Genomic DNA, 58,255 nt, shown 5'->3' with positions numbered 1-58,255 from the left:
AGTTAAGGAGGTAAGAGAGCATCTTTAGGTCTACACACATGAACATAGACATGAGTGTGCATGAGCACATGTGCACCCAGGCATCACAGAGTATTCATAGGGAAATATCACAACAGCTCCTGTCCCAAAGGACAGAGATTTGCACCTAAGCCAAGACCAAAGTTGTACCAAACTTGAAAAGGTAGAGCTGGCCAGGGAAAGAAGGGGAGTGCAAACCATTTTTCTCCCTGTCCCTCACAAGCTTGCAATAGTGGCTTTCTGATGGACCACTTGAATGTCACCTCCACCCACCTGAAACTTGGCTGAGGATCTCAGTCTTTCTTAATTACTGCGCAACGCTATTAAAGCTCTCAGTGGAACCGATTAGTGAATGTCCCAGCCAATTTTACTTCTTGTATTTTAAAAAAAGCACACACTAGTCTGTTGAAATTAATTTTTAGGAATTTTAATCATAGCAAATGTGTCTGAACCATTCTGATTAAAGCAGCGTTTCCACCTATACAAAAGACAAGACTAAAGAGGTTGACCTACAAAAGTACCATGTATTAAAACAGGAGCAGGGAGAAGGGGGTGGTTAAAAACTGAGCAGTATGGAAACATCCTTCTAGGGCAGATACAGCAAGCAAAGAATGCTTCTCCTGACATTCTGATTTATCCAGCACTTTGATATCACACTTATAAATTAAATATTTGGCAAGATTTTGACATGGTGGCCCAGCAGGTCCTGTATCTACAGAGGCTGGTTGGCCCTTGACAAGAAAAAAAGGCGGAAGTTATATAAAATAAGCGATACATGTTCTTGCCTCTGAAACACATCAATGACTTTAGTTCACAGCCACTGAGCACTGCCAGTCTGCTTATTTAGCTAGAATATAATTAATGAGTACTGGGGAGGGAGCCTAGGGAAGGCAAGGGACTATGTACAACAGCGTAAAACAAGGAGCAGAGGCAGTGCTGGAGCTCTAGGGGAGCCATGTAATACCTGCGTGCCTGAGGCTAGACTCAACCTTCCAGTTTCTGGTGCAACTATCCTCAAAATAAGAGACAAGCCTTCATTCAGATCTTGCTTTAATTAACACACTGAGTATGTGAATAGAGACACATCTTCAAAGCTGGCACAGAGAGAAGTAGCTCTCACTTCAAAGCTATGCTGAGGACACTTCAGCTGACAGAAGGACTTCAGTATTTTTCCTTTGCCTTTTTGTTTCAACACCTGTCAAAGTTTATTTGCCTTCACCAAAAAAAGAAAACCACACCCCAACCATCCTCACTCCTCCCTACCTCCCCTAGTAATACAGAAACCTTTGCTAATGGGGACAGTGCAAAGATGGGCCCTGTGGGATGCATGTCTGCTTTAGGTTACAGCTCACTTGCAATGTCTTTGGAGCAATCAGGGATACTGTAGCTGAAGTAATTTAAACGGATACCAAGTGCAAGCAGCTCAAAATGCACATTGGGAAGCTGTCAAGCAGCACCCCGAGAGAATCCATGTGTGTGCAGCCAGTCCTGCTTTCCTGCTGCTGCCCTGTGCTGCACCAGCCTGCTGGTTTTGAAGCACAGGAGAAATACCTCACTGCAAGGACTGCCACTGCTCCCTCTGCTCTTTCCAGCAACCACCGACCACATCTGCTCACTCCTGGGACTTAATTTTTTTTTTTTCTTCTCGGAGGTCCTCTGCTTAGCAAGGTTCAGACTCCAAAACAGGAAGCCCAATGGAATTCATTTGAAGCATAGCTGAAATTCAGGGGCACCTGTTTTCTCCCAATTGAGTTTAAATAGATACAGAACAGATGGTATAAACGTGGCCTGCATGAAGAACAGCTTTACTCTTCTTTTTGTTTTTCTTAGTGCCTGTTTTTTGTTTTTTCCAAAACAATTATAGGCAAAAAATAGGGTGAGAGAGAAGGAGAAGAATGAGAAATACTTTTTAGAGGCTATGCAAAAGAGAATCTGAGCAGCACATTAACCCTCAGCGCAGCATCAGACACAGTGCCCTGCCATGAGGGAGGTTGCTTTGGGACTTTCCTCACCTGAAGCTGACTAGATGAGCAGCTCCTCCAGTTTGCAGAGCACCTCGTGGCCAGAAGAGCGTCACATTTCTGTCAACTTAGAAAGCTGAAGGAATCTAGCAGAATTTTACAGTTTCTTTTAAAGCTTAAAAGTCCTATCTACAACAGAGGAATTCTATGCTCTTGCCAGAGAGGTCATGTTAGACCATTGCAGCAAGGAGCATTATCTGTATTATCCGCATTATCTGAGCATTATCTGAGCTATGTACTCATAGGGCCATTGTTTCAACAGGGATTTGTGGTGGGTCACATCCCATCAGCTGGTTCAACACCCATCCCAAGACACCTCCTTCCTCTGGGCCACTAAGCAAGAACAACAGGGTGGGACAGAGTCTGGACAATTTAACCAAATTTCCATTTCCTTTAGCATTAAAACCTGAGTCACTGACCAAATCAAGCATTTAAGAATCTCTTAAGGAGGTGGATAACTCGCCCTCAACATTTTTTAATGTCTCTCTATCACAGGCTGGTTGCTTTATATCCATAAAGTTAGGACTGCCACTGCATCTAGGACATATGACAGATCCTCGGAGCCCAAGGCAGCTAACAGCTCCAAATGAGGTATAAGACTCAAGTTTGGTCTCAGAGAAGTGACAGTCACAACTAATTCCACATGCAGTGCTCTGTGTGCTCGACAGCCAGAAAGCCCAGACTCTGCACATTTCAGCAGGCATTTTAATCTTAATAGGCAGCACGTGACATTTCATTAAGATTTCGGTGCTACTGCAGTGTTCAGCTGTTAGGAGGTTCCTGAGGTTTTACAAAACAGAAGCACATAGACACATTGAGAAACTCAGCAGATCTAATCCGAGCCATGAATATGGATCTTCTTCTTCCTTATCTCCCTCCTTCATCAAAGGAAGTGGGATTGCAAAATTAATGTTGCTGATAAACTGAAAAAAAAAAAAAAAAACCAAAAAAAAACCAACCAAAAAAAAAAAAACAAACTAACAAAAAACCTAAAACCCAGCAACAACAACAACAAAAAAGAACCATTCATATTAATAAATGATACTATCTTTAAAATCAGATTATGCAAATAATCTCTAGTCTCCAAGTTGCTTTATCTTGTTCTGCTGTTGCTTTTTTCAAAAATATTTGGGCTGTATTAAAGAAACAATAATCCTAAATACTGATTTTGAAAGGACCTATGATAATAACAGCAGATAATGGGGTATTGCAAATAGAACTTGGGAGTCCTGGAGACGTTCCTGCTTCTGTGAAGATTTTGTTACCAGTTTCATCACTGAAAATGCAGTCGAAATTTGCAGTCATTCATACAAAGGTAAGTTTCTCCTTGCAAGTCTGTAGGGAAACAGGATGGTCCAAACAAAGGGCTGAAGAAGAGGGAACAGGAGACAGCACACTCCTAAGGAAGCAGCACAAAGGGATTTTTAGGCTGCTTGTTACAAGGGACCAAAGAACCTCAACCCAAAGATGTCAAGCATCAGCAATAACAGACAGTATATATGGTATTAAAAAATATCCTCGTTTATGCACTACTCCTGACATTTCTCTCTATCCCAAGGGTTTGCTGGAGCTGCTGAATGCTTGTTCTGCCTGGATGGCTGCCGAAAGACATTCAGTGTTGCAATCCTTTGTTTATCACAAAACCACACTCTTTGCTGGTAGCATTTTACAACTCTTATCACGCTGTTCAATCCAGCTACAACTGTCCAAATCTTGTCTTCTCTAAACCAGGGGAGGTCAAAAAGAAAGAACACACTATATATCCATTGCAGTTAGCTGGTTTAGCAAATAAAACCATTAAGCAGGGCTTCTGTTTTATCAACCTGTAGGTTTAGCAAATCCCCTCAGCATTTCTGCATAGCAGAAAAGAAGTGATTAGAATTCAGTTTATTTCTCCCAAGTTTTTTAAACCATCATTGTTCTGGATTCCTAAGGTGGATTTTGGTGTGGGTTTGAACTGCAAGGTTGTGGGGCTTTCTACCAAAAATTAAGAATGCTCAGCTATGTTGCAATAAGCAATTAAAAACAGAAGCTACAGAAATAAGTTTTTAGACTCAGATGCTTGAAAACAGCTGCCTTGGGGTATTAAAGAGCCTCTCCTAGTCAATATACTTTCAAATTTCAAAATAAAGCCTTCCCCAAAGCAAAGCTTTTTACTTCAAGCATTCCTTAAGAATTGTGCAGACTAGCCAAGCATCAAGAAACAAATATGTGAATGTGAAGTCCACCTCTGTTCGAGAAAGTATTTAATCATCTGTGACTGAATCCCTTTGGCTTCCTCAGATTTTGTACTTCAGTGCTTTCTCAGCATATTTTCTGAATTGTGTCCCCAGTATTTAACCACATTCCGTAAGCGTATCTTCAAGAAATATCTGCAACCATTATTCAAAAAAAAATTAAGTGAGAAATTATTAATTTGCAATTCAATCAGCAAATTGGCCATACTTGGGAACTGATCTCCCTGTTATGCTCATAGCCAGCCCCACGTGTCTACCACATGCATGACAGACTGCTTTGACAGTCTTGTAAGATTCACCACTGTTTTTAAAATTCTTCAGTGAGATCACACACTTACAATGACACCTGAATTCAAAACGTCTTGCAGAAGATTATCCCCCCCACCCAAACTCCTCCATCTTGAGGCACATCCAGATTTCTCTCGAGAACATGCAAATCCCAGTGGTACAGATCAAGTCAGGGCATGCAGGCACCTATAGGGCAATGCTTCCCAAACTGAGTGCAGTGACAACACACACTTATCTTTTCATAACTCTCAAAATAGGAATGTAAATAACCTTCAGCCTGAAACCACTCAGGTTTCTCAGTTTAGGTTTGGGTTTTTTTACTTAATGTTGAAAACCAAGTCAGAAATCTACAGACCCCTAATCTAATCCTACTATTTCCTTTGAATGCAATGACTGTACCAAATGGCCACTTTTGATTTCAGCTTTTCAGATCTAATAGATTCACTAATTCCTGTCTTCAGCGGTTGGGCATTACCAACATTGTCAACTTCATTATTTGTCCTGGGAGACACACATGCTAAGTTTCTATTTTAAACAATGTGACTCAACTGCACACACTGAGAATTCAAGATTTGGCCTTTTTTATCCCAGTTTCTCCCCACTGAATTCCTGTTCAGCTTTAGTCCAAGTCCTGAGCTTCACTGATGATTTCTGTACATCCATCAAACCTTTCAGTGAAACCAGTACAAACTAGTACTTTTGAAACAGGCTGCTTCCAACTCAAAGGTGTTGAAGAAAAAGCAAAACTGGAGTTTCAGTGACATTCTTGAGACACAATTTGACAGAAATTACATAAGCAGGCCACTGCTAAACATACCCAATAGATGTTTTTGTACGTACAGATCTGAATTTCCAGGCTAGTGTCTAATCATGCGCTCATTTTCAGGTGTCCTTTCCTTCTCCACCCACTCTTCACTCTTTCAAACCAGTTAGGCCAAGTCTGTATGTTGCCTTCCAGCTTGCAAGAGTGCTGTATGCAGTCCTGTTTCAAAAGAACTTCAGTTTATCTTACAACTAAAAGCCCAAGCATCTGGTTGTTCCCTTTGGATGCCTATTCCAGCCTGGAGGAACAGAGCAATGTATGGTTCCTCACCTCAACTCCAGAAGAGGCGTCAGCTGTGGAGCAGAGTTCCATCCAACAGCAGTAGGAGCTGGTTTGCAGGGAACAGCTCAGAGGGAATAGCAACTCATCTCACAGGAGATCCAGGTAATCATAACAAAGCTTCCTGTTACCAAGCTATCTCAGCACCACAAAGTACGTGACCTTCCTGAGACAGAAAAACCTTAGGATCTTTCACCAGCCCTCTTGATGAGGGCTCTACATGAGCATGTGCTGCGTGCATGCCCCACCACACACCCTGCCCAGCACAGGAATGTGTCCCTGTGCTCATATGCATAGGTGCTCCATGTATGCCCAAGAATTCCCATTTCATCCCCATGATTATGTGCTCCAGTGTGAAATGGATGAGGAGAGTGAAAACAGACTCACGTACATCTGAAGGGGGAATGTGGGATGGACAGAAGTGCTTTCTTCTGCCTGTGGATCTTAACTAATCCCTTGAATTGACTCTGACATTCAGGAACATGATTAGCACAAAAAAATAGAGGATTTAGAACTATAATAAAAATATATTGAAGCACAAGAAAATGCTTGAAAAATGCATTTTCCAAACATTCATTAAGCATTAAATTTCACTGATGTTGGAAGGTTAGTTTTTTTCATCAGAGATGCTCAGGGCAACTTGAGAAATGTCTGGAAAATTGTTCAACTTGAGGCTGAAGCAAGAAGCTTTGCCTGTTGACACAAGCATGCAAGAGGTAAAGTGACAAAGAAAGAGCACAACAAGCCCAGCTGTCAGGCCTAAGAACACTGTACAGCACCAGAAAGGTCACTAACATGTTCTAAATCCATTGCATTTACAGACAATCTTGTCCTACTGAAGCTCTTGCTCAAAATCTTTGCCTTCAGGGCCAGCAGATCTTTCAGCAGCCTCCCAGATGCTGCTGGGATTAATTTGCTGCCATGTACCTTCTTCCCTCCCTTCCTCCTCCATCCACCCACAGAAGAAGGTCTGGGAAAAACAAATCTCAAGCAAGCCATACTTTCTGTGCCATTGGTATAAGCAGGCATTTCAACCCCAACACTTACTAGAGAGGTGTTCACTCAACATGTGAACATCTCCTGCAGTACTCATGCAAGCAGCTCATGCCAGTAGGCCCCATTCCCTGGGGCTAGTTTGGCTGTGGATGGTGGGTACAGATCCATTCCCATGAGTGGGAGAAAGCAGCATCCTCTGCTCCCTGGCATTGCTGTGAAAAGATCCAGAGAACACAGGCTTGGCTCCATTTACACGACAGACTCATGCCTGGAGCTTTTGCTTCTGGGACATTTTGGTTCAGCCCTGCTGTGAATGAAAAAAATTCAGTGTGTATTACCAACTACCCTTACTCCAGAAAATCATGTGCACTATCAAAAAAAGCTGGATGCCTATAGCTCCAGCAATCATGTGACTGGGAAGAGGTGCTCAAGGCAAGAGGGAACCTGTGTACCAGTCTGCACAATGCAGGCTTAAGTGAAGGCCAGCAATCCCTCATTCCTATAAGCAAAGCTTATACTTAAAATTTTTAGTTTTATTAAAACAGAAAAAAAGTTTTGTGGCTTAGTAGGCATCAGCTATAGTTCTGTATTCCATGCTAATTAAAACTTGAATGCCCTTTCACTATTTACCGCAACTCATACTTTACACATTGCCTTTAAACACCAAGTGATGAATTTCGGCCACCCTCTCATAAAATACGGATCAATTCTGCCAAATTCCCTTCCATGCTCCTCATTTGATGGCAAAATAACAGAGGAACCATAATTCACTTGCTATCACTCTTTTCCTGCTAACGTTTTATTCAGAATTAGCTTCATTAGTAAAGATGAAACTTTGGACTCATGACTGCTCCATGTTTACAAAACATACAGGCTCCTTTACATCGTGGTTAAGCATGAACAATCACTGAACACACAATTTCCTAAAAAAATCCTGCATACCAAAATTGCATATTTTGAATTTTTAAAATTCACTAAACAAAATTTCACAGAGTGAACCCTAAAGTCTGTTTGCCAGCAAAGCACAAGCCAACAATGGAAGTTGGGACCATCCAGGAAAAAATACTGGACCCCAACACACACACCTTTCCTATTAAACAAGCAAATAAATACACATTCATACAGAGTAATGTGCTCTAAAAATGCAGGTGCTTGAATAATTACCCACACATTTTAGCATAAGTTTTGGTTTCTCAAACAGAACTGAGTCACAGTAAGCTTCTGTCTTTCTTTTTGGTGGAACTAGGCAGTGACTTCTTACTGGACACCAGAGAACAAAAGCTAACCTGGAACCTGATAATTTTGGCACAAGTCCAAACGTGTTTCTCCACAAAGGAAAGATACAAAGACAAGGCTGTTTTTTAAAAATAATAATAAAAAAAATTTAGCAGTACTTTTTAATGTCAGGCATTGAACCAAGGAATGGGATAGACTGCACTGCATTTTTAAAGTAGTGTGACTATTGACATACTTGAGAAACATTTTAACACTCCACATTACAACAAACTATTTAGTTCATTTCTACACAAGTCAGCAAAAAAGCTAGGTGATCTAACATATATAACAGCTGCAAATTTAAAATTCTAGTCACAGTCTAAAGCCAGAACAAAAACTTTTCCAGAACTCCTATTTATAAAAAGGAATAAACATACACACCATGCGCATACACGCAGGCAAAAATCTTGAGGTTTTACTTATTGCTCTTACACAAGGCTGTGAGCAGGCAAATGTCTGGATCAGAAATTAGGTCAAACATGCATTTCAGCAGGCACAAAAGTACAGGAAATTCATATTAACAAAACAATGTACTGTGTTATGTAGTACAGGATGGTATTCTGCTAATTTAACACTTAACGTCATTAATTCTGGATAAACTCCAGGTCTGCCTGTTGTATAATATGTTATGCAGTATGGTATTTTAACCTAATTTCTGATTCCTCTTTTATTGTGCACTCTCCATAGGGAGATGAAGAGGGCCTTTCTTTGCAATGTCAGAGAATCCTCGGCCTCAAGAGCTTCAGTTGGGCAGGTATGGCTGGAAGGAGGTAACGCTACCACCACTGTGTGTGTCACCAGGACCTGCTCCCTGACTGCCTCATGGTTTTGCGCATTCACTGACAACTCAGATAACAAATGCTGAACCTGGCACAAAATGCACCAGCATTGTACCCAGAGCATCTTTCACATATGCCATAAGCTTCTGGTACACCCAGAAATTGCTACGGGATAAGGCAGTAGAGGGTCAAATCCTGTGTCTGGTCAGTTCCTCAAGAGTCTTGTAAAAGGCAGGATTTTTTTGTGAACTGGCTTTCCTTTACACAAAAAGCAGCATAGCATGGATGTCAGTAGAAATCTGGCTAGCTACTGGCAACAAGAGACAAGCACGTTCACAAGACACATTTGGGAATACCTGGTGTTCCCTACTGCAACCACATGAAACATGCTGTGGAGAGGTGTCCATGTAATTACAATACTTGCAAGCCAGATGCAAGACACACTGCACATGAGCCTTGCACAAAAAAGGCATTGAGTGTTTTATCTGAAGACTTTTTTTTTTTCCTGTGCTATGCATACATATGACAGTAGATAAAAATCAGCACAATGGTTCCTCTCCATATGTGAGCAAACACACATCATCACAACTAAGCACCCTATATTCCATTCTTCCCTTAATGGAAATCAAGGAAGAAAATGGTGGTTTAGAAACAGAGAGGGAAAGAAATCCAGCATGAAGTCAGAGGTATTTTCCTGACAGAAGTGTGAGCTGAGAATGTTTATTGTGAACCAGCAACTGGATTTTGTGACAAAACCAGAAAACCAACAATGACTATGGAGCCAACTTGGGCACTGCATAGTCAAAACTATGTTATAATATGGCATTCAGCAATCTCCAAGAATTAGAAAGAACAATAGGTAGACAACAAGAGGACACAGTTCAGGGAAGTTACGTCTTGTAATCACAAAAAGAAGCGGTGCAAATCAACAGATTTTTCTGTCTTATTAAGGGTCTGCCAACGTGCCTCTTGATCCAATCCCTAAATCTCATCTAAGTTTCAGCAATCGGACTTGCCAAATACCCAAATTCACACTGGGCTCTATTTTACTTATGAGCAGTACTACTAAAGCTAGTGGGACTGCTTAGAGCAAGGTGCTACTGCAGTGAACATTCAGGAATTTGGCTCTTCTCAAGAAGTGAACCGCAAATGACTGGGGTTTCATGACAGTCACAGGAGACTGTCATGAAAGGGAGGAGGGACACTTACTGTGTTTGTTTTTCAAATCTGTCCTCATGAAATCAACACTAGTAAGACTGAAACATGGGAAGAAGGTTCTGTTAAGCTCACCCAGACATTCTGACACCAGGACAGTCACAGCAGTTCAGGAGGAGGGGCTCATCCAGTAAGAGGTTAGGCTGGCCTGGATTCTTCTCCAAGATACATCACTGCCTCTTACTAGATGACTGTGTACAACACTCCTTGGCCTCAGTTCCAATGGTGAAGCTTTCTTAGAGCAACACCTCTGTCACACCACCCACTAGTGCACAGTTGCAACTCCTAGGAAAGAGGGAGGCAAAATAGATCTAGATTCTTCATAAACAAGTAAGTAAACCTAACCTGCAGAAAAAAAAAATTAAGAGCAATATGTTATCACATCCTTGCAGGAGTCCCAGGACTTCTCACGACCCATTTCTTCACTAATGGCTATGAAAGCCAGGTAATCAGGAAGTCTGCAGCCAGACTGGAGGTAAAACAGCATGTTCAATGTTTACCATGCAAAGCTATCCTTCCCATAAAGCCAGTGAGGCAGAACTGTTTTGACTGCACTTTTTAAGTATCCTTTCTAGTCCACGTTGAATCCCTTCTTGAAAGCGCCTTCAAATAAAAGATGCTGGAAGTACCACTTTTCTGTAGTTGAAAGAAATGGGAAAAACAGAGGCAAAAAACAGAGGCAAAAACCAGACACCAAGGAAGAAAATAATTGCTTCTAAAATGCTACCTTTTAAAAACTATTGTACAATTCCCTAACTTGGTTTAATTAATGCGCCATTTAAAACATATAAAATACTTTACCAGCTACATGATTTCTCTGTTTTATGAATCTCCCTCCCTCCCTTCATTAAAAAATAATGCATGTGTAGACTGGTATTAAACAGCTCGTACAGTTGTGCGCCAGTTCTCATTTAATTCTATGTGGAGCAGTTTTGATTTTAATACACTGTGTTTAAAGAAGAGCCCGTACTGTGTACTTCACAGTATAGCCAGCTACATGGAGGTCTTTAATCTCATAACACAATAAAAAAAGATCACTGTGAAGTTGCAGTCCCTTTGATAGATGGTTGAGATGACACATGCAGTCCTCCTCAGTGCCACTGCCGCCAGACACGGGATGTGATCTTCTCCGCAGGCTGCCGACAGACCTGATGCCACCCCTCTGGGGGCCACAGCCAGGCGAGCACCACTGCCCGGTGCACAGCGTCCTGCAGTCACTGGGGAAAGCTGCACGGAATTGTCTTGCTCAATACCACCATCACCAACCCGACCCAACCTGACCCCGGGGAGCACAGCCCCCGCCACCTCAGCCGCAGGAGATCACCGTGAAGCGCTTGGAAATGCACGACATGTTGTGGAGGACGATGCCCAGGAGGAAGACCAGGACACAGGCCACCAGGATCACAGTGCACACCCCCGACCAGGTGGAGCTTTTCACAGCGCCTCTCCGGTCCGGCTCCTCCGCTCCCGCCTCGGCGGGAAGGCCGCCCTGCAGCGGCTGCTGCTCCGCGGGGATCGTCACCACCGTCAGGGACTTCTGCTGGCTGCCGGGCAGGAGACGGCAGCCAATGTCTCCCGGCAGCAGCGCCCGCTCCTTGGAGAGAGGCAAGGGCAGCATGTAGCACCCATTGCTGGGCAGTTTGATGAAGACAGGGGTGTGCTCCGAGGTGTGGGGGATGGCAATGACGGCGATCACCTCGGGGTCATCGGGCAGCTGTGACACAGAGTACCCCGGAGGCAGCTTGGTGATCCCACGGCACCAGGGGCAGCGCAGGTCCTTCTGGCTGGTCCTCATCTGCTGCAGGCACACAGAGCAGCAGGTGTGCTTGCAGTCCAGCAGCTTGGGCCGCCGGCGGGGGCTGTAGTAGTTGAAGCAAATCTGGCACTCCAGCAGAGAGTCCTGGGATAAGGTCTCCATGGCAGCCAGTGCAGGGAAGCACAGCAGGCCTTGCGGTGAGCCCTGACACCCCAAGGCAAGGGGTAGGAGCCTATCCACCACTTCTCCTCAGAGCAAGGGGTAGGAGCCTTCCTACCACTTCTCAGGACAGCACCTGCCTTCCCAACACTGCTTTCCTCAGGGCAGCACTAGGCAGCAGCTATGGAGAGCACAGGAAAACCTCCAGCCTGAAACTTTCAGCACCTGAGAAAACAGAAGAACATGAAAGAACTGGTTATTCACAGGAGCATGTGGGAACAGAAGGGTCCAGCCAAAGGAGAATGAAAACTAGCACTGACTTTGTTATCTGGTGGAAGAAACAAATTTGTTGTCATTCACTAGAAAGCATCTTCCCACCACTTTCACCAAACAGCCCAGTGGCAAAACTTCCAGTCAGTCATCAGTACTATCACTAGGTCTCTTACTGGGGTTTTTCCTCCTAATTTTCCCAGCAATCAAACCCCCATCACCCCACCACTCACAGTTATATTATGCCCATAACAGAAGTGGCTGTATAGTTCACTAGCAGGTCCCACAGCAACAAGCTCCTGTCATACTTTCAGCACTTTTCAGCCCTTCCTGCACCAAAACAATTGTTCTCATTTAATCCTTTAAATCCCTGAGGATTTTGAGCTATTTGGCTCAACTGCTAAGTCTGCATGAAAGGTGGGGGAAAGAAAAAGTATGTTTAAATGGAAGCATTTCCACAGGCTCCTGAATTTGCGCCTGTGCACGAATGAGCAACCAAGCAACTATACTGCAACACCTACATTTGCACATAACGAAAAGGAATTGGATCATTTTCAGTCAAATTAACTGTTGGCTCAGTTACACAAGCAGCTTGTTGAACATGGCCCTCTGCAACACAGACCTTCTCACTAATGAAAACCTCACCCAAGACAAAAGGCCAGGACCACTGAACACCACAAAGAAAGGAAATAAAACAGAATAATAACAGAACAAGAGATAATGCATTGAATTAAAAGCAAATGGTTACTGACCTTGTTCTAAATCCTTATAAAGGGATTCCCTTTACAATTCCCATTTTCCCACTTATTATTTACATCTTTGCCAAGAAGAAGGCACCTGTGTTTACCTGCAGTGCGTAGTTCAGCTTTGCTTGACTTTGGTCACTCCAACACAATTAATATGAAGGGGTGACAGTTTTACAACATTTTACACTTCCTTCTTTCCTGTGTTTGAAGAAGTATCAGCCTGAATTTGCTTCCAGAGAATAAAGAAAACCCAAAATATCTGACCTCTGATCTTCTCTTATTGCAATGTTATTTCCAAACTAGAGTTAACACCCAAGAACCACAGCTTTCAGAGGACTTCTTCCTTTCTATACAATAACTTCTTGCTCTTCTCTCTGGATTATAGCAACTAGATTGCAACATACTAATCAATGGGTGATATCAGAAAGACAAATATTGTAGTTTAAGAAGAGAAGGCAGGCATAGACAGGGGATTTGCAACCCAGGACAGTGCTCTGGACCTCACTGTCCTGTACCCTGCTTCTGGCAGTTACCAGTATTTGAATAGGGAAAACAAAATTCACGTCATCTCTTCAGATGCTGATGACTGGTCTCACCAACACTGGCAGAACTGGCCCTGCTTGCAGATTTTGTAACAGCAGTGGATTTTGGCTCACAAGATGCTTCAACAAACACGCAGTGATAATCCTGAATTGGGAAGGAGCGGGGGGCAGTCGGAAGGCAGGAGCTCCTAGAACATGTAAAATGGCTTCAGGGGGAACTGGCACACCCTGTCCACCAGCACTTTTGGGATGCTTTATCTTAATGTGGCACAGAGACCACTGCTGAGAGAGATGCCCGCCATTATGAAGCCCATGGGACACCAGCTCCACACCAGCACCATGCTACACAAAGGCACCAAAAGATACTCTGTGCGCTGGGGAGCTGAACACTGCTGCAGAAGGGGCTACACATCTGTGTGCAGGCCACACCGAGAGAAAGTGGAAGAAAATGAGGAGAGGTTTTATCTTCCTTATTTCCTTATCCATTACTATCTCCATATCCCTATGGTACAGGCACACACAAAGGAAGACTATCAAGAAAGGAGCTGACACGATAACAGACTAGCATACAGCTGAAAGAGAAAAATGAAAGAGAGATATCCATGATGCCGGGCAATTTCTGGCACAAAAAAAAAAAAGTATTAAGAGACAATGGCCAGAATAGAAATTAGTTACAGAAACTCAGAAAGGAATCATTGAAGCCACCAGATCCAGTTTTCAGCCACAAGCAACTCAGCAGATTTGCATTTTGCACAGAAGTATCCATACACAATCTGCAGTTACAGACCATCCAAATCAAAGTCGAGCTCAAGACAGTAAAAGACACAATTCTTACCTGCTTTATCTGCCAATCTATCAAAAAAGCTTCAGGTATAACAATACTGCAGTATTACAAGAAAAAATCCCAATGCCCAGAAATTCAGAAATTAAGGCTTATCATAAAATCATAGAAGAGACTCACACATCATCTGGTTCCAACCCCTGCTGGGGGCAAGGACACTTTCCACTAGACCAGGTTGTCAGAGCTCCATCCAGCCTAGTCTTGAATACTTCCAGGGATGGGGCAGCCACAGCTACTCTGTGCAACCTGTTCAGTGCCTCAGCACCCTCACAGTGCATGCTAATATCTAACCCAAACCTACTCTCACGTGACTAGTCTGCCCAAGGACAGAGTGGAAGTACTGCTTCTGCAGATGTAAATCAGTCTATCTGCAAGGTCAGGAATGGGCTTGCCACCTACGTGACAAAAACTGCTCATACTTTCCCAAAACATCTCAAATCATAATCAGAGGTGTGGATCAGCGGTAATGACCAGTAAGTAGAGAGGTTAGTATGATTCCTTCAGAACATAACTAAAGACAAGTTAAAGAGTAGCCACAGCCATCTAACCCCTTGACCTTTGCTGACATTGCCTTGTTCAAAGGTTGGACGTGCAGCTTCACAGGTGCAATGCAACCTTATTCCAACCATACAACTCTCTAGCACTCTGCCACAGCTCAGTTTCAAGATAAAAGCAAGTCAAGCCATCATCTAGTAGAAAAATCTATTTGAAAAAAATTTGCACTACATACCTAAGAAGGAAAAATCCATGGGAGCTCTCAGTACTCTTCTACCACTTCACTTTAATAACTATGCCAAGAGGAGCAGGTTTCCTCTTAGACAGGAGACCAAGCTCTTTAGCTTGTCCCCAATGCACCCTGACACCAACTGAAGGTACTGAGCTGCCACAGGTGAACAGCTCATTCAAAGCTTACTCAGACTGGACTCTTCTCTGTGCTTCAAGCACAAACGTAGAGAGGCAGCCAGGACTGCACATGAAGGCACAGCTGACATCAAGTATCAGCCAAAACCATTGTTGTGCCATTTGCTCTCATCACACAGTGACACCCAAGGTGGACACGGGGAGTGTTGACAGAAGAAAACAGAGTGGGGAGAAAAAGCAGTAAATACTGTCAGGGATATCCACAGGTCCCTGCAAAAGTGATAGTACATGTGTATGTGTGAGTAGGGCCACATGTGGAATGGGGACGGGGGACTATGACAGTGAAACCACAGACACAGAAGCAATGGCAGCTACAAGCAGTGACTGCCTGGCACAAACCTGACAGCCCTGGAAGTTCTTCAGGGCTGAGATCTAACCTATAACACAAATAATAACTAACTGGAAATGAAAATCCACAAGATCCAAAACTCATGTGTCAGAAAGGCGCAGCAGGAGCAAAGGCAGCAAGAAGCGATAGGCCATGAAAAGCAGCCTCTCTCCCTGTCCTGCATTCTCTTTCCTTTTCATTACATCTACCCAATATCCACAGGGTTGCCAGTGGCTGGCAAGGAGAGGAATTCGCAAGCGGTTACAGAGACCCACAGAGAAACCTGCAAAGCTGATGAACTCTGCAGCAGCCAGGTGGCTGAGAACATGGCACAAAGGTCCTCCTTGCAGATTCAGGCTGCCCTTTGCACAAGCCGTGAGTTTTTCAAATTGTATGACTCAATACCAGTAAAGCCCTGAAGAATAAAGCAAGTATTTCAGCTGTTAGTCATGCTATCTGTTCTGCCAGTACCTCACTGGAGACCACAGCAATGACCCAAGTTCTCTCTGGGTGAGCAGGAGGCCAGGAATACCAAGGTATCAGCTTCCTATTCCTAAAAAAGCAGAAGGGGCATTTGTTGCTCTTACTATTGACACCTTCCCAACACAATGTGGGGAAGTGCTATGGGAGTGAATAGATGAAGGTTACTGTAGCTGTGACAGTGAGAGGAAGAAAGCACAAGTTTGCTCTGCACAAATGCTAGCTACAAACTGGCCAGGTCACAAAAGACAGCTATTTTTGGAACCCAGTGCTAAGCAAGACACTGAACACCCAAGCCCAGAGCTGTACATAAAGTCAGAGAACACAGTAATTAATGGCAAATCCTTGCCTAGCAACACAATATTTTTCCTATGTAAGGATAGCTCCTGTGATATTAAGCAATGGAAACCACAGCCCTGAAGGGGTGATGCCTTCACTGAAGGACTCAGAACTACCTTAAGACATATTTCCTAACTTACTAGGTTCCAAAATTTTATTAACTTAAAAACCCCAAGAATATACTTCAGTGATGCCTGTGGAACCCAATACAATTCACAGATGACTGAACATCATATAACATTTTAAAAAGCTGGCTCGGGGCATGCTGATATAGTTAACTGATCACTGAGAGAAAGCCTAAAAACTTTTCACAGACTTACAGATGGATTTAGGCAGTCTACTTGCCGTACAGCAAGGCTGTAACATAATTCCAGCAAGGCAGTGCATCGACCATACTTCACCTTTACCAAGAAAGGTTCATTATGTAAACTCCCCAAACACATTAACAATTCTTTGGCTGTATTACTGAGTATGTATGATTTATGAAGAAGAAAGAATCATTCGTTTCAGGTGCCCTTAGGCTGTAAAGGAGATAGGGTGAGGAGGGAGTGCTGCTCTCAATAGGAGAACTAATTGCAAGAATCATGTGCCCACAGATACGGAAGGAAATGTGCGCTACAGCCGCCTCCAAAAAGATAATTGGAAGCATTTCTGCTACAAAAATTCAGCATCAGTGAACGTTTTTCACAAATTCACATTTCAACAAAACACACTTGGGCTAACTGCAAATGCCCAGGATGTACTACCTGATTTCCCCTGAATATCCTTCACTAAATGATCTTCTTTATTTTTAGGCTGTTCTGTAGCACTAATTACCATAGTAACTGAGAACAGCACAACAAACAATTAATTTATTCATCACAACACCCTTGTTAAGAGACAAGTATTATCATCATTATATTCTTTCATCATCTAAGAAAAGAAGCACTTAGAGACGAAGCCGTTGGTCCAAGGTCATGCAAGCACCACCCAGATTGCCTCAAGTTCCAGTACAATTTCATCACAACTCTACTTTTCACCTCACAAGCCACAGGGCAGAGGTGACAGATTCTTTTGTGCAATAAAGCACAGAAACCTACACATTCTTCCCCACCTCCTTCAGCTGGCAGCATCCCCATGGTATGCCTAGGATTTGGGGGGGGGGGGCTTTCATTAAACATATCAACATATTTTCACATATAATGAAAAACACAACAGCCTGAGCCCCAGAAACTACCTATCTACACTGGCACAGTTCATGTACCATACAGAATACAATTGAGAAACTATATGCATTTTGAGGGACATAAAGCTAACAATAAAACAGCAAAGTAAATCCAGTCTTTTCTCCACAATTACCTGTTCTCCAGGAACCTTCCTGTAAACCAGGCAGTCTACACTCACCATCCTTTCCATTTCACTATTCACAATTGCACAGAAATATTGCAGAAGGAAAGTATTTTAATTTAGTCAAAGCCTCAGCCAGTGCAAGCTGTCCTTTAGTTTTAGTCTAAAACTGTCTCCTTTAGTTTTAGTCCAGCCCTTGGCAAGATGAGCATCTTGGTATACAGTCCTGGCTGCATAAAGCTACAAAAAATAAAGCTGAGTGAAACTGTGATATATGAGTCTGTAATACCCTGTGAACCAGCACCAGGGGATCCATGCTGATGGCAAGAGAACCTGCTGTGGATGATCCCAACATCAGACAGAACACCAGTTTGTCCTGCCTCTCAGGCAGCTGAGAAATCAGTGGTGGATCACAAAAAAGGAGCCTAGTTGCAAGTTATCATTCCACAGCATTTACCTAAGAAATTGTCACCAGCCAGCCCTAAGAAGAGGAGACAGAGGAAGAAAGGTCACCTACAGGAATGTAATGAGATACAGACAATTATGGGTTTGAAGCAAAAACAGATCAGGTGAAAACACCAGCCTTTGGTGTTTAGAGAAAACAGAGAGAGACTCACATGCTGCTCCATGTTCCATCTCACATCACCAGCTGTGCTGCTCCCTCTTTTTATCTGCAAACTTTGACATGTCCACATTCCCTGCCTCCAAAGACCTTATTTTGGTCAAATATGACCAGGATAAGCTGCACTTTGTTCCAACAGCAAACACTACTAATCACCTGCAACATGCCAGGTCAGCAAACATTTCATCCTGCTCAGGCAGAACAGTACAGCTGTTCTGTATGATATGTTCATCAGACAGTTTCACATGAGGCACTTTACAAGTGAAAAACATTATCTGAAATTAAAATATACCACAGAAATACGCCCATTACAGACAGGCAGAGACAGAGAGTGGACAGCTTTACTGCCTCTCAGCAGCCCTCTGTGCAGGTGATCCTAGAGGCCAGGTAATGGGAGCATGGTCTGCTCCTCACCGGCCCAACTCTGATGTCTGCAGGTTTTTGACAAGGTCAATTGTCAAGCTATGGTTCTCTAAGTCTCCTAGTCCCCCTCCATGCTGGCAGAGCACCCCCAGGTGCAGCTCTGCCCTGCTAAAAGGAGTGTGATGGTACTTCTCATCATTCTTGCTGTTCTAAGTTGCCCTTCTCTCCTTGAGCAGTGCACTGAAGACCTGACTGTGGTCCTAAGACATATCACATCTGAAAATTTTCCAGCGCAGGATATAAAAAGGTTCCTTGCATTTTGCAAATAAACAGAATCTCCAGCATTCAAAGCATCCCAGGGGATGATGATCATTTCTACAGCCCACTCTGAGCTTGCAGGGCCATTAGCACTTCCTTGGTTTTGTTGGCTGCTCTTAATTATGCCTGACTCACTTCTAAACCCCAGCATGAGAGGAATGAAAAGTCAGGTTTTTCCACTACCATGTGAGAGATCCATTTGCCATTCAAACCAACACTGTGAAGAATGGCAGTGGAAGGTGTGGTGTGAAAGGAGTTCTACCTCTCAGCCCTGAATAAAAGCAGTAGCTACTCATGACCAGGACAGAAGGTGCAAGTGGTTGGTTAGGTACTTGGCAAGACAGATTTAGAAACTACTGCCCAAACTTAAAGTGAGATCACAAGTTAAGTCACTGAGGCCAAAATTCCACAAAATACAGGAGGAGCTAGTGGTGCTAAACTCACACTCAGTAAGAGCTTTCAAATGCAATGTAACATCCTGTTTCTAAGCGATTTTCACTTATGGCAATATGACATACTACTGTGGCATTCAAACTGCTGAGAGAGGCATGAAGCACCTGATCACTTAAATTAAAAATTTTACTCTCCCATTAGAGCTTTATGCTTCATCTGCCATTGATAGAATTTGCCTGATACCTAAATAGAAACTTAATTAAAAGATTCTTCCCTCCTTCCCCTGAGGATCTTGTATTAGACTTAGGAACTACACCATCAAAAAAAATTAATTTTAAATAAAGCTCAAATGCAGACTTTTCTCACTGATACAGGTCAGTGGGTGACTGAGTCTATTAAGACACTAGTCTATAATTAGAGGAGAGAATGCTACAGCTCTCCAAGGTCATTGAGTGGATTTTGATAAAACTAGGATAAAATCTACCTGCCTATGGGCCCAAACAGCAAGGAAAGGAATCAATGCTCACATGTTCATACACTGCCGATACAATGCAAAAACTGCAAACTCAGCTTCACACTTACCTCAGGAAACAAAAGCCCTTTAAATGACAGTTTTAATTGCTGTGTCTGCTCTGTGCCCCCACCTCGTGCTTAACATGGTTTCTGCTCTCTGCACTCATCCAGCACAGCTTCCCTGAGGACCTATGTGACCCACCTCCACCTGGCTGCTCTCAAGGCCTGGGATGGCCTGGGGTTTGTTTTCTTCAAGGGCAGGAAGGGGTTGTTTCCCTTTTTTGCTTCAGAAAACATGAGGGGAAAACCATAATAGATCTAGAGGAGTCAAAGTAATGCATCCTCTTACATTGAAATAGATGGAATTAAGGAATTGGAAAATATTTTGTTAAAAACCCCATGACAATAAGTAAGGAAATTCTCTTCTTTCATCAATCATAATTGATAGAATAAGGTCTGAAAGAGATTAGAAGGGCACAGGGAGCTTTGTTCCTCTTTTTTTACCTTTCTTCTGCAATCCTTTAAGCGGGCAGCACAAAGGAGTAAAGCCCCCTGTTTATCACCAGAGAATGCAGAACAGCTGTGCCAAAGCCAAACCACCTCTTCCAGGAGTTCATATTCACAAGAGAGGGGAAGGTTGCCAACTAATATGCCCCCTCAAGGTCAACAGCTCTGTCATTTCATAATGCAGACAAATCATGATCTTCATGAAGTTCTGGCCTCTGATAAGCGCTACAGCTACTCCAGGTCACAGCACTGGTCATTCAGGTTTGCAGATTACACCAAAAGGAACTGGAACTGATCCAAAAGCTCCTTTCTTATTGGAAACTAATCATTCACCCTGTAACATTCTGTCAGCTTGTAATATTAATACCACTCTCGCTTCCTGGATTTTGGGAACAGTCCAGCTCTGACTGCAAATATGGATCACAAGCACAGTTAGATCAAGTTGAACTGCATAATATTGATTATTTCCTATTTCATGATTTATCTCTTTGTCTTCAGACCAGTAAAATCCTTCAAAGAGATGCAGCAGGTTATACCACATAAATAATTACTTCCAATACTTTTCCAAACCACATGATTCTACCTGTGACTGTACACTCCACAATTTCCAGTTCTGACAAGTTATCAAGCACATGACCTGATGTTAGCCAGGGAAGTTAATGGGATGACACATGCTCTTAAGATCAATTGCACGTTTACATACTTAACACGTGATCCATCAACACCATCAATACAGAACCCAGTGCCAGAAGCCACAGGCAGATCAAGGTAGTTTCCAAATGCTGACACCTTTGTTTCCCCTACACCACGCTGAAAAGGTGTGATCTGAAGAAACACAATGATAACCTTCCCAAAATAGTTGCAACTAAACAAACTGGTTACACATCAACTATCCCAACCAGCTCCACAGAGTCACAAAAAGCCCCAGCACCATCAGATGCAACCGCAGATTAGTGGTGAGATAAACTAACACCAGGAAAGACTCCCAGCTCTCTCCATGCCCATGGATGTGGACATCGGCATGCCCACAACAGAAACAAGACTCCCAAGGATGGACTTCCAGAATGAAGCCTGCAACAAAGTGAGCAGATTTGCACCCAGTCTCTCCACCAGATGAACCAGGACTGTTTTCAGACAGAAGTGGTCCTGCAGCTAAAAAAAGCAGTGCTCTCTCTCAAGGGTGATGATCATAACTCAGGTTAGTGCTACCACAACAGTCTCTGGTGGGCTGAGATAAATTACAGCTCTGGGACACTGAGCTCAGAGCTGCTACCCCTTCTGCTGTGGCAGACACGCCACAGTGGCAACTTGCAATTGGGTGCTCAAATGCTCAGGTACGGGAAGATGAACTATTCCTGCCCACATTATGTGAAAGATACTGTTGCTTTCCTTCACAGAGATGGTACTGAATTCCAAGATCCACTCCTGTAGCTGCATGAAGTTCATCAGACCTGCCAAGCTTTGTTATTTTGAATTTCATTCTTTACAGTGAGTTTGAAAATTTAGGCCAGACATCGCCCATCATACTTCTGCCAGTCAAAATCTGCTTTTGAAACATCCTGGTGTGAAAATACCTTCAATTTGGCAGCACTTAAACTAACAGTTTACAGCGTTTTTGCTGTATGAAGGAGTGCAAATGCTCAGAAAGGACTATGTTACGCCACAACAGAGAAAAACAAAGCGAAGCAAACTGCTTCACACCTCTTAATTTTTTGCTTGGTTCTTCTGTCCCTGCAATGTAACAGCACAAACTTAGGCAAGGAAACTAGCATAATGCTGCTAATGCTCAACACATCATCACAGTCCTAATAGTCTATGGCCACAGTGAGTCCTAGGCTCACAGGAGTATGGACAATCAAGGCAATATTCTGTAAAAAAGAAGGCTGCTAGTCCAGTTTATCTGAAGAAAAGCCTGAAAGCATGAACTTCAGATCCCAGTTAGGTAGGACCTCTAAACTTCAGTCTCTGATTTGCAGGCCAGTCTCATGATTTCTGCATGAGAGTTAGAGCTAACTAAAGAAAAAGTTTTGAGGTGAACAAACTCATCAGCAGTTTCAGATCAAATTATGCAAATACTTTCTCCTTCAGCAAAAATGGAAATTTCCATTAAGACGTCAGCTTAATGGAAATTCTACCTCCATTTCGATTTGACCGTTTTCTTTCAGAAGAAATTTTTTAAAAGGTAATGTAAAGGGCAAACAAAGCTTTTTGTACTGACTCTGGAATAATTTTTCTTCTGATTTGGTCGAGCCAGAAGTGTCACTCACAGTGCTCTACCACTGAATGTGGAATGCTAAAGTCTAGTGATAGACCATGACTTTTTTTGGCTTTCCTAGTTTAACAAAGGCAAAAGAGACACACTGAAACCATCAGCTGAAATTATCAGCTGTAGTTTTATGAAGTGTGCTTTCAACAATTGTGATTCAGCTTTTTCGCTTGCTGGCTTAAAAATAAAACCACAACATGGGGCGTTTTCAACATACAAGTTACATTTCGCGATGTGACCAAAAGCTGAAGAGGACTATGTGGTCAATAGGATTGCTGGTTTTTACAAGTGTTTCTTGAAAAGGATTGGAAGGATCTTACAGCAAAAAGACAGGTGGTTCACAGAGTTCTTTAAAAAAAAAAAGGAAACACTCATCACACTCATCCCAATGTTCTCCAGCATACATCCCAAGATCATTAATTACTTTTGAGGCCTTACATCAGAGAAGCCTTACCACGTATTTCCAACATGTATTTCGCCTTGAATTCAGTTTCATTTCTGGTCCTCATGCTACAAGAGGAACATTGAGATGCGTCCAGGGACTGGCAGCAGAGCTGCTGATGGGTCTGGAGCACAAGCCTGATGAGAAGCATCTGAGGGAGCTGGAGGTGTCAAGCATGGAGAGAAAGAGGCTCAGGGGAGACCTTATCACTCTCTAAAATTGCCTGAAAGGAGGGTGTGGTGAGGTGGAGGCTGGGCTCTTGTCCCAGGTAACAAGTGACAGAACAAGAGGAAACGGCCCCAGGTTGCATGAGAAGAGATTAGATTAGATGTTAGAAAAAAATTATTCACTAAAAGGATTGTCAAGCATTGAAACAAGCTGCCCAAGGAAGTGGTGGAGTGACTGTGCCTGGACGTATTTAAAAGACGTGGAAATCTGGCACCTGGGGACACGGTTTAGTGGTGAACAGAACAATGCTGAGTTAATGGTTGGACTCAATGATCTCAAAGGCTTCTTCCAACCTAAACAATTCTGTGACTCTATTCCATGCAACATCACACTGAATAGCAGTGAGGAACCAAGGAGGTGCCTTAGGGACAGCTCACTAAAGAAGGGAAAAGTCTAGAGAGTATTGTACTGGATGTGATTATCTCAGACATGGTGTGAATACACACAGCTTTATGCATATCTGCAAGATCTGACCATTTTCCACTCAATTGAGTTCTTTACCTAATTTCTGTTATAGCATTGCATCTGTGTCTTACAGTGGCACACTGAACACTGGCAACGCCAACGCACACAACCAAACTGATGCCAAAGGCACCACGCTGACAACACCCATTTAGGCTCTGACCCACAGATGCAAAATCAGTGTTAAAAAACAGAATCAAAAACTGCCTCTTTTATACTGCCAAAACAAGTTCTTGAGTGGGATGAAAAAAAATTCAGCTCTGGACCAAGATCTGCTTTGTGACACAAACTACAATATCTCTTGCTTTACAGCCAAAAGGTTTTCAGAATTACTTTACTGACATAATTTTTACTTTTTAGAGTTGAGTCAGTGTTTTCTTAACTTTTGCCTAAGTGCCTTCACTGTCAGGTGTCTTTCAATAGAATGGTTACTGCTTTGAGGGTTGTTTTGCCAACCACAGAAATGGTCCAAACATTTTACTAAAGCAAGCCATAAATTTTAAAAATTGCTTCATATTTTGCCAAATAACAGCATGGATTGGAAAAATCATTTTCTATTTTTTAAACCACTCCTTCACACTGTGCTCTCTATTTTTTAAGCCATGAAACCTCTGCCAGTTTCTTTCATGCCAAGTTTGCAGAACACCTGCCAGAGTGTGTTCTTTGCCAATAAACAGGATCTGTAAGTACCATGATGATCAAAAAAATTATGTAAAGATCAATACAAATAATTAGTACTGTTATTAACATTCATGCTTTTTTGCTCTGTGTTCTCATCTTCTGGAGCAGCTGCCTCTAGAAAAGAGCAAGCAAAGAGAGAGGTGCCAGCAGGTGGCACTCCAGAATATAAACCATTAAGCACCAGGGCTCCCGGGACCAAGGAAGCCAGCTCTGCTTGGCTGTCCCAATACACCTTTAGCACCCTTCAGGAGGATTGGTTTAGAATGATCATCTCCACCTTCCTTCTCCCAAAGAACAGGGAAAAGTGCTGCCAGTCGCAAGTTTTACTTTGGTGCCGGATGGGATGTTGCAGCACACTGAGATGCACCTTGTGCGGTCCTTTCTAGAAGCAAGCAAGGGGCACCAGCACCCCCAAAGCACTGAGCTCATTACTCACTCCCTGACCAAGGGGAGAGCTCCCACTGGGCCCCTACTGTGGCTTTCCCATGTTGTGCATGCAGAAGTGCCAGCATCTTGCTGCCTCCCACCACTCTCCTACACTCCTCCCAACACAGGACAGAGTGAAGCAATGCTGGCTTTTACTGCTTTAAGACAGCATTGCCAACAAAAACCAAACCCCAGCAATCAGGAGACCAGTTCCTCTGTGTTTATTTTTAGCTGTGCCCTACACACACAGAACAGCTACAGCACTCACCTGCACAGCTAGGAAGTGTCACTACAGATGGTTCCCCAAGGTGCCAGGTGAAGACATCCACCCTGCTGTGAGCTTTCAGCCTTGCCCCAACGCTCACACAGCAAAGCCAGTCACACCAGCACTTCTTCCAATCAAACACTGACTGTCAGTAAAGCCTACCTAGATGTCTCAGCAGCCAGAAGAAACAAATCCACCCCAAAGAGCTGTGCCCCCCCTGGTCTTTGCATCTCCCATCCAACTCTTAACAGCAATCACTTATTTTGCTCCTGATGACAAATGCTCCCAACCCTTCAATGTTCAAAATTAGGCCCTTGAAAACACTGTGTAACTTGAGGGAGATAGAAGGAGGTATCCTTAAACCCAAAAGGATTGTGCTGTTCCCTTAGAAAATGAAATTTTAAAGAAACTGTAAGACAGTTGTTTTGTCCAACTCTAGGCATCAAGCACAGCAGTCAACATTTAGAGAGGTAATGAATTGCTTCATTTGACAAAGATGCAATTTTCACATTGTTCTACCCTGGAAGAATTTAGAGTTTAAAAGTACTGAAGGTTCATACAACTGGGTGGAAGAAAAAAAGCCTGCATTTTTATCAGAAATCTTTATGAATTACCTAAAAGCTACACAAACATGGAAAATAACTAGCCCTCTTAAATAAGCAAAGTATTTACTGCTTAAACTCTCCTTAAAGGCAAACCTGTACCACAGGATCCATCTGCTCATGTGGAAATAGCAGAAAAGATCTGTCATAAAGTAATTTCCTTTCCTCTCCTGTATATGTCAGTGGATCAGTGGCATTTCCCTGCCCCCCTCCCTCCAAACTGACCCCAAATATAAAGAGACAGAAAACTGGAAAAGTTTAAGGTCAAATCTGTGTATATGAACAACAAATGAAACCAAAGCAATGTGTCCTTCTTGCAGAATAGGCCCCACAATCAGTGCCATGACCTCCACTGTGTTTAGGGAACTCCTTTGTATTTAGAATTTCAAACTCATTTCCTCAGAAGCTATAAGCAGCTCTTTTCTTGATGGTGCACTAGTACCAACCCCATGAAAGAGGCACAATGCAGCTCAAGGTTTATGCTCTGCACACAAGTTTGCTCAAAACGTGTTTTTAGAGTAAGTTATCTTTAATACACAAAGATGGGCTGACAGCATGGAAAGAAGAATGAGGCAACTGTTCATGCTTACTCTACCTTCCTAGCTGCTATCTCACTGTAGATGTGGACCATAAAATACTCACCTGTGGGAAGACAGATTATGAAGCATATCTGTAACCTATACACAGAGCAGCAATGAAGTGTGTAACTGGTTAATACCAGAAGTATTTCCAAGTTCAAAGTCACACAGCTGTTGCTCAAAGAACTTACTTGAATCTTCTGTTTCCACAGATGTCCCTGAACAGATGCACGGATGCTTTCCTCAATATCCCACCCACCTGATCAGGAAGCAGAACTAAGGGCTGATGAGGCTTCAGTACTCTCCTTGCTATTAGGTGCAATAAACCTCCACCTCTAGTGAGGAGATTGCAATTAGTGTGGACTCCCAGGAGCCTTAATGTTGCCAGGCAGCAAAAAGCAGGCAAGCGCATTGTAAGTGGGGTCAGAAAGGCACACCAAATTCTCTGGCACTAACTAGTCAATAGATATGAAAGGGGTCAATCCCTTTGCAAGTTACTGATTCTATGAAATTTGGAAGAAAATATCATATTTAATGGGGGTGAGAGACCAAAGGAGGAGCATTAGAATAAAAGCTTCTTGCTTTAAAGACAATAGCTTTCTCCACCTATATTCTTTTTTTAGCTTGATTTTTGCAAATGAGCTCAGATTTTGCAAGTAGACTTTCAGGCTCCTCAAAATAAAGAACACAGGTGCAAGACACAGGTGTGAGTTGTACAATCATAAGAATAAAGGCATATGACCTCTTGTAAGAAAAAAAAAATCATTAAGTATTTTCATCCCTGTATGTTGATCACCACCCCTTAAAGAAAGCAGTAAAAGTCACTGAAATGCACAGGCCTTTGCTGATGGAAAAATGCTATTGTATATCGTTTAAAATGACACAAAAGAAACCGGCATGAAAGCTAGAAAATTAGACCTTTAAAGGAGAGAGCTGAAAAACTCCAACTCAGCATTATATCCTGATTTAAAAATGCACAAGTACAGGTTATGGACCTCTATGTTCCTCTTCATTTGAAAAAGCAACAGTATTATAATTTCATTAAAGGACAAATTTGTAAAGTTGTCTTCTTAAAATTGCCAGTTCATGATCCTTAATTTTTTGTTCTCATTTCATAACCACCCATTAACATACAGAAGAAGGGGTTTTTTTGCTGCAGCTCCTCCAAGAGCTACAACCATGAAGTTCCTGTAGTTGTGGGATTACATTTCCACTGCCCCTCACCAAAAACAGCCACTTATCTTTGGCTAACTCCAAACATAAGGACAGAAGCAAGGAAAGCCAGCATGCCACACAATCCTAACTTTTCTTCAAATAACTCCTCACTACCATAAGTAGCCCAGCTCACACCTTGTTGTATCAGGGATGCAGCTGCAAGAGAAGAGATCTGCACAGTACATCAGGAGTCCAAGAGGTAAATCAATATGAGGGAGTTTCTTCCCTAAACTGCTTTTGAATACAGACAAAATAAACTCTTAAAATGCACATTTTCCTACCCAAATGCTTTTCACTTGTTTACCTTGCCTTTTTGCAAAGTTCTTCAGGAGCACCAGTATGATAGCATGAATTTATTTTATGCATTAATATAGTTATAAATTTATATATGAGTCTAAGGAAGTGTATCACAGACACTTCGTAGGTGAGCATACAATTTCTTTAAAGCTGTGAAAACGAGACTGGGTCCAATTCTGCCAGCATCTCTTTCTGCCACTGGCCACTCCATACAAAGCAGTTCCACTGAGCTGGGTGAAGTTCCTTTCACAGTAACTGCTCTCAAGAGCAGATTTGAGCCAGACTTGCCCAGGAATCCCTGCAGTGGAGAAACCATCCTGGTCAAACTTCCAAATGCCAACACATGTGGCACATACTGTCTGAAAGAAACAGACCTTCCCAGCCTTTAGATAAAGAGGAAAAAGGCTCAATCTCAAACATTCAGTGAAAGCTTTCAAAGAAGACAACCACTGGATTTTATAAGACCACCTCAAAATCATCCTGACATGCCCTAGATTTCACGATCTATTTTAAAATTCCCTTTCAACCACTATTACTTGTGTTTTCCGTAGAAGTCACACAAACAGGGAGAGTGGCAGCTTGCAAAAGACTGTAAGCTGAAAGCCAGAAGACAGCCTGAAATGGAGAGGATTAAAAAATCCAAGTTTCTGTATGCTTGAAGACTTTCAGGAGGGTTGTGTTTCTGTCCAAAGGGGGTTGCTAATTAGCCAACCGTAAAAGTAGCAGTTGTAAGCAGTCCTTGTAAAAATAGTTATTGAAAGCAAATTTGTGAGTAACACAACTTCACTGAATTCTAATTTGCAATTGCTGACCAGCTTCTCTCTTCTACACATCCTTAAACTTCATACTGACACACCTCCTACTCCACAGACTATCAGTCTGTTCAATTAACACAATTCCAGCATTTCTGCTGATTTCTATTCTAAGAAGGGAATCTCATCTACTTCAGAAAGTAAAATCTGAAGTCCAAAGAGTAGCTTATTCCTGTTCTCAATCTAGCTCCATACCACATGTCAGAAATATTTATGCCAAACAAGAGGTCTCCTCAGGTAAATCATACCACATCCCCTACTTGCTACACTTTGAACTCACAACTGATTTCAGTATCCTAGCATCACACTTCGTTAGTGTGGGACAAGCCCATAAAAGTGGTATTTTGTGCTTGCAAATTCAGCCATGATGATTAAATAAAAATAGAGAAAAGTGAGTCTTCATGAAAATTTATGAATTTTCAAATTAACACCTTATGAATTATATGAAATCAACAGCTATTCCACCTGAATTAAAGGAAGAGGTACCATTCTACTAAATAGTGGAAATTCGGTAGTCCATTTTCAGAACTGTGAAATGCTGCTTACTCCAGCTCAAGGTACTTGCAGACAGGATAACCCTTGTTCCCAACCTCCAACAGGGACTGGGCTTCCCAATCTCCCACAATCACAACAGCAACTAAACTTTAAAAGAGGAGATGGAAGCCAGCCATGAAGCCAAATCCCAAGGGAAGAATGGGAAATAAAGGATGCTAATTACAGTTCCCATGGGGTATGGTGCTAGCATTCCTAAATCTAACCCTTCAGTTCTATTTCTCAGTGAAAGGAGATTTTGGGGTGGGGGAGGGGGTGGGGCAGGCTGTATCCCTCCATAAAGTAAACCAATGAACCTTGACAAAACCTTGCATGAACCTTGACAAAATTAGGATGCAGAAAAACTATTCCAGAAGGCATGCAGGGCAAATCCTCAAACCAGCTTAAAACCAACTGAAGAAGCAAACAGCCTTCATCCTTGCACTGCTCAGAAGCTAAGGAGGAGGGATTTTTCTAGGAACATTCTTGAAGCTCTGTACCAATATATCTCTGACCAATACATCCTTTACCATGGAGTTCTTCCCATTTCTGCTTTAAAAGAAAATCACTACACAGGACTGGATCTTTACACACTTCACTCTCAAGGCTTTAGCTAGTTTGTCCTGGCCCGACAGAAAGGCCTCAGTGTAGAGTCTTCATGGTGGTGCCCCAGTGCTTGACACTGAACTGGAATGGAATTAAGAGAGGCTCATGGCCTCTGGATGCTGCAAACACACTATCTCCTCATGCCATTAGTACCTCATCCTCAAGTTAGAACATAAATTTGTCAGGGCTTAGCAATGGGACAAGACAGCCAAAACACAGCAAAGTATCTCATTAAACATGAGGGGAAAGCAATTCTTTTCATCATCTCCGGGATCTCTGTGCAAGTTACCACAATGAACCACCCCCCACTCAAAAAAAAAAAATTATTCAGAGAATTAGGTACAAACAATCTAGCCTGATGAAAAAACTGATTATTTCAACACAATCCAATAATCTAGCATATCAGTAGTGCTGATAACCTGCTCTTTTCAATGGCCCCTTGTTCCTCTCCTTACTCTGAAAAAAAAGCTATTCCAAGCTGCAATGCACCTGGAGGAGCAAGGAATGCATCTGTCATAGGGCTTCTTCACCTATGTAAGAGGCTGGCCTGAGAATTGCAGTAACCTCTCCAAGGGGTATCTAGTGCTTGCTTTCCTCAAGGCAGAACTTCAGACAGATGATAAGGTTTAAATTAACCCTTTTGCAGACAGTCTTTCAATAGAGTCTCAAGAGTGGCTGCCTCAAAGGGATCTGGGGAAGGTAACTACAAAAGGGAGCCTGTTGACTGCAAGTTTAAATTCCCAGCAAAGATTACAGCATCATCATTAAAAGCTTAGGGGGTACTACTTTAGAAGAAGTTGAAACACACATAGTTGCAATACTGGGTCTCCGATTTGCAATTTAGAAACCACCGCCATTAATACAGTTATGCACTGGAATGAGCATCTAAACTATTAAAAACTGACATTATTGGAGATCTCAGCTTTACCTGCAATAGCAAGATCTAAGCTGGCCTAAATTCAGCTTCAAACAAGCCTTCAGTTCAAATTGAGCTGCATACAACAGGTTCAGGACTTCCCCAAGTTACATGCCAGTAGCAGACTCAGTGAACCAGCACAAAAACCTGGGTATGCTCACAGTGGAAGGAAACTTTTCTTCACTAAGGGTGAATCTGACTAAATTACAATATTCTTTTTCCCTTCTCCCAGATTAAAGTTTCAAGTACCAGGAATTTCTGTAGTTCAGGGGAGCTTCATCAATGCCTCCTCCTTAACCCCATTCCACTTCGAAGTGCACAATTCAGTATCCAGGTCAGAAAGGAAAAGTGAGTGTGAGGGAAAGGAAGTTCCTTTCCCTGCTCCAATCAATGTCTAATTATTTTATATTAAAAATTCATTTGAAAAAGGGCTAGAATCCAGGCAGTCTAATGGATTTACCTATGAAGAGAAAAGCATCCATGATCAAAAGCTGCTAGATAAAGGTGGGAACTCAGCTTCCTTTGGGCTGAGTATCAGACCAAGCCCAAAGAGAGCAAGCCCTAGCTCCTCTAAATCTTACAACTCCACAGAAGGTACTGAACTCCAGGAAGAAATACAAAGCAGAAGTTCAACTGATTTTTGCACAACAGAAAGAGGGATACCGACTTAAAAGTCTTCATCTTGATCCTCCCTTGTAGCCAGTTCAAGTGTCTCCTGATTTAGGATGCCAGCCTTTGCAAATGCTGTTCCAGCTTTTCTCTGGGCATTGCACAAGAAGCCTTGTTACATGCATCCCACAGAACACAGAGCCCAGAGGCTTGATACTGCGGTACTTTAAATCTTTTGTGGTGGACCAACTCTGTTGCAAATGTTCCCAAGTTGCTTCAATGTTTTGAAAACCATGTGATTAATGCTACAAATGACAGCCAACCCAACTGAGCTAAACACTGCACATCAAGTACTGTACCTTCCCATCCACTGCTCCCCCTCAGCTGAGAGAAGTCAGGAGGGTGCAGGGTTTCAGACACTCATCTGAAGTCACACATGAAGAGTTAGTCAGTATAAAGAAAAAATGGAGATATTCAGAGGCATTTCACATGCAGAAGAAAAAGGTCAGCAAATAAATTATTTTTAGCAAACAACCCACATGCAGTGGGCTTTAGTTTTTGACTTAATACATCTCAAAAACAGGACAAGCTAGCAGACTTTCATGGCAGTTAATGAAAGCCCCACAAATAATCACACTGCCATTAAAAGGTTAAAAGGGTGGGTTGGAGAAGGCATTCTCTTTGCAGAACTCAGGAGCTGCATCTCCTGTGCAAACAGGAAGCCATGACCTGGGCTGTCCCTCCGGCCAGGAGCCCAGACCGGGACTCACTGGGCTGCCCGTCCAATCAGGCAGCACCAAGGCGGCAGCAGCACATCAGCTGGCAGGCAGGATGCTGCAAAGCTCTGCTTAAAAACTGCCCTAGCATGGCCACCTTTCCCTGAGCACTGGGCTTCAGCTTTTAAAATAAAAGCATGTGTGACTGTGTCACCATCTCAACCAGAAGTATCCATCCACAGCAGACATAAAAAATAATTTTCAAAACAAGCTGCTTGATTACTTTATTGTTATTTTATATGAGTCCTCATTTAGAGTCTGGCACCATTACTGCCCTCAGCTAAAGCCACATGCAAGGGACATACACCAGGGCAGCTTTCACTGTGTGAACTGAGGGTAGACAGGAGGGGGCATTTCCTTTGCTTTCTAGAAGCAGACGAACTCCCACTCAATAGTTAATTCAGACTCTAAGCTATTTTCAACGATCACTTGAAAGTTAAATAATTATCCCATTTTAAAAAATCTAGCAATTATATTTTGCATTCCCCCCCCTTCCCAACAGCTATTGCTCTTGTGACAATATTCATCTTGTCCATGATGTCTATTATCTGCTATATAAATATTGATGATCTGAGTAATTGCTGTTCTGTAGATATGCTTCTCAAAGATATAAATTTCTCTGCCTGAAGTAGGCTGCTGACAAAGTGCTTTCCTCATTTTGCATGGCAATGAAACATTACTGGAGGTGTCACTGGGAGGGGGGGAAGAAATTAAAAAAGCAGCGAGTAATAACAGCCTTTGAAGAAGAGAAATGAAGTGATGTTTGTCTGTGCTGGGAAGACCAAATAGTAGCAAAGAACAATAAGTTAGCTAAGCTGGTATGCAGGCAGTTTAAGTTTAGCTTATGCTGTGCCAACACCAAGCACAGCTGAAAAGGAAAGAACTTCTCTGGGCTTAGTGCTGGCCACCACTAAACTGGGCAGGCCTAGTAGTGACATGCTGTGTACAACATCCACGCTGTACTTATCCCCTGGTGGCAGGGGTTACTTCTTCTAGATCACAATCCAACCAGAAAGCCAAGCCAAGGAGGAAGCACACCACGCTGAACATTATGCTGGGACAAACAGGCACTCAGTGCCACTCTGTGTAACCTTTGGCAGCACAAAAGCCAACGTGTCACACCAAAGCAAAGATGGTCCTGACGCAACCCAACACTCAAACATGGATACCACAGGCACAAAACACAGCATTGCTTCAATATGTTCTTGCTGGCTCAGTGCATTTGCCCAGCAGGCCTTGGGAACAGCCAGGCAGCCTCTGTCTTCCTGCAATTGATGAGAATCACTAAGAACACCCCACTGCCTGTTCTGGCTCATCTGATCATACTGCCCTCTGGTCTGGCAACCCAATTTTGAGAGAATTCTCCCAATGGCACACGGCCTCACCCTTCCAGACTTGAAATTTGCCTCTGGACAGTAAACAGTATGTGACAGATGAAGGCTCTTCCTTAGTAGGCACAGACTTCCTACAATACAAAACCTGAGTCTGAACCTCAATAAAATTACCCCTCTGGAATTATGGGTCAAGAGAACCCATAATTTTTTTCAGTCATGTAGAATTTGGCAAAGTTTATACTAAGAGAGTTTCCTTGTAAAAATAATCTGAGGTCTTCACCAATCATTTACAGTATCTGGAAACAAACACTGGACAAAGACCTTTATTAAATTTTCTTTTTAAATCTTTTGAACCTATATACGCTACAGAAATTAAGGGGGAACTGAAACTCTGCGTGATTTACATCTGTATTACTGAAGTTTAGGAAGTATGTGAAGAGGATGGAGAAGGCAGCAGGAGTAAAGATACCAACTCCCTATGGGAGCTGGAGGCCAGGGCAGGGGGCAGGAGGTGGGTAGGGACAGGGAACAAGCAGGAAGCAAGGGGGAACACAGATAACAGGCAAGCAGCATTCGGCATGTCCAGAGGTGGAGAGAGAGGAACGTTTGTTTGTATGAATGTTTGTAACAAGCATAAGAGGTACATCTGGAAGTCTTATTTCTCTGTTGCCTAGTTCTAACAACTACATAATAAGCCATTATACATAATCATAGCAGCCGCATTTTTATATATGTATTATATGCACATGAACAGACTCAAAGTAGTTTACTAAACACTCATACAATCTATCTTCTCCCTGCAAAACTGAATGCTAAGCCATCTACTTTTTCAGTGGATCCCTTGTCATATAATTAACTCCTCTTCCAGTTTCTACAGCTTGTGTCCTTCCCCCATAATTTCTACAATGCTTTGGAGTTTGTATGTTACAATCTCTAATCACAACTGCTGCTCATCTCTGCATTTTGAAGGGAAGGGGAAGTTGCTTCCAGCAGAAAACTGAAGGTTGAACTCTTAGCAGTAACACTGGGCATGCTTAACTACTACTAAGCCACATAGCATAGCCTAATTAGTCCAGTAAGTCTTTTTAAAAAAATCCGCATGACCTCGGTTCTTACACTGAGTCACTTTGGAGACCAGTTGAAACAGAGCCCTGAGTAATTCTCTAAGATCAAGAGCAGACTGCATTACTTGAAGAGGACTGGATCCTAACTAAAACAATCAAATAACTCCCACCATCTCACCTCCATTTTTTCCCCCTCTTCTGTTTTGAAGACAAGACACAATTTAGTGACCTCCAACAAGTAGCTCATCTTAATTACACGGCCTCCTATATTTCTCAGAACTACTTTGTTAGTGTGCTGATTAGTTGTAACACATGCTGTATGCACATGAAATGCTCTCCTGCTAATGCAAATTACTTTGCATGTAAACACAAAATGCAGGTGGGCCAAACCACTAACTACCCAATTCACAAGCACAGACTTCAGACTCTCAAGCTTTCACATGCATATTCATTTCAATGCGCTGAAATGTAAAACCCCTTTAAGAAATGTGCCTCAAATCTAAAGTGTTCACATTCCTGAGTCACTAGAAAGTGAAATTAAATTATTTTCAGGTAGTTCTTAATCCCATGTTTCACTGTGAAATCACAGTCACGTAACTTTACTAAAGCTATGCCTGTCCAGGACATCTTTTCATCTTTTCCTGCACAGCAGCGTCTGGAGCATGACAAAATACAATCTCTATCCACCACAACTGCATCACCAAATTTCCTCGGAGAGGATGCAAACCAGCAGCACTCCCAGCTCAGTGTGTTTTCATGAAGAGAGCAGCAAGCTTCATCACAGCTGTGCCAAAGTCGCTATGTCCACAAAAAGAAATGCTTCACTGGGTTTGTATCCGGCTACAGTCTCTCTCACGGAGATATGAAAATGCAATTTCACTATAAAAATAAATACAGTGGAGTGAATAATTTCTTGCACTGGGCACATGGCCATCTAATTTCACTGCTTCCAAAAAGCCACTGTACTAAGACCTAGGAAGCAGACAGTGTGTGGACTGCAGGACCCTGCTTCTTTAGCTCTTTCCGATTTGCCTCAGCTTTCCCGGGGAGCGCAAGGCTTCCAGCACGGTGTCTGTGCCTCCCAGATGCTGAGCACCCTTTCTCAGCAGGTAAGGGCAGGGGTACGTTTCTCTACCGGTGCAAGATCTGTAAGGAGGCTTTGCAGAGGCAGCCAAGGCACCAGGAAACAGGGATCCTTGATCTCTGATGAAGGAAGAGCTAAATCACCAACACACATACTCAAAGTAGCACAGAGACCTGTGTGGTTTTGGGAGAAGCAGCACACCTCCTAGTCTTTCCTTTTGATAGAACAGAACTACTTTACCCCAGCTTTTTACAGCAAAGGAGTTCACAAGAAGAAATTTTGCCAATACCTGGAGTTTTCTGCTTTATAAAGCTAGCAAAATCCAGTCAAAAGACTTACAGAAAGTGTATGAGCACTATTCTAATTAAATTTATTTACACTATGTACTTCTGATACAAAGCACCAGCTACCAAATACATCACCCAATAATTCAAAGAAACCTAATAAGCAGTTTGAGATTCCAGGCAGTCCACTGAAATTGCTACTCCTACAACCCTCTTTCTTCTTGATTTTCAGCTACAGAAGGTAACGTGCCAGCAATCTATCTTGGAACAGAAGCTGATGAAATAGGGGCATTTACAAAAAAAAAGGCAATACAATACAGTTCATGAACCCATTTGCTTACCAAATGAACATGTTTAGCAATTTCCTTCTATGCAGCACTAAATAAATGCAACTTGCATTTCTTCTATTTATGATTTTTGTGACTTTAAACCTTTTCTTCTTCAGTTTATGCTAAATGGTTCCCAGTTTTCACTTTGAGAATATTCCAAGGATATACAAGCTCCAGATAGTCTAAACACATGTATCCTGACACACAAGACTAATCCCCACTTTCTAGGTGCACTACAAGCAAACTACAGCTCTGTTTTCAAATGAAGCTGTTCTTTAAAACCTTTAAAAACGTACTGAAATAAGGCCAGCAATAAATTTGGGATTGCCTTGAGGAGGAATAGGAGTGGTCAGTCCTCTTTGTACTTATCTCCCAATGTTGACAGTTTTGTGGCTTTTTTTCCTTTGTTTCTTTGCAGTAAAACTCAGCTGGTTTAAACAATTGCCTTCAATGTTCTCATCAACACAGGAGAAAAGAGGAAGAGCTGATGCAAGAAGCTTTTCCTTTTGGGCAGTTCAGAGCTTTCAGTGCTCTGGCTTGTATGTTTCTGTCTGCTTGGAGCTTTGAATGGAAAACACTCATGCGATCCACAGGAGGTCACAAAACACTGCCAGAAATCAGATGCAGGTACGACGCAGTAAAGAAGCGAAACAACCAACCCCCCAAACTATCTGCTCCCTTATATTACTTTCTTTTTTCTTGCTCGCAAATATTGCCACAATTGGAAAAGTGGCAAGAAAAGAAAATGTTAATGGGGTCACAGAGTAATTACTTAACTCAGCTTTTGAAAGTACAGTCAAGGACTCTCCTCTCGTGGAAGAGACACATTTCACACAAAGAAGCTCAGAACTTCTGTCATGTCTGGCAGCACTAAAACACCCAAAACCAGTTTCATCCACCTAGACAACCGCATGCATCCCCTTCACTGAACAAATCAATAAGCCAAGCTGAAATATAAAAGGACCTGCACCTTAAGATTTACAAAAGGGGGAAGCTGATACATCTCAGAAGTATGCAGCACATCACACCCACGACTTCAGACCCCCTTGAGGCAGGCACTGCTTTTGCTCAGACACGTGTCACAAGGGAAATGGAGAAGGGAGACTCCCAGACTGTGACGCAGGTCAGGACACTCAAAGACGTGCACTGCACACTTCAGAACTAAGAGTTGCAACCACCTCTAGTACTAATTAATAGCAAAAAAAAAAAAAAAAAAAAACAAAAAAAACAAGACAACAATGAGCTGGAAGAAAATTAATTGGACATGCCTATTCAATACCCTAAACTAGTTTTACATGAACAGCAACTGTGCTGTAAGTTAGAAAAGGATATGCAGCATTAAGAAATTGGAAAAGGAAGCCTATGTTTATGTACCACCAGAACACGAAGTGGAATAACTTGTAAAGTTACTGAAAATTGGTAAATGCAACTTTTTCATACGAGTAAATTTATATAAATCACTGATTTTTTACCAGCCTGTTTTTGGTAAATCAAAAACATCCATATATTTTGGTTTTTTCCTCCATACATACATGTATGAATGCCCATACAAAACAACATCTTCAACCTTTTACTTTTCTTATTTTGCCACCAAGAAAAACATAGAAGAAAGAGGGTGAGAGAAGGAAGCAGAAAAGAGGGATCTTTTTGTATTTTGCTTTTAAATTAAAAAACAATAGGTGGAGTACATTTCTTTGCATAGATTTTTTCTGGTTTGGGAAAAAGCATTTTCCATTTGATTAATTCAATCAACTAAGCATGTGACAAGTACCAAGAACAAACAGTTTTGTACCAAAGAGCCCCGCCCTTTGATTTCAGCTATTTCTAAAAAATGGGTACTTCTATACAAAGAAAGCCAATCATCAGGACATGAAAATCAGATCCCCCTGCACTACACTGTTGATCCACAGCACAGAGGAGCATCTAAGCCTCTGCGGACTGCATGCCGTGGCTGCCTTTGCTCCCATTTGAGAGCACAGGACACAATTAGCATTTTCCAGCTTCTCCTCCCCACTGACACTATGGAACAATTAAGAGCATGAATGAAGGTCTGAGCACCAGCCCTCATAAATTACACACACAGAGATCCTTCTGTTTGAACCCAATCTTCCACAGGTCTCTAATGAGAGCCGTGAACACCATCTACTAATCATCTCATCAGTAATGCAAATAACCATCTTGACCTCCCATCAAGTGCCTCTCCAGCTTGAACACTGTGCCCTCAGACTGCACAGCCCTGGGTGCCAAAGCTGCCGTGTCCCACTGGAAGAACCTCAGCATGACAATGCTCGGTACATCCCACAGCCTGCTGAGCACAGCCACACAGCAGGAGCCAAAGCAAACCCTCAGCCACTTCTGTCCCTGGCTCTGCACGCCCCCAACAGCCAGGTACTGCACAGGCAGGGATCTCAGATCTCACAGAGGACGCCTTGTTCAGCTGTGGCAACACATTTCAGGCCCCCTAAAACAAAACACTGAATAAGCAACACAGCAGAACGGCTACAGCACAGGCCTGGCAACTGAAAAATGGAAATACGACCTTGGTTTTGACCCCCAGGGACATCACACCCTGCTCTGGGGATGCCACAGCAGTGCTGTTATCCTGGACAAACCTCAGGCTCATCCTATGCCCCCAGGCCCATTTCCACCCCCCATCTCCTGCTGCTGAATGGTCCTTGATCCTGGTGCATCATTTGCCATGCCTAAGACTGTGGATGGACCCTGTTAGAGCACTTTGAAATCAAAATGAAAAGAAAGGCATTCTTCTGTGAAACATCATTACCACCCTGCCAGCAAAGTGTGAATTGCAAGAGCTTCCAAAATAAAAATAAATGTATTTGTATTAGTCCCTTACCCTTGGCATCAGGCCCATACTGCCAGTTCTCATAACATTTACAGGGAAACTGGCATACACAACAGTGCAGCAAACAAAAGGAAATTCTGTGAGAATCAGATCAAAACATACCAAACAGGACTTGATACCACAAAACCAAAGACAAGCTTCACCTGGGCAAGGAACTTGTAGCTGTAGTCACTGACATTAACAGATCTGCCACGGCAGAGGGAGAAAACAGGCTCCCAAGTATCTGCAAAATAGCATTTTTCAGGTTTTCTTTTAAATAAATAGATTTGGAAAGTATTGCTAAGGGGGAAAAAAAGCTTAAAGGATTTAAATATTCCAAATAACAGTGCCAGTACTTCAGCACCTCTGGTTCTGCTGTGGCACAGCTCAGCCCCTGCCAGCAGTTCCCTACCCCACTGGAAGGAGAGCTGGGCTTCCAGTGCCACTCTCAGCAAATTTCTACTTTCTAAGCAGCAAGCGCCTGAACAAGAGAAACCCTCCTATCAGCATTAGCAGCTGTGCCCACAGCACAAACAGCACAGGCACGTACACTGCAAAACCTCAGCGTTTGCTTGTGTGTAAACAGCACATTTCTGGAAAGGCAGAGTGAGTATTTTCAGAGTAAACACTGCAAAGATTTTGTGTCCTTTAGGATGTCAGAAAGCCGCTGTGATCCACTGCTCATCTTCCCCACTTACCTCCTGCTTAGCTAAGGTGCCTCTAGAACTCACAGGAATCACAACCACATCTCACAAGCCTGTTTTCCTCCCTGCAACAATGGGAGGAACTTTTCCTCTGACAGCAGCCCAGCTCCTTGGTGCGCTACCCTGCCTAATGTTAGCTTACAGACATTAAAATATCAACCAGTTCCAGAGCAGGAAAGGAAGCCAGAGGAACAAATTTCTAAACCTCACCACTAGAATGGCAGCTGCTGCCCTACTTGAAGGCAAGTAGGGAGAAATGGGGGAGGCTCCTCACTGCCCAACTCGATCCCAGAAATACTTACAAAGGTATGAGAGAGATGGAAGAAACACACAAGCTAAAGCATTGAGGCAGAAGACCATCTCCACCCCGAATTATTAATTTTCAGAAACACAGCAGCCCTCCAAGATCCCAAAGATACCTTCCCTTATGCAACTCTATCTGCAGCAGATGGAAAAGAATACTTGTTTGATGCAGATGCCAGGACTTTGAGACCAGGACTTTAATTTAAAGAGCCCACTCCTGAAAGGTGTCCCTTTCTCAGCTTTTGACTTGGGAGGAGGCAAGCAAGAAGACTGATGCTTTCTTTTCTTAACCACCTACACAAGTACTTTTTCAAAACATGTAGAATTATAGCATGTTATGTTTGAATTAAGTAGCATGGAGGGAGAAGGTCTCAGTAACAGAGGAAAGAAAAGCTAGGAAAAATACTATAAAGAAAATTGATTTATTTAAAACCTGAAGAAAAATGAAACTTAGAAGAGAGTGTTTTGGTCCAATACTGGATGAAGCACACTCAAGTAAAACACCTGCCCAGAAGAAAACCTCATGCTGCACAAAACTGCTACTTGCAGACTGAGCCTGAGGGCTTCATCAGCTGAAAAAGGATCTCCCTCAGGTTAAAGGCCAGCACTGCTGGTCACCCACCAGCAAGGCAGCTCCACCATCCTCACTCCTTTCCATGAGGATGAAGGGCACACAGAGGAAATTACAAGTCTAGAACCTAGGTACCCCTTACAAGCTTGAGGACCTTGACACCATAGGTGTTTGCAAGAGCCTCTTTTTTCTCTAGCTGCATCAGGACAGTATTTCAGACCTGATTTACTGTCTAGACACAGCATACTATCACACAGGACAAGTGAAGAAGACTGAGAGCAGCAGAGTGTGGAAAACAGACTGGCCCAATCTTTTTCTGTCTTTTAAAACAGTACAGCGTTCAGTCCACATCAACATCCTCACAAAAATGCTGGATCTGTCCTGCACCTCAGGAGCTGGCTGCTGAAAACAATCCAGAATACAATTAAAACATGGATTCTGTTAACTTTCACTTCCCTCTGCAATTTTGTAACCATCTCATCCATCAATTTTGAAAGAACATTAATAGTGGCATCAGCTGGCTCTCCACCTCCTCTGCTGAGCCAGCTTTTTCCAACCCCTGTCCCTGCCTCTAAGCATCTGACCACAGATGCTGTGAGGAAGAGGAGAGCAGGGAGGCAAACCAGGGGTGGAGAGAGGCCAGCAGGGCACACCTAACACGGGGGCCACCCCACAGAGGAGCTGGTTTTTTCCCATGGGTGCTATTGCAACTTACAATGCCTGAAGGTCTGCCTAAACATGCTTACTTCAAAAGAAAACCGCACACACAAAATAGAGAGAACAAGGTTCTATCAGGGATTAAGTGAAGCCTATCCAAGCACAGACCAAATCCTAGGCACACAGGCTCACCACCACCTTCCACAGGCTGGAGATGCCTATGCAAGTGTTTTTTGCTGTTTACTTTCTCTCCCCACAAAACCTGTCCCTCGCCTCTTTAAGATGTGTAGATGTCTCCATTGATACAAGCTATTTCTCCCAGTACCTTCCAGTGGCTTGACAAAGTCCCTGGAACCCCAAGAACTTTCAGGTAATAGCTGAAGACCAGTCCCATGTTCCTGCTAATTGTCTCTCCTCAAAAACATGAAGTTCAGTAATCAAATACTGGCTCCTGGATTTACACACAGCGGCAATGCAAGGAGAAAAACCAGCTGGTGCCAGTTTTTAGCATCTAGCTTATTAATTATTTTGTAAAGGTGTACAATCCTTGGAGTCATCTGAAATTTTTTAAGACACTCTGACATTATTTTATTAATCTAGTTTGACATGGTTTATAGTGATCATGGCCATGATTCATACCACAAACTCCCAAGAACACAGGTCTGACTTTTAAATTATTATCATCCCAAATGTTTCACTGCAGGTCAGCCTGGTCTGTTCCAAGAGCAGATTTGTTGGCAAGCATATTTTCTTTGCTGGTACATCCACTTTTCCTCATCTAGTAAAATGAAACAAAAAATCCTGAAGTTCATAAAGAAAGCCTATTGTTATGGTCATTTGAACACAGTCAGAAATTGTCTGCATCCTCCTCTCTTGCTGCTGCATGAGGTTGGTATTAAACCACCCCCTTCCCCTGAATAAAGATGTAGGAAGAGACTCGTTGTAAATTGGTCAGAAGACAGAAGTGCAGACATCTAATGACTTGCTGGAACAACAGACACCACTTTTCTGGAAAGCAGCCAAGTTCACCAACTTGCATTTCAGCTGGAAGCTCAGCCTCTAGAACCTGCACACTCTTTCTTGCACTATCATGCTGCTATTCATTTCCAGAAAATAAAAAAGCATGAGCAATTAATGTTCCTCACTATGAATTGTTGCAATTTCAGTAACATATTTCACCCCATGGAAGGTAGGTGACATCAAGCAAGACTGCGTACAACAAAATACTGAAGAACAGGGTGGAACACAACATATTCTTTAGATATAAGGTATAAATAGAGTTGGCCTAAAGCAGCCATTTCCCCATTGTTTGATCTCAAAGTATTCCCCATAGTAATGGCTGTGGTCTAAAAGTAAGGAAGATTAATATTTTAAAATGCTTCAAAGGCATTGGGCTGGCTTTCACCTACAGTTTGAATAGGCAAAAATTACAGATGTACACTAGAATCAAGATTGTACATAACTGTACCAGGCTATCTGGGACCTCTGGAAAATTATAAGTAGCACCAGAAACAACAGGCTGAAGTGATGTTACATGAGAACATGTGGAGAGAAGCAGATAGTATTTGTCAGGGGAACACAGAAACAGGGGGGGAAAGGAGGGAGGACTGGGAAGGGCAAGTTTAAGAGGATGACAAGGCTGCCTCACAGTGCAGAGCAGAAGAGACACAAACAAGTTAGAGAGGACTTGGGAAGCACCAGAACTCTGCCTACCCCATCCTTAACTGGGATCTGAGGATATCCAGACTCTGGGCTGCAAAGTCCCCCAGTACAGCACCACACAACCTGCTGAGCATGTCATCCCACGCCAGCCACTGACCACCATCCATAACAAACAGGGCTTCCTCACCAGGCCCTTATCTCATGGGCTAGAAATTAATGTTACATCCCAAGGGTCTATGCTCTCTGTATGACTCAGGCCACTGCAGATTCACATGACAAGGCCCAATTTTAATTTATCTCCTGCTTTTCCCTTTGTACAGTTATAAAATTAAACCTAGCTATGGTATTTTTTTAATACAAAGACTGCAAACTTGGTCACTTCAAAATTAAGGGGTGTCATGAAGACTGTCTATACAACCTTCATCCCACTTCTGTATGTATTTGCACTGACTCCAATTCAATGATCACAAACCATTTGAGCTCTAGAAATGAACTGCTTTCAAAAAAAGGCAGTTAAGGTTGTGTGATAAAAGCAACAGCTATCCCTCAAATCCTGACTCTCTCAGTGAATGTCAGCAACATTAGTGAACAAAGCAACGCAGGAAGAAAGAGACAACCACCTTGCATGAGGAAGTTAGACATAGCACCTACAGGCAGAAATTACCTCCTCCTTGGCTTCACACTTAAATCTTTTAAGAAGTTCAGCAACTCTCTGAAACCAGTTTTCTCTTCAGGTGACCCCTAATGGGGCAGTTCCACGCTCAAGTCAAGGCATTTAGGGCTAATCTACAGACACCAACAGCTGAGGTCAGCTGTCCTTACACTTCCAGCAGATGAACTGCTACATCATGCCAGGTATTCTGGGATGAGTGAAAAATAAAACCATACCCAAGTATCTCTCTGATGTAGCCAAAATTGAAGGTGTTTCAATCTCCAGAGATTGATTTGTTCTTTGACTTCATTCCTCAACTACAAAAACACAGACAATACCTGTACCTGATATGCTGCAAGAATAACTTCTCCACCTGAGAAAGCCCTCCAGGAAGGAATTAGCAACTGTTCAGTTCAAGGTCTGGATAGGGTGTAAAATAAAGATGTAGAGACACATGGAGAAAGTAAATGTGGGGAAGAGAAAATGAATTATGCAGCAATTACCTATCCAGTGAAAAAGGGACTCTGTGAAAGGGAAAAAATGATGCAATTACAGAATTAAAGATTGTATCATAATGCAGATGCAAAGGGGAGTTCTGCAACATTAGCCCTGGAACTTCATTGCTTTTGTCCGCCTGATTTTGTAACCCCATTGTTCCCCTAATATCATTATTTCATAAGCAATTGAAATGCAACACAATTATGTGATCATATGTTTATATATTTTCATCATTAATAACATGTGGAACAACCAGCAGCCTCTGCTCCCAACATGATGGATGCCTCCAGCAGATGGCTGTGAACAACTGCCTTTCTTCCACCTTTATCTGAGGTAAAGAGCAGGGAGAAGAAAGGGAGCTTTTATGCTTCAATTCCATGCACAAACATTTGAGGATTTTGGGGTTGTTTCAGAGGACGAAACCAAGACCAATATCAATCACCTACTCTGAAGCTGATTGTCACAAATCAGATTTTATGAACAGAGGCACTGAGCAGCTGATGTGCTTTGCCCAAGGTCAAAAGGAAAGCTCCCCAAGGCCTGGATCCCAAATGACCCCACTCACAGCCTTCTGCCCAAGCCACTGAATCCCTCCTACCTCCACAATAACACTTTTTAAAGTGTAATCATTGCTCCTAACTGCAGGTGAGGGAAGAAGCCCATCATACCCAGGCTGTGTTTCTGTGTTTGTGGGTAGATACAGCCAATGAGCAACTTCAGGGAGAGCATCAGATAAAATACAACTGGCAAGCAAACATTACAGCTCTATGTGTTCATGCTGAATGATAATTGTTATATTGGGTCTTTTAAGTAAATTACCTTGCATACATCTGACTTCAGGCCAATTGCCAACATGTTTCTCAGTGTCTGGGTCACCCTGCTTGGTGAGGGAAAGCAGCTGCAATAGCAACAACCCAACTGGTTTTATTTGCAAGATGGTATTAGCTGGCAAGAGGCAGTGTGTCTGAAACCATGCTCCCTATGCATGCTTCATGCTTTTTAAAAAGTCTTATTTGCCTTTCTATGTCCCCAGTTGCAAACACACACCCAGGCTTTCTTTTAAGTAATACTTTCACTCTTGTCTGTGGGGTGCTGGCAGCTACTACCACAAGATTTACATGATCTTGTGCACCTAACAAAGCAAGTTTCACTTCTATCTTTCCCCATCCTCAGAGAGCAGAGTTTGCAAACCCTAGAGCTATCAAATCCCTGAGGTGCAGTCAGTCAGAGCCTGCAGTGTTCCAGGCACTCAGGTCACACCACCTCTTCTCAGTGCATATCTTTTGGAAAAGCTCCACCATGGAAAAGTCCACTGTGGTTGGTAATGGAAACATTGCAATCCTTCCCTCTTGGCATGCATGCCTCCCTTCTGCTCAGTTCAGTTTAAAAGCTAACAGAGAAAGCACCATCCCTAAAGGTATAGGGGGTAGCACAACACATCTAACAAGAACAGGCAAGGTAACACCACAGCCATGTTTCACCCCACATCTGCCTGCTTCAGGATTTCTGAAGCTTGGGGGGCTGGCACCTTCAGAGGAGGAGCCTGCAAAGTCCTGTCCAAGCCCAAGAGTCCATTCTACCACAGTCATGTACCACGCCAAGCTACTGGTGGTCAGAGATGGAGTTTATGGAGGGGAAAAGGGAAGCAAGAGCTGTTCTGCTTCACTAAGTGACATATCCCTAACAGCGGAGAGAATTACACTTGGATGCCAGAGATGCCCAGGCAGAGTTCTTGTGTGGGGAAAGGGAATAGCATTTTGCCTCGTTAGCATGACTTGATGCTCCACATCCTCTGCAAACCATGATGGGGAGCCAGCTATGCAGTTCCTCCCTTCACCTCCCCGTGACAGATGCATCTGGTTTACCTAGATCTATATGGGTGTTTAAGATTTACCTTGGCCCTCTAAGGTGTCACATAATATTTTGACATTAGAGCCTGACACTGGTGGTCTCTGCAGGGCTATGGTCTATGCTCCACACCAACAGGTATGCATCATCTGACAATCAGCAGCAACAAAAAGGGTAACAAAATGCACAGTAAGTGAGGAATTGCATATGCATCCCATAAATGCTCAACACCTCTGACACTCCTATTTCTACTGTAAATGCTTGTCTTTTCCTTCAGTCCAAGTCTGGAAGAAATGTGCTCACCACATCCAGCACAGCTATACTGTGTAGCACAGACACAACCTGGGTCAGGGTAAGTCTGATTCTCTCAGTACAATGGTGTCCAGATTTCAGAGGCACCCCTCAAGACAGCCATGCCAAACCAGCTGCATCTATACTGGGATGCTCAGCAACACACAAGCATGTCCCTGACATCCCACAGCAGCACCTCAGCCCAAGTGCACACCTACCTAAAGTCACTCTGGGGAGGGAGAGGGCTGTGTGGGAATCCGAGACTGCATTCACTCACAGAAGCTGTTGTGGGAGAAACATACAACACTGAATGTTACCAGTGTCAAATTATCACTGAATTCAACAGGATGGCTGGCATCAGTGCACACCAGATTATCACAGTGCCACTGCACACGTGCAGAGTGTTGCCCATGCACACACACCTCCGCTAAGTCCTGCCCAGCGTGCATATATTCCCATCTGCTCCAACGCTCCCCTCCCAAGGTGTCCTGGAGGTCAGAGAAAGCAGGCCTGTCAGCCCACAAGCCTTCCTAAATCTCATGTGGCTCTAGTTTGACAAACCAAAGGGCAGCCATGCTGCAAGGCAGAGTAACAAACAGGACTCATCTGTGGGACATCTGTGTCCTCTGCCCATCTGCCCCTGCAGTTCCCCTCAATGCTGCCTCACATCCATCCCTGCCCTGCAAATTGGCCAGGGCTGCAGAGCTGCTGCATGTTTGACCACTACACAAGCAATGCCTGGCTGGACAGCCACTACCAGGCAGAACAGAGAGTAGCTGTAAGCAGTCTAGTTTTCATCAGAGAGAGCACTGCTTCAAAGATTTCCCTGCCACCCACTACTCTTAACAAACACAAGTGGGAAATGAGTGATCTTCCAGACTGCCAACCATTGGTGCAATCTGGTTGAAACTAGCCAAACAGGAGACAAACAGTGCTCATTTCCTGGGGAAACTAAGTTAAAATGAAATAAAATAAAACCAGATGAAAATCATGATGTTTCATTAGTGGTGTTCCCATGTTCTGCTACATCCCAAACAACAACGCCTTGCTCAATCCAGCCTGTGAGCTGCATGGCACACAATGCAGTTCAGCTCTGTAACTACCCAGATGTTACACATCTGGAGCAGGAAGGGGCAAATTTCAAACTTATTTATGTCTGGGGGTTGCCCTGAAGGGGTAATTTCTGCAGCAGAAAAACAGGGCAAGGGGATTTGCATCTGAAAGCAGTGAAATGCTTTGTCAGGGCTGAAGAACTATCATTCAGATCTCAGGGTGAAAGCAGCTCTCCTTCACAACCATAGAAACTAATTCATCCTGGAGACCTCAGCATCCTTCTCCTTGCCATCCCCAGCGTCCCCTTAACCCATGCTGTTGGTGCCTGGCCACCATTGCTGCCTTTAGGGCAGGGGGCAGCTCTGCTGCAGTCAGACCAGCAAATGTTGAGCCCTTGCCAGTCCAGAAGCCAGGGAGAGGCTGCACTGATGAGCGCTGGGAGGGTTTCCTCTAACCCCACTCGGTGTGACGGATGATGCCACAGAGCTGCATCAGTTCCAAGGACTCCTCTGCTCCCTTCGCAGAGCACAGCACAGCAGGAGGAAACAGCAGCGACAAAGCAAGAAAGCAACTCCAGACAGACTCAGAAACAGCTGTGGAATTTCTCTGAAGAGCTGCTTTCTGTAAGGGGAGGAAAGCCCAGCCTTCCATCTGACTTCCAGCCCACCCACCCACCGGATAGAGGCAAAGCATAAGAAGAGGAGAAAATTTAAGGCATGCCAAGATCCCAGGCTCTGGAAATTAGTTTCCCACATGCTCCACAAAAAGAGCACTCACACCCAAAATCTGCTGCTTTGAACTTAGATTGCACACCATTTACTCAGCTGAATAACCACACTCAAGTCAGAGACACTACTTGCCTGACTATCTTCTACTCGGGTGTACGGGTGTACGGAAGGGGGCTGCAGAACTAGCTGACAAATAAACACAAGTATACAAAAGGCAGTCTAAGGACACTTGATCTTCTTAAAAAATGCCTGATCTTCTTAAAAAGGCTAGAGCCCTAGGCTAAGTCCCAAAGTCAACAGGCATGGGGTCAGAAACACAAATCACCAGGTCTTCAGTAGAGTCATGTCAACTGATCAGGGAATCATCTAAATTCATTCATACCAAAGACCTGTATCCTCCAGGCCCCATCAACTGATTGAGGTCACAGTCTGAAAAATATTTCACTGGCTTAGAAAACTAAATTCTGCTCAAAAGGATGGCTTGAGCATTTAGGAGTATAAGCCTCATTAGCTTCCAGCAAGACTTCAAGCCCCAAGCACAAACTAATGCTCCATAAAACTCCAGCAGAGAAGCACCACTGCTCCTGCTCTGCCAGTACTGGTCCCAAGTACGGTCAGCTGTTCTGGATGGAACCCAAACATGATGTGGCATTTGCTCTCAGCCCCATGCAAGGCAAAATGATGAGCAGTTCACACCCTAGAAAGCTTATGAGAGGTAGCCCTGAGATTGAAATCTCCATATGTAAACTTGCTTTCATGCATCCCTCTAATTTCACTGGGGCAACTCACATGACTGAAGTTAAACCTGTGCTGAAGCCTCTGCTGGATTGTGGCTGATGGAGCTTCTGATCCAATTCATCGAGGGGTCGAGGTGAGAACCCCAAAATGAAGCCAAGAGCAGGTATGACAAAAACATCCACAGATTTTGGCAAAGCTGAAGGACCAAGAGAGTCCCTCAGGGAAGGGTGACCAGCACCCAGAAGGATCTACTTGCCCATTCCCTCGGCACTCTGCTAAACCACGGCAGGTCTTTGAACGAGAGGCTCATTCTGAGCTCTTGCATTTCCATGTATAACCTAAACACACAATATTAAGGCCAAAATAATATTTCTTGTCTTCCTGGCATTTCTAATCTGGATATCTCACAGCACTATCCAATACTCCCAAGAAGACGTCCCAATGTATTTCTATCACATGTGGTCCAACCAACTTTCTCCCAGAAAAGCAGCAAAAAACAGGTATCATTTTACTTTGTCTTCACATACCTGGCCAGCTGTCCAAACCCTCTGAAAGACCTCACAGCTTTGAGCCAGAGGCTTGGGCTGTTTAACTGCACTGCCAGCTTGTGCATAGCGGGAATTTTCCACAGAGCCCTGTCCCAACAGCCGTGGGCACGCCAGTGCCACCACAGCACAAGGCTGTCCCAGCTTTGCACTCCTCAGCCAGGACTACTTTTACATTCCACCTTCCATGCAACTAGTAAGAAGGTGAAATCCAGCTGCACACTGGATACATAGCCAAGAACAGAGTTTTCAGCAGAAGGGGTTTTTTCCCAGATTGCTATTGTTGTCATCCCATAGGCTCTACATTAGCGCAGACTCGCTGGGCATCTCAAAAAGGCCTGTAGTATAGAAAGGCTGAGAACAGGACCTTCATACTCATCCTAAGTTGGAAGGCTACAAGTAATTTCCAACAGCCTAAATGAGACAAAAAAATCTAAGTAAATCTGTATCAAAAACTCTCTAAAACATACTAGTTGAAAACAAAAATAAAAAGCAAAAAACAAACTATGGGCCATATCGATGAGGAGGAGGAAGAGTTTCAGTGAGCAAACAAGCGCAGAGGAATTACTATGTTTACAGTTCAATTAATGGGACCTTATCAAAATCCCGTTTGCGCTTTTTTTTTTTTTTTTGAGACACCTATTACACAAATACACACTCTTAATGCCTCGCCGGCTAGCACCCTGGTGCACGTATCCTGGGTATCCACATTTCAGGAGAGGCACAGCTGCTCCCGGAGAAGTCCCTCCACCGGACGGCGTATCGGAACAAAGCGCTTGGGTGACGGATGTCGGCAGGGTCCGTAAATCACATTTTTGGCAGCTCGACCTCAGCTGGGTCGGCATCTAACGCCGTAAGGAACTCTGAGCGCTGCCGCTCCGTACAGCCGGGAGCCTACCTGGACAGAGGGCTTCACGCCTCTCCTCCAGGCTGGTTAAAAGATTAATTAAAGCCTTTTTCTAAAAGCCCGGCGAGATGTCTGGCACTCAATGACAGCACCCGAGTTACCGCGTATCTTCTCCGCTAACAGCCGGCATAAGGAAGGGAAATCAACCCCAAAAAAAAACCAAAACGAACCCAAACCAACGCAAAAGCACCACCGAACCTCCCGCTGGAACAAAGGACCCCACCAAACCCCGTCTCTAAGTTATCTGGATTTACTTGCTCGCAAAGCACACGGATAACCCTCCTTCGCTCGCAACAGCGCTGGCGCGATGCAGGCGCGACCCCGCCGGGTTCCGAAGTAACCTCGGCTCCCGCCGCCCTCCCGGGACGCGGTGGCGGCGGGAGCTGCTCGGCCGCTCACCTGCACCGCGCATCGCGCCGCGGCACCGCCCGGGGGGACCCCGCTCTGCCGCGGCCACCCGAGTGCGGCGGGGCCGGCCGGGGCAGGCGCTTACGAAACCCGCGTCTGCCCCTCGCCCGGGCGGGAGGCGTGGCGGGGGGCATCCGCGCCCGCGGCGGCCCCGCTCCGCGCCGGGAAGAGGAGGAGGGAGAGGCACCCCCGCCGCTGGCTCCACCGCGCGCGAGCATCGCCGGCCGCCCCGGGGGGAGGCCGGGAGGGGAGCCCCGCCGGCGGGCAGCGGGCGCTCACTGACCTTGCCGCCATCCGCCGCCGCCGCCGCCGTGCCTGCCCGCGGGATGGCAGCCCCGCGCCCGCCGCCGCAGCCGGCGCCTTCGCCCCGGCAGCCGGCGCCGCCCCCCGTCCCCCCCGCCCCGCCGGGGTGCGGGGCCGAGCGAGGCGTGGCCGCGGCGCCGGGGAGCGCCGGAGCCGCCCCGGACCCCGGTGCGCCCCACCCCGCCCCGGCCGGGGCCGGCCGCTGCTCCGCGGCGGCTGCCGCTGGCCAGGCTGCCCGGGGGGGGCCGGAGCGGGGCAGCCTCGCAGCAGCGGCAGGCGCGGACAGCCCGTGCCCCGCACGGTGCCACCCGGCCCCGCCAGCGGCGAGAGGGACGATGCAGCGGCCGGGGGGTTCCTCAGGGCTGAGGAAGGGCTCTGCGGCTTTAAGCTGCAGCGTGTTGTGCCACCTGGCCCAAGGTGAGGGACGGCCGCACCTGAGCGCATTCCCGGCGGGACGGAGCGGCGCCTGCCCCGCGCACCCTGCGGAGCTGCCCCCCCGGGGAACGCGGGGCTGTCGGACACCCCGCGCAAGGCAGGTTCTCCGGCTCAAGTGACTTGAGGACCATCAATCTCAGCTGGAGACTCAGAGCTGTATTAGTAGCGCACATTAGAGTGGTATGTACATGTGGTGTGTTGTCTTACCACAGCAGACCCAGGGCCAGGCAAGGGAATAAGGCCTCGTATTTATCCACTGCACCAAGGCCTATGCCGGCAATAGAGCACAGGACCACAGACTCGTTTCTTCTCTCCCTGCAGAGAAAACAATCCTATTTCCATCAGCAGTAAAAGAAAAAATGCATATGTTCCTCCTAGCGTGTCACATGGGATCAGTAATGCCAAGCAGTAAGAGCTACAAATGGCAACAGTAGGCAGGAGTCTTTCACTCCTCATTGCCTCATCTTTTTGCATATCCAGTGTTTTTTGGGGGCAAACAGTTGCAAGAGGTGTGAACACAGACCTGTAGGTTATCCAGGTGTCAGGTTTGTATAGAACACCCTTCTCCCCATATCCTGTAGCTCCAAGCTGAAACTGTTGCCTAGGAAAGGAGTAAGCCCTCTATAATCAGCTAAATAAATAATTTTCAGAAAATAAAATTCCTTCCTCCTTCTTCACTGTACTGGGGCTGTTTGCAGCGCAAGGTCTACAGCAAGCCAGGCTTACCACTAGGGAGAGTCTATAATGCATTCACTAGTACAACTCCAGGTTCTGCCATAAATATTTAAAACTCAATTACCATTCTCACAATGAACGTTTGAAGCAGATTTTTGCATCCCACAGTGCTTCTTGATTCAAAAGTTCCTAATGAAATAATTGAGATAACACAGGAGAAGTCAAATAGGTCAAATTTCAGCATCAGTTTGAGTCTCGTTCCCCCTTCATGTCTGTCTCTGAAGTATTAGTCACTACCATCTCTGACCTCTCACGATGTATTTTACACCACAGGCATCATTTTAGCACATGCAGCTGACTTTCGCTTCCCTGTTGATCAGCTGGAAGGACTGTGTGAAATATTTTGCCGATCTCCCCTTCCCCCCTCCCATTGCCCAGCTGAGTAATCTGAAGAGCAAACATCCAAATTGCTTCTTCTGAGGTGTCCCTTAAAGGAACAGGGGCCTCCTGCCATCCTTCCCTCTGCTCTTGGGGATGGGCCGTGTCTCATGGCCCCTGATGTGACCCACACCTTCCCACCACGGCCACTCAATGTTCTACAAATTTTGTTCAGAAAAAGCCTTTGAGATGCTGGAGAGGGGGGCTGTGCAGTTTTTTTTTTTTACAATTTAAGAAGGTGCTTATGCCAAATTCACATCAGGCATTTGTATAACATCCTGTCTTTGAAGAGACACACCAGGTTTGGAATTCCTTACATGCCTCTGTGCTCCATGTCCTTACCCTTCCAGGGGTCATTTTCCCCTTTCTTCTTCAGAGAACAAGTGGCATCTGCACTACAGGCAGTGCTATGGTACCAGATCTCCATGGACTCAAGGGAGGAAAATGCATTACAAAATGGAACCAAATGTCACTCCAACTCTGCACTGGTCAGCCCTTCTGCAAATTATGTCCACCAGTAAGGCAGGGGGGCTACACAGATGTAGGAAAAGATCACACGCTTGCCGAGATTGATCTCGCAGTGCAGTGTTGAAGAGCATTTACGCAATGACTCAATGGTATTGCTGTTGTTGCTGCTGTGATTGTATCATTACAGCAGAGTTTAGCCAGCTCAGCTGAGACCAGTTCACCCCATACACCCCCATCCAGGTTAAGCAGACAGCAAACAATCAAGTCTTTCAGATCCCACATGCAAATACAAGGTCCTGGTCTGGAGGGGCTACTGTAGATTTTAGCATCTGACTCCCTCTGCTGAATGGATTCCATGCACAGCTCCTGGCAGAAGTGCTACCAGAGAGATGCAGCAGTTGAGGGGAACTGGAAAAGGTAATTACTCCCAGGAGGATCCCTGGATTGCCGCCATCGTCCCCAAGGCTGCATCTGTTATGAGTAGAGTCTGTATAAGTCTCTGGGGAGGAAATCTTGAAAAGTTCACAGCAATAGGCTTGGGAAGGAAAAAAGAAAGATAAATAGATTTCATCTTCAGATTGCTTCACATGGTTTATTTCGATAAAACTTTTCACTAGGAGACGGTTTTGTAAAAGGCAGCAAGTTCTTTGGTACTGCCCTTTTCAGTTCCTACCTGAATAAAAAGGATGAAAAGGGTTCATCCAGTGCCAGAGGCATCAAAAGACAGAGGAAAGGCATGCAAAGGCAGCTGTGCTCTTCTGCCCTTTGCTATTCTCTCACCAGTCTGGCTGGATATGGGGACTTTTTTTCCCCCATCTGGATTCTTCTAACAATTTGTATAATTTTAATTTTTACATCATATATAACAGTCAATGAGAGCAAACTGCTATCAGATGCATTCATTCAAACATACCCAGTACTGGGGAGGTGGGAACACCTATCATTCACAGAAACAACAGGAGCAGTCCCAGAAAGTGCTGGGGTAGCACTGGGATATCATAACAAAGGTAGCTAACTCATGGTTTCTCCATTGTGATCACCTAAGAGACCTCTAATACACAATATGTATGTAAGACCTCAGTGTCAAACTTTCAGTTCCAGGAACAAGTCACCAAATAATCATAAAACCGAACGGTTTTATGGGAGCTTGTGAGCATTTTAAAAATAATCAGCACATAGGGGATCCATTCCTTTTCATTTCTGAGTCAACACTGGAGGTTTAAATCATATTTCCAATGTTTATTCTGTTATTAAAAAGCCTAAGAACTCTTTTTAGCCCAGTTTCCTAGAGAAACAAAGTTTATATTACCTCACTGTTTATGCTTCTATCTTCCTGTATTCTTTCAGCTGCTTTGAAACTGTTGGCAGAGGATAAGAAATCAGACAGCAACATCCCTAATTTTTGTTGTTGTGTATTAAATCATTAATGGGGCAAAGAAATCTTCTTTGAGGGAATGGGGTAAAGAAGATTCTTTGAACCCTCCCCAAGCAAGAGGCAGGGAGAGTTTAGCTCTTTTCCCTTCAGTGTGGCAGCCAGCACAAATGCATGAGACAGCAGTACCTCACCAAACTTCATAATATCCCCTGCTCAGGTAACATCTTTTAGTGGGAAAAAATGAAGACTTCTAGGATCTCAGAGTTCTGGGACTAAAGGGGGAAAATTTCATTGACCATTAAAATTGCTACTGAATCAAACTGTCAAACCCCACACCTTGCACAAAAGCTTCACAGAAAGATGTTGCCTAAAACTGTGAGACAAAAGTACAGCCCATAGCGATTAAATGATTAAGAAAGCATCTATAGGTGGAAACAACTTCAAGCCCTGCTGATCACAGGTAATTGTCACTTCTCATATTGATACCCTGTGATAACATTACAATGAACATTTTGGCTCATTGAAATCTGACAGGCTCATACGCATTCCCTTGTTCTCTTCCATAAAACTCTGCTTTATTGTATGCTTTAAAAGATTCAGCAGAGTGAGTATTTTTACAGGTCACTAACCTGAAAACAGGCACGTAAAAAGGATGCATATTTGTGGTAACTCCATTTAATAAATTGCTGTGAAACCCCAGTCTCCCTTGAAAAAGAAAAAAACTCCACCCTAAAGTTAACAGGACAGCCTTCACCCCTTCATTAAGATTAAAGGCTTCCAGCAGGAGAAGATGGTCAATGTGCCTACCTTAAGAGAGCAACAAATTCTCTATTCACCAGTGTGGCATTCAGCCCACTTTTTGTCCTTGGGTTGGATACAGAAATTTGATCAATAATTTTCTCCTGATAGCAATAGTTTGTAAATGCTTATCTATTAAGTATAACTTTAATAATGAATCATATAAACATAGAATGGTTTGGGTTGGAAGGGGCTTTAAAGATCATCTTGTCCAAACCCATCTTCCATGGGCTGGGACACTTTTCACTAGACCAGGTTCTTAGAGCCCCATCCAGCCTGGCCTTGAACACTTCCAGGGTTTCCACATAATCTCTGAGCAACCTGTTTACAGTGCCCCAACATCCTCACAGCACATAACTTCCACTGAATTTCCAATCTAAACCTACTCTTTTTTACTTTGAATCAACTCCCCCTTGTCCTGTAACTACATGCTCTTGTAAAAATCCTTCTCCATCTTTCTTGTAGGCTCTCTTCAGGTACTGGAAAGCTAGGTCATCCTGGAGCCTTCTCTTTTCCAAGGTGAACTATTCCAACTCTCTCAGCCTGCATTGACATATCAGGTGATTTAACATATGTAAGTACAAAAAGTAGGGAAGTTGCTCCTTCAGTACCGGCTTTGAGCCTTTACACTTAAAGGGGAGATGTCCCTGGAGGTAATTCACAGTAGAAATCCATGCTCTGAGTCACCTTCTTGCTGCCTGGGCTAATCTCCCTCCACAGATAAGATAGGGGGAAAAGCTTCCTGCACTGAAGTTTAGTGCCCAGAGATAGGCAGTGCAAAGAGCCCCCTGAGGCTCCCAATTTTGGGAAGCACCTGGATCTGCTGACACATCCCTTTGCTTCCTTCAAAGCGGTGGCCCATACTCCTCTCTGTGAGTCACCCTGGAGGAGCCACAAACCCTGTATCCCATCAACCACAGTCTCACTCCTGGCACAGTGTCACCTCCTGCCTCTGGGCAGCATCTGTGGATGTGCCTGAGACATGCTACCCATGTTGTCAGCACAGCATAGCCGAGGAGGAAGGGGACGTCTGCAGATCCTCCTGTTCAGCCCTCTGCTCAAAGCAGGGACAGCATCAGCTGGGCACTCAGGGCTGTCTCCTGCTGCGTTTGGAACATTTACTGCCAGTACAGAGAGCTGGATAAACACACCAGGGTGCTACCGCAGCAGTTGCTCTCTGTACAGTCCTGGATATTGTCTCTGCTGCTGCTGCAGCTGTCACAAAATGAAAGGGAGGGGTTGTTTATAAGCTCTGGCAATTATCTCCAGAGCTACACTTTTCTCTCCCCTTATCCCATCAAAAGGCGATATTTAGAAAAATACACTTATACTAATATCATCTTTGTTTTTTACTGTACTGAGTCATGCCTGTATCTTCTTAATAATGAATAGTTCACTGTATATTTAACAAAAGAGAAAACATATGTGAAAAATATTTTCACATCAGTGAATTTCAATTACCAAAGCCTGATTATTTTAAAAACCCTAACTCTTCCTTTATCCAAGGCAACACTGAATTCGTTGCTGGGCACTAACTATATTGGAAGTCCATTAGTTAGACAGCCCCTCAATCATCCATGTTAATTCATTCTCCTCTGAAGTAGATGAGTTTTAAGAGAATTACAGTCCTCATATACAAACAGCACCACAAATAAATGGCATGAAGATATTTCATCATAATTTACTAAGTGCAACAACTACTTCACTGTTCAGGACTTGCATACTAAAGCGTCAGGATAGCCCTTTAGCACCAGCTCTACACAATAAATACAGGTAGTCCTATCACTGACAAAAAGCTCAATTAAAAAGAAAATTGAGGTTTCAAACATAAGCATTTAAAATTAGAAAACATCCAAATTAAGGCTGACTGTGCGAGTCCTTCCTGACATAACCACATGCTTCCATTACACGAGTGCATGCTGCTTTTCACAGCATCCTCAGCTTCCCTTCAGATGCATGGGATCTCAGAAGCACAACCCCTCCTCCCCAGTGCCAACCTCCTCTGTCATCTTCCCCTGTGCCACCACCCAGGTTCCGTGTCCCAGGCTCCCTGTTCCCTCATTCCCGGCTCCCAGCCCTGATAGGCCACTTTCTTCTCTTCAGCACCATCTCCACCATTTTCCTTGTCCAGCTGTTACCCACATTTCATCCCAGCAGTTTCCAGCCTCAGTTTCCAACCCCAACTCCCAGACCAGGTTTCTTACAGTGAGGCCCAAGTACTTTCTCCACTCCAAGTCTCCAGTTCCGGTCTTTCGCTGCAGGCTGCTTTAGTCCACCTGTTAATGCTATCTCTACAAATAAAGGCCAGGTCCCTTCCTCACTGCTGGGGATCCAGGAGGTCACTGACAGAGCACAAGTCTCCATGGCTGTACCAGGAGGCACCAAGAAGAGCATTGCCAGAAACCTCCTACTCAGTCCCTGCAGCCACAGACAGACCAGAGCACAAGTCTCCACAAACTGAAACATCAAAGAGAGCAGCAGCCACACTTAGAAGCCTCTGCCAGGAGTGTGCAAACTGCAGTTTTCCAAGAATTTATAATTTAGCTGAATCTGGATATTTTTCACAGGAGCCAGAGTTGAGTTGCACCACCTTTTTTTTTTTTTTCTTCTTTTTTTTTTTTTTTTACTCTTGCATTTTGGAAGGGGAATCACAACCAGGCAGTGTTTAATATTATGTAGAAAATCTAGTTTCAAGTATTCAGTCTTTCACAGGAAAAAATGTCATAGAAAGAGGTGAACAGCCAGAAACATCCCTCCAGAATCAGACTGAGGTATTCACCTGGCACAGAAAATGTTAACCCAAAAGATTAAGGTTTCAAAGTTACAGAAGATGAAAAGGAAAAAAAAAAAAAAGTGGTGCAACTAAACTCTGGCATTAATTAAAGCAAACTGAGTAGAAGAAAGGTTATTTTCTCTAGCTTAGCAGAAGTACCAGATGTATTATTCTTAGGATAGTAAGAGTCCACAGTTCACACTACAGGCCTTGAGAAAATGAAATTGCACTGTGTAAACACTTTAGATATAGTTCATTAGGACCATTAGGACCAGTCACCAGGTTCAGGGTGCTTTACACCCTGTGACTGGTGTTATAAAACCCTATGGTTACCCCAGGCAGAACACCCAGCCCGTGTCCAACAAAGTCCAGCAATCATCCAGACATCGTGTCTGCCATGGTGTACTTTAGCAGAGAAAAT

At 43.9% G+C, this 58,255-nt stretch overlaps 1 protein-coding gene across 6 annotated transcripts; it reads right to left on the bottom strand.

Annotated features, from left to right (window-relative positions):
- Positions 1-7,428: 7,428 nt before the first annotated feature.
- On the bottom strand, positions 7,429-52,308 carry RNF152 (ring finger protein 152). Of its 6 annotated transcripts, none has more exons than XM_064705437.1 (2): positions 52,290-52,308; positions 7,429-12,071 (listed from the first exon to the last, which is right to left on the bottom strand). In XM_064705437.1, exon 2 carries the CDS (start codon positions 11,847-11,849, stop codon positions 11,238-11,240), a length of 612 nt encoding a protein of 203 aa, XP_064561507.1. In that variant the 5' UTR covers positions 11,850-12,071; positions 52,290-52,308; the 3' UTR covers positions 7,429-11,237. The 6 variants fall into 6 exon arrangements, with proteins under 6 accessions (XP_064561507.1, XP_064561506.1, XP_064561504.1 ...); XM_064705436.1 differs by lacking the exon at positions 52,290-52,308 and adding an exon at positions 51,307-51,381; XM_064705434.1 differs by lacking the exon at positions 52,290-52,308 and adding an exon at positions 50,853-50,916.
- Positions 52,309-58,255: the final 5,947 nt, after the last annotated feature.

The sequence above is a fragment of the Zonotrichia leucophrys genome, chromosome 2, assembly GCF_028769735.1.
Source record: "Zonotrichia leucophrys gambelii isolate GWCS_2022_RI chromosome 2, RI_Zleu_2.0, whole genome shotgun sequence".
NCBI lineage: Eukaryota > Metazoa > Chordata > Aves > Passeriformes > Passerellidae > Zonotrichia > Zonotrichia leucophrys.
The sequence above is the reverse complement of the archived record's forward strand: the minus strand, read 5'-3'. Positions and strand labels throughout refer to the sequence as shown.

Bases quoted from the DNA above. Each gene is read 5' to 3' on its own strand.
- RNF152 (XM_064705437.1), bottom strand. From the start codon at position 11,849: ATGGAGACCTTATCCCAGGACTCTCTGCTGGAGTGCCAGATTTGCTTC.